The 72089-nt window shown below is 39.1% G+C and overlaps 1 protein-coding gene across 1 annotated transcript; it reads right to left on the bottom strand.

Moving 5' to 3' along the window:
* Positions 1 to 26208: 26208 nt before the first annotated feature.
* On the bottom strand, positions 26209 to 49942 carry brinp3a.2 (bone morphogenetic protein/retinoic acid inducible neural-specific 3a, tandem duplicate 2). The gene is made up of 7 exons (XM_079460590.1): positions 49640 to 49942; positions 38400 to 38590; positions 36153 to 36343; positions 31574 to 31679; positions 30961 to 31197; positions 30030 to 30252; positions 26209 to 28848 (listed from the first exon to the last, which is right to left on the bottom strand). Exons 1-7 carry the CDS (start codon positions 49837 to 49839, stop codon positions 27732 to 27734), a joined length of 2265 nt encoding a protein of 754 aa, XP_079316716.1. The 5' UTR covers positions 49840 to 49942; the 3' UTR covers positions 26209 to 27731.
* Between the last annotated feature and the right edge of the window lie 22147 nt (positions 49943 to 72089).

The following is a 72089-nucleotide window of genomic DNA, read 5'->3' as shown; positions in this document are numbered from 1 at the left end:
GTACGTAAATGGTTTCATTTTCCAACGCAGGGCTGATAATGGAAATCTTTAGAATGTAAACACAAACGCTTCATGCGCTGCCTTGGTAACACAAGAGACTAAGCTAGTCTTTGCACACATTCTATTAGCACAATTCAGCGCGGTTGGACAACCGTGCCGATAATAGTTTGCAATTGTGCCGTGTCCAACCAGGCTCACGTGGAAACATAACTGTAACCGTTCCAGACCATGCTTAGAATGGTTCGGCACTATGGTGGAAAAGTGCTCAGAGTTTTCGTTTTTAAAAAGCTCTTGCATTTTCCAAGACAAATTCGCTTAAATAGGGAATAACATCCCAGCTAGCACACGTACATCTGTTAGACGTCTGCTAAAGATCTGGAGATCTGGAAACATCTTAGAAAGAGCAGTTTTCCATCCATTCTAAATCATTAACATATTAAAGACAGCTTATAGATGTCTATATAACATCTGACAGCAGACTTCTCCGACACGAAACGGTACCTCAAATATCTAAAAATGCTTAAATCCATATACTGAACATGATGTAAAATGTAACATAAATATAATATAAAACGCTTCAACATACATCATTTCTGTCAGGTATTTATTTGATTTTCCACCTCTTAATCGTCACAGTTTTTCTGTGCTACAAGACAAAAACGTACTCGGTTACTAACGTAACCTCGGTTCCCTTAGATACGGGAACGAGTACTGCGTAGCAGGACGCTATGGGGAAAACTCCTTTTTCTCCGATGACTGAAGCAATTCAATTGCGCAGTGAAAACTGCACGGTGATTGGTTGGAAAAAAGTGAAACTTTAAACCAATCGTAGCGGAGCTGCCGGACCAATGGCGATGGTACCCGCCAGAATGGGCGGGGCTTATGGCTATATGAGCAGGCGCATCGCCGTAGAGTCCTCAGGTTAGCACAGCAAGGAACGCATTACTAGTTCCCGTATCTCAGGGAACCGAGGTTACGTTAGTAACAGAGTACGTTCCCTATCGATACTTCACTCGTACTGCGTAGCAGGACGCTATGGGGAACCAGTATAATCATGCCGTGCTACAGATGGAACGAAAACACAGACAGTCCCTGAGCCTTGGCTCGGAGACGGGGTAGAATAGGGAATCCCTAAGAAGGCCAAGCTAGTAGGTGGCCTAGTCCGGTTATTCGTCGGCGCTGGCATGGCTATAGAGCCAGGGCTCAGCTGCCTAATCCAAAGCAGAAAGGACCCAGGACTGAAGGGCCGGGACGTCCAGACTGTAGAATCTTGTAAAAGTGGACGGCGAAGCCCAGCAGGCCGCCGCACAGATATCGTCTATAGAAACACCGCTAGACCATGTCCAGGAAGAGGCAATGCCTCTAGTAGAATGGGCTCTAACTCTCGTGGGACATTGAAGACCCAAGGAAGAGTACGCCAGCCTCGACTATCCATTTTGACAGTCTATGTTTCGAGACCGAAGACCCTCCATGGATAGCTGAGGCTCAAAGGGAGGGCTCTTTAGAGCCCTCAGGACCGTGGGCAGATCCCAAGTGGGAACTGTAAGAGGGCGAGGGGGGTGTAGCCGCCTGGAGCCCTTCAAGAAACGAACGATGAGGTCGTTTTTGCCCACTCCTTTTCCTTCGATGTTGGTATGTGAGGCTGAAATAGCAGCCACATAGACTTTGAGCGTGGAAGGGGCACGGCCGTTATCCAACAACTCTTGCAAGAATGACAGTATCAGCGATATTTCACAGGACACCGGGTCAGCGCCGCGTGGTGTACACCAGGAGGCGAAGACAGACCATTTGAGGGCATAGAGACGTCTAGTGGACGGGGCTCTAGCCTGGGATATGGTGTTCAGGACGCTCTCGGGGAGGTCCGTAGGCTCCCGTCGAGAGGCCAAAGGTGTAGAGCCCACAGCTCTGGCTGGGGGTGCCATATCGTGTTCCCTGCCTGAGAGAGGAGGTCCCGCCTCAGGGGAATGGGCCACGGGGCTGCTACTAGCAGCTGAGAGAGATCTGCGACCCAAGGCTGGTTTGTCCACAGAGGGGCTACCAATAGCACTCGGTGCGCTTGATCCCTGATTCTCCTGATCGTCTGCTGTAAGAGCGCGATCGGGGGAAAAGCATAGAGGAGCCGGTTGGGCCAAGTGTGGGCCAAGGCATCCCTGCCCTTCAAAAAGTACGTTGAGCAATGAGTATTGTCTTCTGAGGCGAAAAGGTTGACTTCTGCCTTGCCGAAGATTTGCCAGATTCGCTGAACCGACATGGGGTGGAGGGTCCATTAGTCCGAAGGAACGTTGCTCCAAGATAGCATATCTGCCCCCCGTTTCAGTCTGCCTGGAACATGAGTTGCCCTCAGTGAGTGCAGATTGGACTGGGCCCATTCCAAGAGGCGTAATACCAGGGAAAAAAGGCGTCTTGAGGAGAGTTCTCCCTGGTGATTTATGTAAGATACCACCGTCATGCTGTCTGATCGGACTAAGACGTGGCGATCCTTTAGCACCGGCAGGAAGTAGCAAAGAGCCAACCATACTGCCTGCATTTCCAGGTAGTTGATGTGGAGGCTTCTTTCCTGGTTCGACCAGAGGCCGAAGGCAGGTTCGCCGTCGCAAGGAGCCCCCCAACCCGTGTTGGAGGCATCTGTCGTGACCACTTTCCGGCTGCATGTGGAGCCCAGGGGCATACCCTGCTCTAGCCAAAGGGGATCTTTCCACGAGGCTAGGGCGGTTACGCAGGCTTGGTTCACCAAAACACGTAGACGTCCAAGACGCCAAGCGTGTGGAGGAACTCTGGGCTTCAGCCAGTACTGGAGGGGGCGCATCCGGAGGATGCCCAGACTCAGCACCTGAGATGCAGAGGCCATAAGGCCCAGCATTTTCTGATAAACCCTGAGGGGGCGTGAAACCCCGGGTGTGAATGAGGCCCCAAGCCGTCGAATAGCCAGAGCTCCTTCTGGCGATATTCTGGCAGTCATGCGATTGGAGTCGAAGACTGAACCAGGAACGATATAGGTTGGCTGGGGGACAGTGCACTCTTGGCAAGATTGATCCTGAGTCCCAGGCATTCTAGATGGCTGAGGAGGAGGGATCTGTGGGACCGTAGCTCGTCCTCCGACTGGGCTAGAACAAGCCAGTCGTCGAGGTAGTTCAGAATGCGGATTCCCTTCTGTCTGTGAGGGGAAAGAGCCGCATCCATGCACTTTGTGAAAGTGCGGAGAGCTACAGAGAGTCCGAATGGAAGGACCATGTACTGATATGCAACCCCCTCGTAGGCGAATCTCAAGAATCGTCTGTGATGGGGGGCTATCTGAATGTGGAAGTATGCGTCTTCCAGGTCCAGAGAGAAGAACCAGTCCTCTGGGCGTATTTGCGAGAGGATCTGCTTCATCGTGATCTTTCTGAAGCGCCGTTTCATAAGGGAGCGATTCAGATATCTGAGATCGAGGATGGGGCGGAGGCCACCGTCCTTCTTTGGTACGAGGAAGTATCGGCTGACTTTGGTCTGGAGAAACCATTTCTATGGCTCCTTTGTCCAGTAAGTTCCTCAACTCCGTGCGCAGAACGTGTGAATTTGAGTTCTGTACTTGGGTGGGGATGACCCCGCGGAAGCGCGGGGGTCGACGAGCAAACTGGAGTGAATATCCTTGTGATATTATATCCAGAACCCAATCTGACACACCGGGGGATGGCTCGCCAGGCCTTGGCCCGGGTAGCAAGGGGTTGGGTGCAATGGGGAGGTACGCCGCCTTTTGGGGGCTTGGCTCCCAAGGACAATGGAAGAGGAAGATTGCTCTTTTTTTGACAATGTTTGTGTTTTATTAAACATTTTGCAGTATGTTGTGTGGGCATTGGAACAGGCCCTGCACTTACAACCTTGCACATTATCAATATTTTGCCGGCACCCGGAACTGAACGGGGTGACTGGGCAGACATGAGAGCGGTCTTTGAAGGAGGGCCAGCTGGAGCGAGCCCTGTAGCCTTCCTCTTCCTTGCATCGGTCTCAGGAGGGGGCCTGAGGCGCAGGGTCCAGCGTGATCTTAGGCCGGGGACCCTGTCGTGGGGATGCGGGTAGCGCCAGTGAGAGCATTCCGTCTCTTTGAGCGCGTTCTCAGCGTGAGAGAGACCCAAGCATGAGACGCACTCGTCGTGCCCGTCAGCGGCGTGCAGGAAGACCCCACACGAGTGACAGGGACGACGCGGCATTTGTAGCGCAGTGAAAACTGCACAAAAACAACAGAAACCGCCGGAAGCGAGGCCACTGAACGAAGCCGCTGAAGCGAAGCCGCTGAGCAGGAGGTTGAATCCGCTGCAGGTGCTCTCTCGACGGCGAAGCAGTCAGTCTCGGGAAGCGAAGATCAAGTCGTCGCTGAATGAGAAGAGATCTGAGGACTCTACGGCGATGCGCCTGCTTATATAGCCATAAGCCCCGCCCATTCTGGCGGGTGCCATCGCCATTGGTCCGGCAGCTCCGCTACGATTGGTTTAAAGTTTTACTTTTTTCCAACCAATCACCGTGCAGTTTTCACTGCGCTATTGAATTGCTTCAGTCATCGGAGAAAAATTAGTTTTCCCCATAGCGTCCTGCTACGCAGTACGAGTGAAGTATCGATAGGGAACTGTGTTTTCATATGTATCCACTTCAGAGTGGATAGTAGAGTGCAGTAATGTGAATAGGGCCTAGCCTATTCTCATGCTATCTGGATTAGTTTTAGTTTACTTGGAGTAAATAACAATATGATATGTTTTATAGATGCCTTAGATTTCAAATAAAATCTTCACACACAATATTGCTTTGAGGACACGGACAATACACTTCAAAGGAGTTTTCCTAATTACCTTTTTTCAATCCTGTATTGAAATAATGAGTTGTCTTAACACCATTTACAAGGTTCTCTATCAAAATACTTAAAATGGTCACCCTGCATCCAAGTAAAAAAATCTATCCTTTTTGCACTCAGACTCAAATTGAATAGATTTCAAGATACAATCAAAGTCAATTAGATGTATTTTCATAACTCACTATTCTTAGTTCAATGAAACCTTCAGTCACTCTTTTAGGTACTTATTGCTGACCACAGACTGTCTGAGGACATATGAGTCTTTGAAAGACTCTTTGAAAGCCTCATAATTTCAGGTGAATTATCAGTCTTTTCACATTAGGTCATTCTTTTGTGTAGTATGACCAAAATGGTAGAATGGTTAATTGAGCTGAAGGGTTTAACATTTGGAAAGGGACAATACATAATATTTGACATTGTGCAAATCTAATTGGTGTGGACAAAGACAAAAATAACCTGTTAACATATGCAGATACAGGCATCTCTATTTCCTTCTTTTAATTTGCTGATAACAACTAGACCTTTGGTTTTGATTCTACAAAGAGAGAAAAAACAGGCTTACCAGAATTCTGAATTCCAGTTATTGAGAAAAACAACCTTAAGATAGCATACGATAGTGTCTGTTCTAAGAGGCCAATGTACAGAAAGATAGAAGAGAGAGAGTCTGCCTGCCTGTAAAGTGAGATAAATCGACAGGTGACAAATTCATAACAGCTTTGTGCAACCACAATTCCGAGGGATTCAGAGTTTGGCAGCAAATAAAGTGACATGTGTGACAGGAATTTCATAGTCTTGAACTTGCCATACTGCTGCAAAAAGACTGTGTCTGATAAGCCGCCTCCTGGACGTAAAATGATGTGTTGTCATCTGTTTGCAAAAATGGCTTGAGTAGGGCATAAAGTTCTTTAAAAACAATTATAAAGCTTAGCACGGTTATTAGTAGACTTATACATGAAAGCTCCATCTTGTACAAACTTGACATTATTCAACGTCTGCAATAATGGCATTTTCTGCTTTTTAACATAAAAATATGTCTCTTTTGGGGGGAAGTTGTTTGTTTTTGCATGGAAATTCCAACAAAAGCTCTTCACAATGAAATAATGAAAAACCATGTGTTCTTGTGTTTTCTGTACTTTTTATTACAGACCAGCAAAATGACGGATAATAAGACATTCTTGCCTCGAAAACTATATTTTCTTGTTCCTATTTTCTTGTTCCAGTATTTCCTATTGAAAATGTTGTTTGGGTGTGGAATATTCAGCAGTTTGGCCAGTGCAGGATGAGTCATTTTTGTTTCATTTTGCAAAAAGAGACAGACTATTCGTTTATATATATAACACATATATATCTACTCAAGGTTACTCTGTTCACCTTTAAAGAGTTAGATAAAATGTGGATTTAAAGCTAATGGACACTTAGTAGAAGCACCAAACTCTAATTTTGATTATAACCACCTGTTGAGTTTCAGATCGACTCTCTTCAAAGTTACCCCAGCACATTCCTTTTGAAAAGGTCATTGTTGTGTGCGCTGTCTCTCTCTCTCCTTCAATTAGTCCATTCGAGATTTTCAGTCCAGCACAGCAGGCAAGTTCTGGCTGATAAGCCTGACAAGCACTTTTATCAGGCTATTTTAAGAGAAACAAAGAGTGATGTAGAGTGAGAGGGTAATCAATTCTCAATCTATGTCATAAAGAACATTTTTGAGCGGCTTTTGTACAAATCACCTTTCGTCTTATTAAAGGATGTGATTGTCACATTTTTCCAAGCTTTGATTATATTCTGAAGGGGTCTGAACTCAGTGATTCATTATATAAGCAGCTGCAAACTTCCTGTACTGAAGTGCTAACACCAGACTCACTGGTCACAATACTCTCTTGCTGGGAAGTTACACTGCAACACGAGTTCAACACGAGTCTTTAATGCTACAAGTCTGTACAGTGTTGACAATGAGAGTAATCAAATATTGAAATATACACAGTAAACAAATGCTTGGTTAGTTTCAACCCAGTGGGACAAAAAAGGACGAAGATTAATCCAGAAAATGTTTATATTTGACGAAAAATGGGTTAAAAAAACCTAGCACTTTGGCTAAAGACAACCAACGATTGTGTATGTTCCCCTTTTTGACCCAGCACAGGATTGAAAATAACCCAGCATTTTTTTACAGTGTGTATCTTTTGTTTTTAACAGCCAATAAAAAACTCATATCGGCCGCTAATCAAAATATTATATCCTGGCTAATTGGTTGAATTAGTAAATTAGTAAAAACTGATAAAAGGGAGACAAACATGAATGTACAAAAAATCAGTTCCTTTAAATTGTCTAAAAATGCTGCTCAGTGGCATTAAGGGGTTCATTTATGGCTGCCTGTAATTTGCTTAGTTTAATTTTCTGCAGATATCCTCCCAAGAACAAACCTGCCTGGAGTTTCCCATTTAACTAGAACATTTGCATCGTGAATAACCATGAGTCAATTTTCCTTTTTTCTCAAAATGTTATACTCCTGAAACTTGTCCCAAAAGCTCAACATTAATGAACAAATTAAGTCTAGAATAAAACTAGATAAAATTGGTATAATAGTTGTTTGTTTTTGTCCTGTATATGTTACAGCTGCTAAAAAAAGTTATGCCTTAAATTAGCATTTCTACATATATGGTGGAAATTCCAGTCCAGTGTTTATTAAATTAAAGTTAAAAAAAGTTAAAAAATCTAAGGAATGACAAAGTCACACAGCAGCAATGTGAAAGACTGAGAGAATGTATAGACATTCAACGTAAAAGTCCAAAACAAATCAGACATATTCCATCGTATTGGTTAGTCATTTTTTAACTGATCCTAAAATACATGAACATATTAGTTGTCAGAATCAGGGGTGGAAGAACCCAATTGCAGGCAGCAGTGGAGGGGTTAAACAATAACTTTAAAAAATATAAACACTGCAAAACAAATACCCACGATGGGGAAAAACTGAACAAAGGAAAGGTACCGAAAAAATAAAGACTTCCCACGAGGGGGCATAAATAGACAGGACCAATAAACAAGGCACTTCGAAATACACATACTGGCGAACGCAGGTACAACGAACAAGCACAAGACAATAGACATGATGGCATTAAATAGGAAAACTAACAGAGGATAATTGACAAGGGACAGTGGGTAATGAAACACTCAGGGGAAGCTATCGAGGAAACGAGGCTCTCAAAGGTGGTCTTGCCCAGGGTGCAATTCAATGTAGAACCGACCATAATATGTTTCTCTCCACACAAAACACGTGGCCCTGTCATGATCATGCCACTAGACTAGGAAATCAAGACATGAGAAGGCAGAATCATGACAATTAGTGTTGTGTAGTCTTGACATAAATAAGAAATAGTTTTATTTGAAGTATTCTTTTCAGTATTACTTCATCAAAACATTCTCATTAACCATGCCACATCCATGTACATCCATCCATGCAAATCGCATTTTTATAATTAGATTTTTGTTCATTATTATCCTCATTCCATGCATTCCTTGGAAAAGCTATGAACTGTTTCCCAAGATGGGATTTAAGTCAGGTTCAATATTGTATAAAACACTGTCTATGCACACATAAGGCTAACTAATAAATAAGAACATGCTGGGTGTGCATGCATGAAATGTATAATGTGACATCACACCCTTTGAAGTCTCTGCAGAACCAGAATTTAATAATCCATATGTATCACACTATGTTCTGTTCCGACACACCTTTTGACTTTGATGTTCCAAAAGCGCACCTTCATATATGAGCTTTGGAATGAAACTGTCATTGAACATTTGAGACCAACTGTGATTATTATTTTGTTGTTCTGGGCAAGCTGATGCTTGCCGATGCATCTGTCATTATGCAAAAATGCCCTGTTTTGTTCCCTATTATTTTCACCCTAAAAGAAATGTGATATGTTTCGTATAGAAGCTTTATTCATTAACACCCATCAGGCTGTCACTCTAAAGTCCATCGAGCTTGAAGAATTACAGTAGAACAGGGGATGTTACTACTGAAGGTCAAAAGGTTAAATATAACAAATAGGTCAGAGCAGCTTTTATTTTAAGGAAGGACGTTGTTTAAGAGACAACTCTGAGGCATACTTCTAACTAATTTAGTATTAAATTCAAAGTATGTATGAATTTCATACTGACTTTAAAAACCAGATTGGGTCATGTTTAAAGCTACTGAAATACAAACTAAGAAACACCATCATGCTTGAACCTGCTCTGTGTTGGTTAACCTCTGTAATGGCTATGCACCTGATGAATTTGAATAAGATATGTAAATGATAAATGAAAGCTTATCATTTTGGGACTGTAAAAGGCTTTTGAAACATTGCACTCCATTAGTCGTGCCTGCCATTATTTAACAATTTATCAACATGATTGAGCTGTAATTTAACTGGGCTGTCTGGCGAGGCCTGACCTCTCGGCGATGCAAAAAAACGCAGGCACGGCATCTGCAAAGTGGCACCATTCCAAATCACAGGGGAATAACATCAATGTGTTTTATGTCATTCGGAGGCTTGAATTTTCCTGTTCGAGTGTGTTCAATACATATTGAACCAAGAGATCTTTGATAAAAGCCCACCACATTTATACCTATTGAAAGAGCATATCTGATAAAGCTAATCAAATGTAATTAATCTTCATTGTGGCGGATATTTCTCAACAGTAATTTGCTGTAAGGCCCTGAGCGTCATTACACACTAGGGTGCCCGCGGGTCTTTAAAGGGTGTTGGTGGTCTATTTGTGTATTAGAGCATGCAAAGAACAAGCAAGGCCAGAGACATTACCCTTGCTTTGTGTTGTGACACCCACCCCATCAAGATAGCACTTGGAGGTGTTTCATGCAGCGATAATCTTCATTTGAATTCCAATGTCATGTCTCAAGGAGCAGCTATTACATGGTTGTATTAGATTGTGGAAAAAATTACAAAATGTTTCTTGGATCAAACCCTACCTTGCTCAAACCCTAATCTCAATTTAAAGACACAGTGTGTTTGCAATCAAAATGAGTTTTTAATGATATTAGCATGTTGTATGTGTTTAGAGTGCATACAGCAAGACCATGTTGTTCTGCTCATGCATGTAATTAAAATGTTGACACCGACCTCATGTATTTACTTTGGTGCATGTTATTTGGCAAAGATGGTGTAATAAATGTTAAATTGTCAAACCTTTTTGAAATGAAACCCTTTGCTCATTTCAATGGCCCATTGTTATTTAGAAGCTCTGCAGTCTGCAAGGCATTTTCAGTTTAGGCATGGATGAACGAGTTCAGGGCAAATAGTATTTTTGTAATGTAATGAAAATGAATGCGCTCATCTGCAAAATCAGTTAGGAAAGGATTAGGAAAATGCTGAAATAAATATTTTCCTTTACGAAAGATTAACCTCTCTCATACTCATGCCAGGGTAAGACCTGCAGGCGGAGGCCTGTTTGAGCAGGGAATGGTAAACAAGACAGGTCGTATGGTGAGAAAAGGAAAGGTAGAAGATATTTTTTACCATTTACCTATCATTTAATGTGATAGTTCACCCAAAAATGGAAAGTCAACATTTACTCACCCCCCATGGATTAATTTCAAACATTTCTTTCTTCCGCAGAATACAAAAGAATATATTATCATGAGTGTTGAAAACCATCACTTGCATTGGTTTTGTGTCCATACAATATAAGTGAATGGGATCCGTCGCTGTTTGGTTACCTACTAATATCTTATTTTGTGTTCTGCAGAAGAAAGTAATATGGGTTTGAAATGATACGTGGGTGAGTCAAAACATGTACTGACAGAATATTCATTTTTGGGTGAACAATCCCTTTAAGAGAGGCTTAATCAAAACTCTGTAAATCAGAAATGAACTGGTATAGGACTATAGGCTGCAGGTGACAGACAGAAAGTAGCAGCAGAAACCAGGTTTACTTTGGGGGTGAAAAGAGCTACTGGAGGAAATGGATGGGGTTGAGGCGAAGGGCTGGGAGATGGGAGAGATGGAGAAAAGGGGAAGCGGGACCAACTGAGCTCTAGGGAAATGTAATGATGAGACTGGAGGTTGAGGTGTTGACCTTGCTTGGATATGTGTTTCCTGAGGGTATTCATTATAATCATTACAGGGTTAGGGAACAGTGGAGCAGGTGTTGAAGGAGTATGATGGCCATTCCTTTTCACTTAACAGATTTACTGTACATGTTGACGCCAGAGGAGCAAAGTGTAAGTGATGCTGCTAGAAGGCTATAGGCAGAATATTGTGCCAGCCAGAATACTGCCAGATACTGTATGTACAGATACTGTACGGGTTTATTGTCACAATAACAAAATAGAAATTCTGATGATCAATTAAACTAATTCAAATTCATAAATATTGTTATTGTCAATTTTGTTAACACTTTACAATAAGGTTGTATTTGTTGGCATTAGTTAATGTATAAACTAACATGAACTTGAGATCAGGAGATCAGAATATGCAAAAATGGAGGATTTATTAACAGGATACTTAATTAAAATGAGACAGTTATAATTTCGCTTCAGGTAGGGAATGCGTGGGAGTCCGGGAGTCTGTGTACTTCAAACGAGACCGGACGGTGACTGAGTGTTTGCGTGATGCTTAAGTACTGATGGTGATGAGGTGATGATGATGAGGCTGCGCGTGGTGCTTGAGAGAGGGTGGAGTCTGGCGTGCTTGTGACAGAACTAAGTATATTGCTTATTGCTCCCTGTATTCTTTTTACAGTAAGTTGCTTTGGATAAAAGCGTCTGCTAAATGACTAAATGTGAGTAAGTAATTTGTCAATTATTCTGCTTAAAACCACGGTTACCATGTTATTCTTATACTTGCTGTCAAGACATTTTTTAGGTATTTATCCTCGAACGCGCTAATTTCTAATTGGACGCTAATTTAAAAGGAATAATTTCTTACGAGTCTCATCTCAAGCTGTTGCTTTAGCCTGTAGGGTAGGCTATGCAGTTATCAGAGAGCGAGCGAGACAGATTATAGCACAGAGCATATGCACATGCTTTTGCTTCATTTAGACAGAAAAGCTAAGTATCGATATTTGTTTTGGCCATATTTAACAGCTTATCATATCAGAAAAGCATTTGGAGATAAAACATGACACGGAGTTTTTTGTGCCAGCTGCAGTTCTCAAAGTTCCATAGAAAGCTTGCTGTTTATCTCTTACACCAATCATTATACAATTAAAGCTGTTGTTTTTTGCAGAGGTGGACGAAGTACACAACTTCCTTACTTGAGTGAAAGTACAGATATTACTGGTCAAATATTGCAGGCAAGCCCTCTGGATGTGATTGCAGGTGTTTAATTATCTTTACTTCATTTTATGAGTTAATTTTGAGTTGGGCAATGGACAGTAAATGACACAAAAAGTAAAAAAGTCGACTGTTCTGCTGTGAAGTATTGTTCCGAAAACGCAGTGGATTACGTTGCCCAGTATTGCTGTTGATTTCGTCGTGCAAGGAGGAAGTGCATTATAATGTTTCGCATTGCTGTGGATTTCCTCATGCAACATGCTGCGACTTTTATTGGGTAATGAACAAGAGCTTAAAATTGTTTTACACGTGGACGCCACCGCAACTGTTCCACTCCCACACTACGCAAGTTTGAAGCATTAAGGTATGAATCGATGCATCATTATTGAGCTTGAGCTCTAACTGACTTTGACTTGTATGGCCATTCTCTAAAAAGTGTGCACACGCATGTCTTTTTTAAAGGGGATATGATCTCGTTCTTGTTACAAATATATCCATAGGTTTTGACAATGCTATATTGCTATTTATGTATATGGTGTAACAATTGAAAGGTTTAAGGTTTAAAAATTGCTGATGAAATTAAAACAAGGTACCTGATCCTGAAGATGATCAAATGCAAACCAAACTTACTGAAAAGGGTTTGTTGTTTAAACTTGAAACGTTGCAAAAACTACGGTAGACCAAGTTTGACAAAGCATCAAAGTTTACCTGGTATTCTCAAGGTTGGACTACTGCAATGCTCTCCTTGCTGGTATTCCTGCAAAGGTTATCAAACCACTCCAGCTGGTTCAAAACGTAGCACCATGCCTCGTCTTCCAACAGCCCAAAAGGGCTCATGTGACACCCCTTTTCATCTCTCTCCACTGGCTACCGGATGAAGCCCGTATCACATTCAAGTCACTGATGCTTGCCTACAGGACTATCACTATCATTATCCTGATAGTGCTGAACTCCTTCCTGGTGGAACGTTCTTCCTAACTCAGCCTGGTCAACCACATCTCTCACATGCTTCAAAAAACTACTTAAAACCCATCTCTTCTGTGAATACTTGACAGACCTTTGATAACCCTCTCTGTTTCTCTCAATGGGTCTAGCACAATAGTTTCTCTCAAAGATTGGCACAATAGAGTCGGGTCAGACCAAAAGGTTATTACCTGGAGTCGTAAAACACCAAAGGCTTGAGCTTATCACCCTTTTGTATTGACCAGGACACTTTCCGATACTCTCCCCTGAGCTACATTGTATGTTTGTTCCCATGGTATGCTACCTTTACCAGACATATGTGTTTCATTGTAGCAATGTTCATAATTGCTTTCTTGTACAAACTACAGGCAAATGAACATATAACCCTGTCATGTTTCATATCGAAATGCTTCTTTCTTTCCTTCCTTAAATGATGGTGTATAGCACAGTAATGTATATTATACTATACTCAGTTTATCTTAGTCTGAGACTATTACAGCGCCAAAACTTCCAGGTGACCATAAATGCCAATGAGCTAGTGAGCCAGACAAAGAAACATGTTTTCGCGCCCAAAATCAGCACACTACATTGGATCGCCCACCCTAGAGGGGCGTGACGCCCTTAGGGTCAAAACATCTGTGCACGGAAGAAAAGGGTCTCGTTCGTGTTCCTTAATCTCCCAAGACCTGTCTCTTCCCTGGAGACAGCCTTTCTGGCAGATTGCTTCGACTAAGTTCGTCTACCTTCGTCAGCAAATCCGGTTCTCAAGAAGAATCCGATGGACTCACCCGTTTGCTTTAAACTTATCAGGACTCTGAAACCTTCTTCATCGCACACCAGAACTTGTTCAGCACACCCAAAAGCCAATGCAAGTATCTGATCTATTTCTAAATAGCTGCGTTTAAGCTTTGCCCCATTTAAATAAGGAGATTGTCCTTGATGGTTTATGCAGATGTGAATAGCTGATGGTAATACTGCCACTCTTTACTTTGTGTATTTATTTCATTCTTTACTTCCTTTATGTTTCATGTGTGTGTGCTTCCTGTTTGTTATTTGTTAGTAAGTAGGTTTGTTTCCCCTTCTACGTAGCCAATTAACCTGCATATTGTTTCTCTGCTTATTTATCACATTTTAATGTCACTTAAACTGCTTGATTTCATTACGAAGTCTGAAGTGGTACTGTACTACAGTAAGAGTATTGTTTTCAAAGGCCAGGAAGGTGATATTTCTTAGAGTTAATATACGATCTGCTGATCACCCACTGGACGAGTGTATTTAGTTGTTGCTATTATCGATTCTGCTGCATCAGGTAAAGTAGAATACACTACAGCGCACTGGATTGTGAATACCATTACGGTGGCATTCCCAAGATCGCCTGTGCCTGCTGGCAGTGAGAGCCCACTCCACTCGGAGTATGGCCTCCTCGTGGGCAATGGCACAGGGCACCTCTCTGGCAGACATTTAAAACGCTGCGGGTTGGGCTATGCCAAGTACCTTCGTGAGGTTTTACAACCTCTGCATGGAACCAGTGTCAGCCTATGTCCTGAGCGCTACCGGCGTATAGGACGGGCACCTGGTTTGGGCGTACACCTGTGAAAGCACCTTCTCCCCTTCCCAGATGAGTCTAGCGTGCTATTCACCCTCCCTATTTTCCCCCTCTCAGGGCGAAGTACAGGCATTCCATCCATCACTAAGCATTGGCATTTGGAAACGGACTGGGCGGAGCAGTCTTTTGGAACCAAGTCCAGTATTGGTTGAGTCATCCCTACTCAGGTGGACCCCTATACTTGGACTAGTGCCCCATACATAGTGATTCCCCTCTTGGTCGTCCCGTATGTGGTCGTCCCGAATTCCTCACTCCTGATTTCCCTATTGGTGAATCTGTGACCTCCCCGCAGGACCTCTACACAACGTTGAGATACCGACTGAAGGGGAACGTCTCGGTAACGACTGTAACCCCCGTTCCCTGACGGAGGGAATGAGACGTTGTGTCTTCATGCCACAACGCTTCGCCGAACCGCTGCAGCGACCAGGAGTGACCTCTCAGGTTCCTCAGCCCAAAGGGTGAATGAATGACCCCCGCCATCTTCCTTTTATACCAGTATGTACGGGGCAGAGACTGGCATGCGCGTGCCATTCGCCAAGCCCATTGGCGTTTTAAATGTAATCTCGGTTCTCAAGATCAAACCCCAGTCAGTCTCATTACACACGTTTTCCCTGCCAAACCAGCCCATAGTCATTTACAACGAAGAGCCTAAAGTTTACAAAACCAGGCTCACACAGTTGTAAGACAGATACTAAAAACTAAAATTTAAAAAAGAAACACATTTTTAATGACTCTTAAGATAATGTGAAGACTAATGCTTCAACCAACATTCCAACTTTCGACGACAGCATGTTAGCCAAGAGCACTAACCACTACACCACACACTCAAACAAACATCACAACGAACATACAGATTGTAATGCGTCAACAATTTTCAAAATCGTTGTTAAATAAGTGTTTTTGAGCAACACGCGCAAATGACCACTAGGTGTCACCATGGAGACAAATTTCACAAAGCCTCAACACGATATGGCACATTTGATTAAATTGTTTCAGTGTTTCACAAAGCCTCGTTCTGCCCACCACCACAGACAACTGAAACACAAGGGCTTAAATACAGAGAACTTAACAAGGCAAGGCACACCTGGGGAAGACTTATTAACACCAAAATCTACAAAGGACATTATGTATCCAAAAATCCAACATGACAGGGGAAACATAGGCCATTTCTCTACTCCAAGAATGCAAAGAACAGACTTGGTCTCGAAAGGCAGCCATGGAAAAACGAACTTGTATGGACGCGCTGCAATGACTTCTTGGACTTCAAGCGGACTCCGTAGGCGCCCAAGTCTGAATACGATGCATCCTTGATATGAAGAACACATCCGGGTACTTTCATGTGTTCTTGTTCTTGCGAGACGTAGGGGGGGGGGGACACAAGGACACAACGCCGCTGAGGAAAAATTTAGTTTGTTGTAAATTGTTTTCATAATTGCTTGATCATTTTGCTGTTTATTGATGTTTTGTCCCCAAATAGTTAACTACATGGGCATATTGCCACTAAAGGTCAATAATAAATGATTTTATTGAATTACTTAAATTTTCTTTATGTTTGATTTTTCCCCAAGGGTCTCACCTTACATTTTAACAACAATATAATTTTAGAACGATTTCTGACATATAACAAACCACCTTGTTAGGTGGGCGCACAACAATAATACGTTCAAGACATTACACCTTTAAACAACTAACATGCCATTTGGTATTTTTCATTCCTGACCCGAGTCTCCACCCTTCCATCTTGGTTTGATGAAACCAATTCCCAAAGCAAAAGATTGCCAGACGAATGTTTGCCTGCAGATCACAACACATCGCTTCAAAGGTGCATTTTGTATGTAGACAACTTTTAGATGATTTCCCTGGACACAACAGCTGAACACACCAGACTGTGTAAAATGACAGGCGGGAAGGGACTCGTGTTCCCCTCAGAACAGCTTACGATCGGCATCATGATAAAAACAAATTTTGCCCACAGCAGACTTCATTTGGCCAAACAGGTGTGATAAATTAGTGAATATCCTCAAATACTCTCAGTTTTCTAAACGTGCAATAAAAATATGACTGTGGGACTTGCCATATCCCACAAGGAATGGTGAAGAATATTAGTGAGGGTCTCTGTTTGCCCTACAATAACAATTGAAAATGTCAAGCAGGAAAAATCATGAGCAACATTATGCCCTCCAGGACTTTTTAGAGGGTGAGGGTGACATTGTGAAGATAATGTGCATACTTTATATTTTCTTTATATTAATGTTGCCTGTTTTCTGAATAGTAAGTTAACTTGAGCGCCATAAAAAATAACTGTCTGTAAACCACATGGGGTTGCTATATGATAAAAGCGGGTTACAGCCAGTAGTTTGACCAAAAAATTGTCCAATGCATTTGTAACTACATTATTTCATCAAGGGGGTTTGTTAAATTGACATCCAAAATTTTTAGACTTCAGAGGACTGATGTGTGAAGTCAAAGTGAATTTGAGAAGTCAGAGGGTGGACACTTTTGGAACAGTCCCTGGAAAACTTAGGTCAGCAGGGATTAATTAGCTTTCTGAGACCCACACAGCAGATGTCAAGGTAATCTTGGGTTGCCGACTCCAGAGGTCAATGCAATATCTCAACTCTGCAGATGAAAAGCGATCTCCCAGAATCCACTGGGTGGACAAATGGGGGCTTCATCAGTCACAAACAAGTCTACATCACTCAATGCTAATGTAGGGACACACCACTTGGCCTCATTACTCGGTGCAAGATATTCAGGTCATTAAGATGGTACATCCTTAAAATGAGTAAAAATAAAAAAATAGCTAATAATAATATATTATAACTTTATATCTCTCTTGGAGAGATGTTTAATTTTAATGCAATGGAAATCATCTGTTTCAGCTACCCACCCAATGTAAATCAAAGTGGAAAAAATAGACATTCACTGAGACCATCAGTCCTATTTTGTTAAGTTTGTTTTTTCTCCTTTTTTTGGCAAACAAATACAATTTCAAGTGTAAGGAATAGAGAGAGATTTTGTAAGTAGACAAAGCTTTAAATGATTGCTGAATTATTTACATTACTAGAATGTGTAGAATTAACACAATATCTACAATTGTGGTTTTTAATGTCACAATACCAGTTTATTGTGACACCCCTAGTTCAGAACAATCAGTTGAAAAAAAGCTAACATTTTGTATTTCATTAGCTTATTTTCAAAAATAAATAAATGCCAAATCTCAATACATCAACAACACACCCATATAGAAGCACAATCTAAATTTTTCTCTATTGGCGGAGATATCCATTGTACCCAATCTCATCTTGACCCTCTTGAGCGAGTGTATGGGGCTCTGCAGTGGCGTGCAACTAATGATTGCAAAGATGTAACCAGACACTTATTACCACAGCAGGCCTGTGATTTTTACCCTCAACATTCTCTTTGCTTTGGGTCAAATCTGCTTACAAATCATTGAAGGGAAGGAATTTTTTTATTTTTTATTAAATTTGGCATTGTGATTTCTGTTAAAACGTTATAGATTTACAGCACAATATACAAAATGCAAATCATGGTAGTTATAGCAGGAAATGCATGTGCAACGTGATAAAACAGGCGAAAAGCAACTGTTTTGTGTGCCAGGATTGTACCATTTTTTCTTCTTTTAATGGGATGTTGTTTCCAGCTTACCTCAGAAATGTAACATCCCTGCCTTAACACTTCCTCCGTTAGTTGACATGTCAGCCTAAAAGCTTTCACTCTCATTGTGACAAAACAATCGATAGAAGAGAAGCAAGAATTCCTGTGATCCTTACTGCACTGCATTATAAAGAAAACACATGTGAACCTTTAAATATCTGAAGAAGGGACTGGGGGTAGCTCATTTTAAAATGACTCTGACTCCTAAAATGACACGCTTCATCCTTGTAGATCTGAACAACATTGGGAGCCTTGTGAAATATGGAATCCCTTTAGAAACTGATTGTGGTACAACAGTTTTGCCACAGAGAGGTGCTGTAATGATAAACCCTAAGCATTGCGTATAATAACATGCTGTTTAGTTTTAATAAAGAAAAGTCAGATTCTATTTTCTTTCCTTTGTTTTCTTTTTGTCAGAAGTGAAAATAGGAGAGATATTTTCACATGCAAAATGAAAACAAAGAAAGGGCCTGACTTAACTGGATTTGCAACATTAACTCGGATGTTTCATTTTACCCGAATCACAATATCAGCCTGAAGATAAATGAGGTTCTGAAGGAAAATAAAAACAGGGCCTCCAGCCCTCAGGCAACACACCCTCCTGTAAAATAGTTTAAAACATAAATGTGAAAGAACCTTTCACTGTGCAAATGAACGAACTATGAACATTTACAACAAAACATTTCACAAATTTGAATTAGCTACCAAAACATTAATCCCAGCATTGTACCAAAAATATGCATTTATCATCTTAAACTTAAAATATAAATCCCTCAAAATCCTTTTCTATGAGCAGGAATTCAAAATGTGTTCAAAAGAGCAGATACAAAGGCATATGGCAGTGATAAATGCTTGATACTATCGGGGTCTTTATACCTTTAATCCCCTTTGGTCGTTCACCAAGAAGGATCAGTGCGCAAGAATACATCTTAAATACAGAGATTATCTTTTTAAAGCAATGTTAACATTCTCAGAGGACAAGTGACTTACATTTGACTTACTACTTTATTTAAAAGTCAGCCCTATCACAAAAACTTGAATCAAATGTGGTACGTTAATATCGACAAAAGTTGGGCTTGTCCTTGAAAACCGATCTATAGCGTTACGCTCTTAACAGCTATTCTGTGTCAATCGTTCTGTGTTTACTGTTAAGCACTTAGCATGTCTTTAAGCAAAACCCACTTTCATAATGCAAAACAGCTTCAGTACACCAGTCAAAGCAACACTGCTTGAATATCACATTCAAAACAACCTTGTTCTTGCTTAGTACAGAGTTAATTATGGAGAAAGGACTGTTTGGGTATAGGCCAAAAGTTTGCCCTTCTGAAATAAAAATTTAATTGGCTGTCTAAAAGGCATTTGTGCACTTCACAAATGTGTCACACACAGTACCGATCCTGAAGAGGCTTATAGACAACTGATATGAATTTAAATACGAATTACGTATTTGTTTTAAAATAGATTATATAGATACATATTTAGGGAAAAATATAACAGACTGGGGAAAAGAACGTGATACACTAGCGATAAATTATGTGTATGTGTTTGAAAAAGATGTCTTGCCTACAGGTCATCGTAATTCAAAGAAACACTTGCAGAATGCTAATGATCCTCTCTTGAGTTACAGATGCAAACTCCATCGGCGCATTAAAATACTGCATCTAAAGTTCCCATAAACAGATGGCATTCGTGTTCTCTGAACATAAAGACAGGAGAGTTGTTACACCCTCTCACATACTAAGTACGGTAAGAGAAGCCTAATGGCTTTTGATAATGACTACATCGCTGATCTTTGTTTTTTCCTTTTAATGGATCTATAATTAATGCTTACAGGTCGCTGATGGCTCTGAGTGTACAGGAAGAATATCCACTGAATCATTCTAGATAGTTTTGAATCAGTGGTGGTAAAAGGAATGATGATAAGGTCTTTCTGCTGGCTGCTATACATCTGGAGCAGAACCATGATGTTCTTTAGCCCAGCTGAGAGCATCATTTGTCTTGAGTGTCGCAGGCACTTGACATTAAAGACGATTGTGTATGCCTCACTACGGTGGGAGCCGTCTAAGATCAGCCAGCTCCTTCACACCAAATGACCCTCTTTCAATCCTTCACAGCCAGTGTATATTTAAAATTCTTTTAAAAGATGACTGTGAAACCCGACAAAATAAATGTCTATCCTCCAGTGTTAAAGTAAAGCAGTTTCCATACCACATTGCTCACCCTTGTGGAGTTTTCTTCTAACGCAAGCTTTTATTTAACTTGTCACTGAATCATACACTGTTAAAAAAACCTTTACAAAATACTGTAAAATAACATATTTTTTACGTAATTGACATGTATTCTTGTAAATTTGCAGTCTTTTTCTGTAATTTGAATTTTTTTTATTTACAATATCTAACTGTAAAAAATCCTGTACAAAAACTAAGGCTTTGTTTTTTATAAACATGTTTTTCATGATTTTCTTGTAAATTTGCAGTCTTAACTGTAATTTGATGGGGTTTGTTTTCAAAAATCTGTAAAAAACAGTATTGTTTTACAGTGTCGTGGGTGTTTAGCTGAGTTTCTGAGGCGTAATTGTTTTTAGAAGATTCGCTTTTTAAAGCAAAACTCTCTGACACTCTCTTCTAACTCATGCAATAGGGTGGACATATAGCAAAGATCCTTTATGTAATGTTGAAATTGGGTATTCTCAACATTGATTCAACATTTTTGGGAATTCCTGTTTGTCCGAATCAGGGAAGACTCTGGTCTGATGACTATCTTTTTTGTTCACAAAAACAGAGAGTCATTAGAGATCAGAACAACACACATGTGTGTAAATGATGAGAACATTTTCATTTTGGGGTTTCTGCCATTAACATCCACTGGGGTGAATGTTCTAATAGATTGTCTTGTGCCCTGTAGCGGATTGTTATCAGCCAGTTTCCCTTCTAAAATTAGATTTGTTTGTGTCACTTCTGCAAACATAACAGACGAATCGTAGCACTTGTGACAGGCACTTTTGATCATTTGTTCCCGCTGCAGTCAGAGATAAATTATGGGCAGCACCTTTAATGCTGCAAAATTTAGCTCGACTCTCAGCATACTGGGTTACAAAGCTTTCATTTATTACGTAAAGTACTCAGAATTTTCTGCTGCATATTGAGATGTCAGCCATGGACCCACCAGGGCCTATCACCCTAACTCTCTATCTCCTCAATTCGGACTCAACACAACAGTTATTGCAGTGCTCTCAAGATAGAGTTAATATGTCACACACATGAAGGCACCCTCAAAGAGAATGTTAAATCAGAACCTGGATGAGGAATGTTTGCATATTGCATTCAAGGAAAAAACGATTCGTAGACTGTCACTTACAGAAAAAAAATCTATTTTCAGAGCACGCCGAGGAGCATCTTCGGGAAATGTAGGCTGTGACAGCCAAGAACAAAGTCATTAGAATTTGACACACTAAAAACAAATTCAAGATAAAGGTAGTTTTATTCAAAATAGACAGTGACACATACTAATGTTTACACTTTTTTTTCAAAATATGAAGGTATTTAGAGCAGAGCTACAAAGTTTCTCATACTGTCATTTTACTGTCTAAAGCCTTTTTGTGTAAATATACAAAGTGTGCGTGTGGGGAGGGGTTGATTAAATTACATGTATGAATTAAAATAGATGCAGTCAGAAACAAAATCTGGTTTAATCATAAGTGAAAAATCTTGCGTTAAGTTCATTAAAAGGAAACAGCTAAACTTACCAAAACAACAACCACGAAAAAGACCAAATTATATACACTGTACTTCGCGCAATGCCGTGACGTCATGTGCAAACGACATTTCTGGGTTCATCTCTTCCCACAAGATTGCTTTTAATGACTTTTATCCTGATGAGTCAGGATTTGTTCAAGAACTAAAGAACAAATGTATTTTTCAAATGTCATTCTGTCAGAGAAAGATTACACACCATACATTAGAATTTAATAACTCTGCAATAAAAATAACAAACTTTTGGGGCCAAATAGCTTGTGGTTTCATCTTGAAATGTCATTTATGGGAACAAAACAATATAATTTATTTTATTGATAAAATAAATAAATAATAACTATATATAAAATATTGTTTTGTAATTCATTGTTTAATTCGTAGTATTTGTGACTCTTCAGTTATGTACAAACTACTGTGTGTTAAAAATCATGTTACAACCTACCATATAAAATAAAAACTCTCAATGAGGCTAATGGGTTCAGTTCTTTCACGCCTCAACCGGAATTTTGTATTGAATCAACATTTCACACGTTGATGAACATGCACAGTGACACAGAAGTCTTGATCAGGCACCCTGATAAAAGCCATTTGTAAAGTGTGCCTTTGGTCCCATTAGGTCATAAATGACTACTGCTCTGTGCACTGAATTCCTGGATGAATACTTGCTGTATAAGGGCATTATCTAATAAGAGATACATTTAGAGCCAAGTAAACGCATCCCCAAAAGCAATCCACTGGCAATTGAAAATGCTGCAGATTGTTTCTTGTGGGCTGGGACTCAATGGGGCCTATTTGTTTCTGTCTGGCCAGGCTTGTCTCTCAATCACCTCCTAACCCACCAGTACATGGTTTTGAATTTTCTTTAATTAAAAAATGGATCAAAATATTTCTTCTGTGATCTTACCCTCACAAAATGACCCGATAATTTTGCATCACAAATTATCCGTACTGCTGAGAAAATTCAGCATATTATATTTTTCAATATATAAAAAGTGGCACTTTGCATAAGGAACCTAAACAAGAAATGCAAATCATAATGGACACATTTGTTTAAAAGTGTTATTCAGATAAAGCTTGCCTGAGGTTGTGATACCAATTGCTTCAAAACATGCCGCATATTCAAAGATAATCCATAAAGCAACTCGCTCTGAAGTGTAGATGTCTATTATGAGTTAAGTAGTATGCCTCGCTCTGCAGGTCTTACTTTATTCATTTATAAAGTCGTAGATGGTTGCATTCTCGGAACTGGATGCAAATTTTCAAATTCCTCTGACTCTTCATTACAGTAAAGCACATCATTTTTAAGCAGTGGCAGGGACACCCACTTGTTGTGATCAAGAGGGATAATGTCCGACTACATAATCCTTTAGGAGTGTAACATTTTAGCTTAAGAGAAGCAGGCGAGGATGTAGTTTAAAGAAAAAGCATGCAGGTTGGGAAATGTTTTTTTAATAAATATTCAGACCGGAAGGACTGCCGCTTATGTAGTTGAGATTTAATGTTGAAAGTGGCCAGGTTGTCAAAGTCACTCTTTCATTTCTGAGTACACTCTTGTCCTTCTGACACCATGCAGCTTCCAGCACAGCAGTGTCCTTTTCCATTTTTGAACCCTCATATGTCAGCCAGTATAGAGCCAAGAATTCCCAAATGGGCCTATTTTAAAAGTGATACATTTTCTTTAGAGGTTTTGAGATCAGCGACCTGTGTTATTTTTTCTTTTATCCTTCTGCGTTTATAAGGATAATTCCAAGTTCCTCTCTTCCCTTGAGAATGATTTTTGTTGTGTTGTAGTTTACTTCAAATCATTTGTGTCAATCTATTTAAAACTTTGATCATCTTCAGTAAGTAACCACATTTTAGATTTTACCATTGTTTCCCACAGGATTTTGTGGGACTGTGGGGCTGGATGACATCATGTGCTAATTAAAATATTAGTGAGGTCATTGCGACGTATTTCCATTGGAGCTTCCGAACAAAGTCGCTGAAGGGGGGTGGAGTTGCTAAATATAATAACATAGTTACTAAGTTGACATTTTTTTTGCACAACTGTGGGCGGGTTGACTGTGAATGGAACATGCTTTGCCTAGCCAACGCTGTAAAACAACGTAGATATTTTGTTTTATGAGACGTGTAAAATATTTGAATATTTTGAAACTGGTGAACCGCCATTGTCTAAGTAATGATTTGGAAACACTGGATGACTTTAGTTGAAAATATTCAACTGTCATGCGAAACAGAGTTGAAAGTTCTGTACACAACCACTTCTAAAACTTAATAAAGACTCAATCATTAAAACGATCATACCATCATTAACAAATCATTGTTTGCTACATAAAGCTCATTACCACACGAACAGGAAAGTGACTACAATTCCCATCAATGGTAAACTGTAATTGGATGTAAGATCACAATTGATTTGTGGTCATACAAACTCAAGCGGAAAAGGCAGAACGCGTTGATATGGTCCTGACCCCAGGCAGCAGAATGCCACTGGTTTGAGTTGGTGCATCTGGATGCCATTGATCTCCCTGCGGAATCTTTTGTTCCCTCTGGTAATAAAGCTGCACATTGATTTATTGGCAGGAGATGGCTACCTTTAGCCAGCACTTCGCTCACTGCGGTATCTGCTCCTCCAGAAAGCTACAGTGAATCGCGAGATAAAGTTTGTGTCAAGTTACCAATGCATCTTCATCCTAAATCACAAGAACATAACAACGTTTACATTGAGGAGATCAAGGAGACAACCTGGCCTCCATTGATCAAACATTGGCACGCTGCCCCGGAGTTCTCCGTGAATCAAGCGACAACCCACTCAATTGATGTATACTCTTTCCTTAATCTTTTCACCGTGCTGGAGAGTTTTCCATCTTCATCAGGGGTGGTGCACGGTAAATATACAGTAAGACAACGCAGAGCCTTTTCTTTTCCGTGGCTATTTCTGTACAATTACAAGGGAATGATAAATTGTTTTGTCAGGCTGGGGGTAAGACTGATTGCTTTTGTAACGTTAAGCAATTTCTTTTTGTCATATTTGTCATTACAACAACGTGTCAAGTCATTTTCTGCTCAACTGACACACTCTCATTTTACAGGCTGCTGTGCAGCGTGCAGGTGATTTGTGTATGCATTCTGGCAATGACTGCTCCCTTGGTCATTCGTGCTTGCAGAGTAATTGCTACAGCGCTGGGTGGTTCACATGTGCAAATGTTGCAGTAACTGCAATGCGGTCGGATCCTCGAAGAACCAGCGATTTCCGTTTGGAGATCTCATTATCTGCAACCTTTCTTCAAACGAGTTAGCCAAAATGTACAATTTCCTTTAGGCGAACGATCCTTTGACCTTTACATTTATTCACTGTGTGCAAATCACAGACAGATTTTGTAAAACAGCTTTGGAGAATATTTATTTGACTCCACTGGAAACGCACCTGGTTGACACTTCTGAATAGGTCAAAACCACTTATTGTATATTAAAATGTAGTCTTTTAGATATTCTAAAGGGGTGTTCACATTATAACGATAACAATACAAAATAGTTTATAAATAGTTCTTAATTGAGGGGAACAGCGGGGTTCACATCACAACTATAACATTATCTCTCTGTATCACTTTCATAACGATGTTTTCATGATGATAAATGATAAAACACTGTCAAACAGTCTCTGGTGGATCATGCTTATAGGTCTGAGTAAACTGGCAAAATATTTGCTTTACATCCCGGACATTAGCAGCACGTCATGTACAGTACAATCATTTTAGTGACTGCATGGGAACAATGCAGCGCTCGATCTTAAAAGAAACATAACGTTATCGTCCGCAAATATAGTTATAGTTACAGTTAACAATGTGTTATAATGTAAACAGCCCATTAGTCTTGTACAATAGAAATATGCCTTATAGACATCAGATGCATTATAAACTAATGATGGGAAAACCAATCCTGGGCAATTAAATGTGGGTTGGTATGAAGTATAATAGACAGTTCCTACCTAGGGATTTTTTCCTTAAAATTAATTAAAACGTTTAGTTAAAACGTATTATTCTTAATCCTGAAAAACAACTCAGCAGAGAATAATAATAAACTTTAATAAAGGAAGGTAGCTAAGGGAATTAGATAAGGCTCAATTTATTTATTGTGCTAATTCTAGATAAAAAGTGTGAACACAGATAATGAAGAGGCAATTTACACTTTTGTTTTTGTGTAAATGTAATCTGTCATCAAGTGGCATGTTAACAGCAGCTAATTAGCATTCACACTGTCTAAATGAATGTAATGCAAGAAAAGGTGAGAAATAACCGAACTGAAAAAAAAACATTCATTTAAATTTCTGACAAGTGTGAAGATGAAAAAATTGTGTAATATATACCGAGGTGCACAAAAAATGTATACTGAATACTCACAAAGGCACACTGTATTCAAGAATCTCTTTCCCAGTTTGGCATCACTCTTATATTTCAATATAAGGCTGATTTGTTATTAGATACTGTATATTTTATGGTTTAGAGAAACTGATAGAAGTGCTGATGCAGAAGTTACATAGTGTGCTGAAACGAACCAATTAATAAAGATATTATTAAATATTTAAAACACTTAAAAACAATTTAGAGAAATGAAATAAACATAAAGGTAAACAAACTGGATAAGGATAAAACAGTCAAATACATTGCATTTTTACTGCTGCCGATGGATATAGCTCTGTTCTGATTACTTTATGTAGTATTGCATTCACAGATCTTCAACCCATTGCATTGTTAAACCACAATAGAGCATAACAAAACTAAATGGGTGGATATGTGCATAACCTTCCCTTATGTGTTTAGCTTTAAAAAATCTGTAAAATAATATGTGGGCAAATTACAAGCCTAGTGATATTGTTCCACTCTGGTTAAAAAATAGACGACACCATCCCTTAAAAACAGAGGCTATATGTTAAATCTGCAGAGCATTAAATGGAAATAAAAGTTTTACGCTGTATAAACAAGAGACCATGTCTATAAATTATACACAAAACAAAACCAGTAACTTTCAAAATTCAAGACATTCAACACTCTCCCTCCAATAAAATTTGAACTAAGAGGGAGAACATGAACCGAACAAGCTGTAACACAATTATGTTACTAAATCTGTTTCATTACTATTTTATCAAAGTCTTACATCATATTCACTGTACTTAATTTATTATTAAGTGCACTCAATTGCAAATATAAAATGTCTTTCATTTTCCAATAAAACAAACTGCCAATTAGCAATAAAAATAGGCTGATAAATAAAGCAACCATTACTCAATTACAACCATGATGTTATAATAACAATTTATCTACAAAATTGACTGACATCACTGTATTCTTTTAGAAGAAAGCGCACTGTCACTGAAGCAGAATAAACATATAAAAATTACAAACAAACACATCATATATATTTAAAACCCCTTCTCTTTGATCTCTGTGTTGTATTATACAACTAAAATGAGTTTTTCTTTTGATTGCAATGATCTACTAGCGAGTCTAAATTCACAAAATACTTTAGTGAATATTTAATTTCTTTCAAAAGCATTTCAGCTTTGACACATTAACAGTCTGCTTTGCATTTTTACAAATGTTCTATTGCTATTAGTCAGCTGTGATACCGTAGCTGTTAGCTGCAGAGTTTAGTGGTCTCGTAATCCAGAGAATTGGGGAGGCGTGCGCTGAATGCCTGTAGCGAGGCGTGAATACGCACCACCTCGTTGCCTGTCAGCTTGAGCCGGTGGCGTAGCAGGCACGAAAACAGATCCAGAGGCTGCTGGCCTGGTGGAGAGAGTCTGTTCACTCGGTCTCTGATCTCCAACAGCTGCAGCAGGGCTGAGTCCTGCGAGCCCTGTGTGTACGGGTAGTCCAGCTGAAGGATCAAGTCCCGTATAGCTTCCGGGTCAAAATGCATGCTGTAACCAAACACTTGAATGCTGTTGATCTTCATGTACCCCAGATTCTTAGTAGGGTCGGTTATTTCCAAAGGCTCCAAATAAATGCTCTCATTAACCTCGACACCTGGAGCTTTGATGCGGCTCCTTAGATAAATGTGAATGGTCTCGAAGAACGTCTTCCACTTGTTGCCCAAAGTCAAAGTCCAGTTAAAGCACTCCAGCGGAAGGTCCAGCTTGGCAGATTTCCAGTCTGGAAAACTGTTCTCGTTCACTGGAATTAACCAGCTCTCTGAGTGGCTTCCTCCGAAGGGGTTTATGAAGAGTGTTAGGGATGGTTCTAGCGTGCTGTTTTTGGTAAGGCAGATTTGAAGGGAGATGCCTAAGAGCATGTGGACTAGGTTGGATTTGTATTTGTTACTTTTTAGGGTAAGCAGCATCCTCTTTCTCCACGAAGGGTCGAACCAGCTATTCAGACGCATGTCATTGCTTATAAAGATTGCGTGTACCTCCAAGCGTCGATCAGCTCTTTGCAGAAGGTAACGTAGCTCCAGATCCTGAAGATCAGTCTCAAAGCCCAGGTAGTTTTCTGTGGAATCCGCCACCATTGGCCGACAGGATCCCTGGCTTAACATATAGCCAGCGTTGCAGCTTCCACAGCGAGTGTGGTTGTCTGTAGCGCAAGCGGCACAGGCGCCACCTTCTCCCACAGAGCACGGTATGGGTACCTGGCAGGAACTGTGGTCATATGCGCAAATGCAGGCGTGCAGCTCTTCAGAGAAGGAGCCCAGGTGGTTGTTTTCAGAGCAGTAGAGTAACGACTGGAAATTGTTTAGCCAGTATGACTGTGGCCTATATTTTCGGAAAGATAAGATAAAAATCAGTTACCCTGCCAAAACAGTAACCCAGAAGGATAATATTGTCATGTCTCTGCAGCCAGCACAGCAGAAGATGAAAAGATTAAAACTAGCAACTAACAAATAGATTTTTTTTACACATACACACCCAAATGTTGGGTTTCCAAGTTTTATGGGACTTTACATAGACATAATGGTTTTATACTGTAAAAACTGCATATTCTATCCACTGACCCTAACCCGACCTCTAAACCTAACCATTACAGAAAACTTATAAAAACATCATTTAGTTTTATTTATAAGCTGTTTTCCTAAAAAAATAGTGCAAACACCCACACACAGGCACCGGGTTAAAAGCAGCCATTTAATGTATCTACAGCATGTACAGTAATGTATAAACCTTTAAAATTTAACAGAACTTTCGCCTAGCATTCACTGTACAGTGAAACCCATATCAATAAGGAAAACTTTTTGTTTTACAAAGAAATGTGCAATGTTTAGCTCTTTTACCTCTATATATTGGCCTCTATACGTTAATGTATTCTATGAACAAGCGTAGGGATCGATTTCAGTTATTACAGTAAAATTTAATTTGTTTTACATTCACAATTTCACAGAGGCTATTGGATTTCTAGAGTTTGCACCCACGTACTGTACTAAAAAAAGCTGAACTCTTTTAAAGCAATTTGTTTTCATCTTTTAATGTTTTATTTTCCCAAACCATCTCATAAAAAAGTACAGTAACAAACCAATGCCAAAGGAACCGTCTGATACACATATTGTACAAAAATTAAACAGGCTGTGCTCTAAACCAACTCTGGTTTTATTGATTGTGGCTTAAAATTACACCATAATCCCCCAGAGATTTTTTTCCGGCATAGCTGTCTGCAGAGCAAGTCTGGGAAGTACAAATCAATTGCTTACTGCTCATTTGTGACTGAAGTCTTACAAACAGGAAGTACACAGGCCTTTCAAGCGCTCCCTATTACTACTAACCACAAAGCCTATGGAATCTGAAACGTCTGACTCCTGACCACAAGCAATAATGATGATAAACACAGCACACAGAGTCCCCTCTCTGGGTACAGTAATTGGGGGCATTATTCCATTTCCAAATTAAATATCGGTGTGTTTATCACAACAACAATGAGGAGATAATGAGAACGTTCCGCACACCTTTCACGTGGTAAGTTGATGTGGGGCTGCCTCTGGCACCTTTTGCTCAGGCTAAAAAGCTTGTACACCACTCGCTGCGCTCTCCTGTAGAGACTCCTCATGCTGCCTTCCAGCTGCTCGTAGCGACGCTGAAACACGCCATCCAGCGACCACAAATGCTGGATCATTGAGGAATTGAGAAAGAAATTCTGAGGCAGCCTCATCAGAAATTTTTTGAACTCCTCTGTTGGAGAAAAAGTCAGTTCTTTCAAATACAGAAGTGTCGTCATGTGATTCGACAGAACTTGGAGGTAAATGCCTGAGTATGTCTTCTTTCATCATGCTGCTTGACAATACGAAACAGTTTCGGTAGGACGTTCAAGGATGCGCTTTGAGTGTTTTATTCAAGCTGATGGTGCAAAACATGGTGCGCCTTTGATATCCCTCACAGGACGTCACATTTACGACACATGAGAAAGTATGCATGTCTGGCACAAACTGGCACTTTTTGATAACTTTAATAACATAAACTTCGAAAGTAATTGCGCTCGGAGATATTTTAGGAGGAAAAAAGATGACAGCGTAGAAGAGAAAAAAAGACACGCATTTTAATTTAGCTGGAGCCTTAATGGTCGCTGTGGGCTGACCTCGAGAGGCAGTAATACACAACCTAAACATTATACTAAGTGCTCTTATTCATATGCCTGATGAAAGATGTAAGACAGGCAATAAACCATTTTATGGGTGATTAATCCTGCTCAACATATTGTGAAGCAATATGTTAGCAGGATATATTTTTTGTCTAGTCCAACTCTATCTCTGAATGATGTTGTGTGACAAATGTGAGGATTCATTGAAAGCTGTTGATATACATGCAGTCTGCCTAATAAATTACATTACATGATAGAAATGGCTGTTTATCAGATTTAACTCTTAATGGAGTTTTTCTTACCTGATTCCTCAAATTCTTTGTTAATAAGGGCCCATGATTCTGAGATTCGTGAAAGGCTTTCCTCCATGGCCTGAATATCCGTGTAGGGACAGTTGCACTCTGGAAATTTAGGGTCACATTTACACCAGCAGTCGTTTTCTCTGCAGACAAAAGTTCCCTCTCCATTGCAGGCGATATAACTGAGAGCTGCTTCGACGAAAGTGTCTCTGAGATAATCTGGCAAAATGACCTGTAACCCTACAGTTTCAGAGGAAAGAAAAGTATAATACTGAATGGTTACATAAAGAACCTGTTACATCTGAAGAACTTTTCAGCAAAAAGAAGGAAAGAGTTTCTTTATACTATACTATATACTATATAGGTTCTTATGATAACATTTGCAGCACCTTTCAAGAATTGTATATTAAGCAATGAATTAAAACAATAAATGTGCTTCACGATGCCATAGAAGAACCTTTTTTATCTAAATGGTTCCATAAAGAACCTTTAACATCCAAAGAACCTTTCAACCAAAGTGAGTTTATTGTACATTGAAGCAAAACTAAAAATAAATAAATTCATATTCATTATAGTATCAAAACTTGCCACATTATATTGGAGCAACATCTTATACCTTGAAGGTAGACTTTGTTCTCAGGACTCTGAACCAGCACAGAACTGACAGAATCAAGGTTGTCATAGTTACTGCATCCAAGGGGGCCAGTCCTGGTTTCAGTTACCTGGGAAACAAAATTCAGAGCCCAGAATTAGCAATTTCATCATAAGATTCCAAATATGTGAAGATGGCTTGTTTTTATTTCGTTTCATGAATTTCAAGCTTGTCTATATAATCCTAGAATATAACAATGTAAACAGATTTGACTTGACAGAAGGTCCGAGCCTGAGGCTCAACATACAATACAAGCTCCTTCTGAGCCTTGCTTTTAAAACCCTTTAAATATAATATAACCAGTCTGGCTGGGAACAGATGCATTATTACGACTTCCGGTGCTTGGCGAATAAGTCGCCCCCAGACGTGGGGATAATTCAACAGCATTAGTCCAATTGATAATGAACTAGAGTTCTTTGTCATTGAATCACAGAGCAGAAAGAGAAGCCAGGCAGACAGCCACACAATGCATTCGTCTTCTCTATTACGAAATGTATTTAATCGATTGGCCTCTTTATTTTGAGATTCTTTCACACACAAGAGGAGAATAGCAGTCTGTTGCTCTCTACATCGCAAAACATCTAACCTTAGTGGAGGGTTTGTTACTTAATGATGGCTAGACTCTGCGTAGCCGTATTGACTCAAGCAACTCAATTGACCTTTACTGCAAGCTAGCCCTGCTATAATCCGCATTTGCAATATAAGATCACACTGAATTTTCTCTTGCATTCCACCAGTACCTCTCTCCTCATGACACGGAGAAGCACGCATAATTGATTCACACTTTTCTCTTTCATGGTGCCAGTGAACCTTCATCAATTCAGCGATTTCTTTCGATTTGGCCTGTCACACGAGATCTCAGCCAGACTGGCAGCTAGATAAGGCGAGACAAGGTTGTCTTCTGCCACTCCATCACAAACCCACTCAGGAGTCCAATGCTGATAGCGTAGTGCCCTAAAGCCCATATATTCGAGGCATGCATGTGTTAGTTTACAGCGAGAATCGTTTTCATATCATCTTGACCTTTAAAGTTTATGTTGCAATCGATCACTATACAAAACACAGCAGACTGCACTAAAAAAAACTTGAAAGCGTGAACTGTGATAAAACACCAAGCTTTTGCAATTTATTTAATAAAGACCATATAGCTGAGGCAATCATGTGATATATCTCATTATTATTTAATGTGCCATATGATGTGCCATACGGTAAAAAGGAACCGATTGATGAACAAGAGTGATGTTAGATTCCCTTTACAGACAACAGCTGTTATTCAAAGCAAATAATTTGCCCGTCACAAAATACCCTGTAATGGCAGATTATAGGCCACCTGGACCTGTGTGATTCTGGCTTAATGTGAGATATCAACAGTCTGCTGTTCATTCTCACACTGCATAGGCGGAACCCATTTGGGACAGTTACTGTATTTTGGAGAAAATATTAGTCGAAAATACATTTGTTTCCAATTTACTGATATACAAATGCTACATGTATCACAAACAGATGGAAGATTTATTCAGTTTCAGTTTATTGAATGAAACAAAAAGGCAAACAAAGTTACGCGGCAGTACAGCCGGAGTAATGCGGGAGAAGGCAGGAATCGTAGTCGGGCAGGCGTGGGTCGGTCGAGGCGCATACAGTGTCCGTAAAGGGAGAAGAGAGAGCATAGTCAAGCAGGCGAGGTCAGGCGAGGTGCGAACATAAACTGGAGACAGATGGCAAACTCTTAGTCGGAGCGAAGAATCGGAGAACCGGGAAGACAACTGTAGAACGGCAACTCCTGAAAAACAACCACCAGAACGAGCTGGGAAAAACAAGATTAGTGACGTGACAAGACAAGACAAGGCACGACCGATTGATGTCCAATAAAGGAAACAACACACTGACAACGGAGGGGACAGTTGAAGGAGTATATAAAGCAAAGAGAGGTCATGAGAAAATCAAGACCAGGTGCGCGAAATGAAGAGAACGTGATTGGAAACAGCTAAGTGTGCACAGAAGTGACCGGTAAGTCAAACCTGAACCCTGACAACATGACAGACATGCATTGATACTTCTGCATGGCATTCAAAGTCACAAGCGAGATTTCCCTTTGAAAGCATCCCTAGACAAACAATTTTCGTATTCACAATGAACCGTATAAAGGTAAACGCCCCACACTTGATTCTTTTCAAAGTTTAGCTAGCAAAGAGTTGCGGTTGTCATCCTGCGGTTACAATTTTTACTCTGTGTGTCTGAACATTCGGAATGTGAATGCTGGGTTGGCTCAGAGCTGAAAATGGTAAAATCAGGAGCAAAATGATTACAGAACGGCCTGAGGTTTCACACATTACAAAAACAACCTGAGCAGATCCACAAATACTGGATAAAGCGCCCTTTTCTCAATTTTCTCTCAAACTCCCAGCACAACAGCACATTAATATAAAAAGATACATTTACCCTCCACGGTGCCCAGTAGGGGGAGCTAGAAACATTGTTCCCTACTACCATGGATTTAATCTGGAATTTATACAGTGGAACGTTCGCCCGAGTCTGTCCCGTGAAATGCAGGCACGGGTCAACACCCTGTGGAAATGATGCATGCGTCGGGGCCCCTGCTGCTTCTGCGATTCATTCTGTTGCGCTGTTGGAGCTGCGTCGTCCTGCCTTGCAGGCTGCTTCCGTCAGTGAGGAACTCTTTTGCTATTCTCAAAGCAATAGATAAGCACAGCATTGATACCGGATATCTACCCTACCAACTGTAATAAATACGACTAAGCACTGCAGCAGTGGTGTCCTGATGGAGAGTACAGTTGTATATAAGGGGATAGGTAGGAAAAATCAAAGCGTTGCATGGAATATATGCACCATACTGAGCATTGCCGTCCTGGAATAAATACCTCTGTGGGGTATTCAGATGGCTTTGTCTGATCATGATGGGTCATTTTATTAGCTGGCGTAGGCGTAAGTGCAAAGACAAATAGTACATCGCATGGAACACTTATTGTGATATACAATAAAATAGGATTGCTCATGTGTTGGATTCGGAAACAATTGTCAATCTTTTTGAAACATTGAGTTTGGTGACCAACTAGGGCTGGTTGTAGCATATGTGAAACGCTAGCATTTTTCTGTATAATAGGGTCTTAACAAGGCTAAAGACCCCCTAGAGTAGAATACCCATTCTGTTTTCTCCCAAAACACTAAAAAGCCACAAAAACTATCACAGCACTTTCCTTAACATCTGTTTGTCTCTACTGCGAAACGTTCCTGATCCATTGCATTTAATGACAAAATAATGAATTTGAACGTTAAACAATTCTTCAAATGCAAATGCTGATAATGCGAATACATGAAACCGACACATATCTTTTAAAACAAATGGATTTTTGAATGATTTCCAGTTTTGTTGAGGGTGATTAAATCAATAGTTTTCAGTAGCTAGTGAACAAACACCCACTGGTCAAAAAGACCACTAATACTAAAGATCAGACTGACAAGCACGGAAACTGTAGAATACATGAACAGAAATAAATTATTTTTCAAATTAAGAATGGGGAATGGATTTGCTATATAGCATGTGCGTGGGCAAATATTGACTGTTCCATTCACAATGAAATTGTGAAATAGGCTCATACTTACACTGTTCTTCCAAGATGTATACCATTTATTTACCAACAGCAAAATAACACAGGAAATACCAAGTGTTTTAAATAAACAGACATTTATTTTGTCATTTGCTAAAGTAGCTGTTTTTCCACAATTGAACTGTATTGAATTGAAGTGCTTATTTTAAATTCAGTCCTTACAAGACAGAAAGTTCTGACGGGGTATTTTATTGGAACTGGCTCGCTTGCCTTGGTGAACAAATGTATAAATCAAACCGAAAATCGTACGTATTACTGAGCATGACCTTCGCTAACGGTTGTATTTCTCCTTAACGTTCTTGCAATGCACTGTTCATGTTGAAATCAATAGATTCACAGGGTTCTCTGTGGCAGCATTAGCTCTAGTGTGTAGGTGCATCCAGTATTATTTACTTACATGATGTCACTTAAAATATGTTTCCCTATAATATGATGCTTTATACGTTTGATGTGTCACACTTGCCAGTCTTGCCATTTGATTACTGTTTCCACAAGTAGCCAACATTTGACTAATATATTACCCTGAGCTGGTTGCACTTATAGCCCAAATATTATTTCCAATGGAAAAAAGTATTTTGTATAATTTTGTTACAAAGCAGATCTCGTCGCTATTGGATTAAACCTTGTATCTTCATGTTCGGTATTTTTTCTATATCATTATTATTGGTCATGTATGTGCTGAATGGGTCTTTTAATATGACTATCTTAACGTTTTATGCCTGCGCCATGTACTGTAACTATTTTTGTTATAATGTACACTCCTGGGAAACACTGTGAAACTTTACTTATATATACGTCCGCTTGCCTGTACATGCCGTGCTTTATTTTTAACATATGTACTGAATTCCTTCTTCACATTTAACCTTTTATCACATTTTCACTCATTTTATAATGTTTTAATGGATTTGATGATATACCTTGATGGCAGTGGAGGCAATCTGGATGTGGTGTAGTTTTCTCAGAGTGCTCTCTCTGTCTATGAAGTAGGAGGCAGCCAGCTGGTGAAGGGCCTCCAGAGTCACAGTGGTGCTATTACTGGTGTAGTCGTTCGCCTCTACTTTCTTACTCAACTTTCTCTTGTCCACAAATATAGTCAAAGCCTCCTCTCCTGTAACACGAGAAAGATGCTACGCTTATCAACACAGTAATGCTTAACAGTAAGAAATGACATTAATCGAGTAATGGTTATAGCAAACCCACACACAACAAACTTTTAAGTTCCCAATGAGCAGTTATCAAAAGCGTCATATAAAACAAGAAGTAGAAGATGCTTATAAGTGTAATAACCTACTTATGGCCCTGAACAGACGCAATAACTAATTTGTGCAAATACATTTTTTTATAGTTCTGATCCTAAGTGAAATTACATCTCTGTAAAGTTTTATGTGGGGTCTTTTCTGACTGGTTTAGCACACTACACAAGAGATCTTTTGTTATCGTTTTTGTTTTTGTTTGATCTATGTGATCAGTAAATTGTAAAAATGTGCAATTTCAACCTAAAAACTTTAGTTTAAAAGCAATCTTAATTTTTTAAGTTAAATTAAATTGTCTTTACAAGTCAAATTAATTTAATCCAAATTTAACTGACTTAAAAAACTTAGTTGCATGGTTTACGAATTTCAAGGAAATCTAATTTAAATTAAAGTGACTTGTAAAGCCACTTTGATTTAATTTAAACATTTAAGGCGGCTTTCGATCGTATGTTTTTAGGTTTTTTCCTTCCACAAGTATTTATTTACATCAAATTTCACTTTTAAAAATAAAGGTGCTGCACAATGCCAGAGAAGAATCTTTTTCATCTAAATGGTTCCATAAAGAACCTTTAATATACAAAGAACTTTTCTGTTCCACAAAGATTGCAAGAAAGAAACAGTTCTTCTGTGGCATTGCTGTGAGGAACCTTTTAAGCACCTTTTTTTAACAAGTCATTTCAACTTACTCTTTAGAATTTTGTGTTTTTTTATTGTGATATGAAATGTGTATCAATGTGATCTTATTTTACCCCAAAATGACTGAATATTGAAAACCCCAATTCAAAGGTTTTGTTTCCATTTTGTGTGTTTTTCTTATCTGTACAATCTAGCTAAGTACATTGTCTACAGTTTACTCTAGCCCTGTCATTAAAACTATGCGCTTTTAAATTGTTATGATTCATGTCCATGTGTTCTGTTCCTTTCTCTGCCAATGAGTTTATATTCCAGGCAGATCACTGTTCCGAAGCCAGGACTTGCATCTCCAGTTTTATGCTGTCACCTTACACAAGATTGCTTGTCTTCCACAAGCATTCTTGAATTTAAAGAATTAAATTCAGCTATCCTGCTGAAGCGACCAGCATTGCTGTCTTTTAGATGCTGGTGGATAAACTACAATGTAGACCAGCTCCAAACCATTAAAAAGTCATACTGGTATAACCTGGCATTGTTATCTGCTTCTCTGTTTCAATCATACAAAGCATCTCACACTTTAGCAAGTAATTTTCCTGGCATGAAGGAATTGAAATTTAAACATGCATGAACTTTATCTACTTGTTAAAAATAGTATAGAAATAGTTTACAGAAATAAATCACAAAATGAATAATAAATCTTATTTCATGGTATTTATCATAGACAGCAAGGGTTTAAATGGAGAAAAAAAGGATTTCTCAGATATATTCTCACACCCCGTGTTTTAGGGGCGATTTCCTGGACAGGGTTTAAGGCTAGTCCCAGACTAACAGAAATGTTATAGGTGTCTTGATCGAAACCAACTTCAGTGTGATTGTTTTGTCTCAAGATGCACACAGTAGCCTTATATTTTTATTTGTAAAATATGTTTTTGAAAACAACTTAAATATCCTAATTTAACGAAGTCCTGGCCTCTCCGGGAAACCAGCCCCTTATAGAGTTTCAGAAGTTATCTCAATATAATGTATAATGCTCATATTTGACAAAATCCAGATCAAATTGTTTTAGTTATGCTATCTATGTGTTTAAATTTTGTTCCCATCCTTAGAACTTTTTAAATGTAAGACAAAGATATACATAAACTAAACAACTGAGCTCTTCAGTGAGTATTTGGGCTTTAAAAAGCACAGAGTTTGAGCATTCAAGTAATCTCCGCTGGGTTTGCATTTTTTGGGTTTGTGCTAAACCATCATGAGCAAGTGTCACAGATGGATTTCTACCTCCCAGTGTAGCTGACAGCAGAAAATGGGTCCCATATTTCCTGATCAGGTTGTCAGTAATTAGCTGAATGGTGGGCCTTCGTCCCAGGAGTCGAATGTTCCGTATAAACTCTGGGGTGAGAGGCAAGGGGGAGCTCAGGAAATCTCGTCGCTCGACAGCCAAGTTGTTCACTTTCCAGCGGCCAAATTCCCTGCATGAGCAAAACAGAAACAGTAAACAGGCATGTCCCTAATGATCTGTTTTCATTAACATCTCTCAACTGCTATGGAGATGATAGAAGGAGGCCTGCGGGGCAACCGCCACTCCTGCCAAGCTGCATCTTCAGCCTCAGGTACTGAGAGCATGTTGCATTCGGGGGATGAATGTGATGCGTGGGGTGATGTCTCTGAATGTGCAGCTGACAGGTGCTGTGTTCAATAAACACTTCATGACGAAAAACTGCCTTGACATAAAGACTCATATACGTGTGCCCTGTGGTGACAACCAATACCTTTCATAAAAGTGGAGAAGAAAAAGTTAAATGAAACAAATACCTTCGCAGAACTGTGAAACGCTTCCAGTCAAAAGGCAGACAAACAATGCCACAGGCTTTTGTGACTTGTGCATTTGTGTCATTTTTGCTGCTCGAATAGTGGGTTTGCATCAGGTGATGCGATTAGATGTTCAGTTTAACTCTGACACACAAGAAGAAATAATAATTAGATGCTTCTGTATCCACTAGATACAAGTTTATGATATAAAAATATAATATTTTTTCACTGATGCAAATTATTTTCCTCCATTTGTCTTCTTAATTATCATTATGATTCTATTCTTCTTTCGCTTTTACTACTAATCTGCCATAATGGGCTTTAACCACTCATTTGATCGAATCCATGAAGTCCATAATAAAAAGGTTTTGGAACTAAATCAAAGTACACAGCATAAATAAAAAAGCAGTGAAGTTAAAAAAAACAGCGTGCAACATTTCAGTCTGTTCTGTGCACAGATAACAAATGGACTTGTGTGGTTCATTTGTTAAATGAGCTCTTTGAATAGTTTCGTTTGAGCCGACTGATTCCAAACCGATCAGAAACTTTGATTAATTCGAAGCTGTGGATCTTGTAGCAAGACGTTTATGCAAAGACATATATCAGCTGTAAGCACTGGGTCACCCTTTGAAGTGGACATAAATTGTTGTGTGATAAATGGAATGTGGGTTTATAAACTGGAACTAGGCACGGGGACATTTAACGTTAGCACGAGCCAGTAGAGCAATGGATCTCCCTTAGGGCAAAATACCAAACAAATTTGTTCCATTCATTTCCAAATGTGTAGCTGATGAAGTAATTAAAAAACTTGTTTTTAATTTGCCCTGAGAGAAACTATTTTGTTTTTGCTTAGAGGACAGGTCAGGACGAAAGATCTTCTCTTTTTCTCACTAGTGGCAACTTAAAATGCATACAAAACAACACATTTAATTCACACGGTTTCAGGCAATTAAGTATTCAAGCTATTTTGCCTTCCGTCATTGTTTTGTGCTCTCTCTATATTTCTTTGCATTTCTTTCCTTTTTTTAAGCTCTGCCTTCAGCAATAATGCATAAATTAAAATAGACACGTGCCTCTACAAAAACAATGGCACAATCTTGAACACATTTACGCTCGATACATCTTAAAACACCCTACAATCAGTGCGCTTCTTTTCTCTAAGAGCTTCTCTTCAGCCAGCTGAGAAATAGTGAGTAACCTCATGCACAGGTGATGGATGGAGTTGGGGTGGCCTTCTGAGAGGGTATCTATCACATTAAATCAGGAGTAATGACAGAGGCCCCCCCGACCCAGATGTTTGATTGATTCATTCCACCACATGCCCTTAAATCCATCTGCTGTTTTGTGATTCATAAAAGGCAAAAGCTTTATTATTAAAATTCTGTCAAAAGCTGTTACAGAATTTTTGTCAGAATATAATTTTCAGTAATTTCATAAACTTTGCCCTTGGCTGCTGTAAAACACGGAGAATAGTTTTGGCATGTACTGTACCAGCAATTGAGGTGCTAGCCTGAATTTGGAAGGTCTATCTCAATTTTCACATGGCACCGAGATAAGTCACCTCCTCGAATAGACAGACACATCTTTGGAAGCTGTGATGAGTTAGCCTTCAAGAGTTCAAAGGTGCTCGCAACACAAAGGTAAAGACACAAAATCCTTCCTGTCATTCTGTTTCCAAGTCACCGCCGAGCATGATAAGCTGGGCTTTTCTTGTCGGGGTAAGATTTTGTGGCTGCAACCCTAACAATAGTGAGAGCAGTATAAAGCTTCCCTCAGAAGCAAGCAATAGGGCTTGTGCTAAATGAAATGCTCATTAGTATAGCGGTCATCATCCATCTTAGCAACAGCACTACTCGCAATAAAATTGACTTCCGTTTCTGTGTCCAGTACATTGTAACCGGCTTCATTCTGTAAAACAGCTTTTTTTTCTCGGCTTTTGTTTCGGAACAATTAAGTAGCCTAGCCTTATGTCACAATTCTTTGTCCCTGTCCATTAAAAAGACGAGTCAAATATAATACGAAAGGATTACATTTACAATTATGCATTTGGCAGACGCTTTTATCCAAAGCAACTTACATTGTATTATACTATGCATTTGTTTCTAAGTATGTGCAATCCCCTGGGATCGGACCCATGACCTTGGCGTTGCTAGCAACATGCTCAAACCACTGAGCTACAGGAAAGGATGAGGACAAAAAAAGGAAAACCTTTAAATAAGGCCAGCTGTCGTCATAAAAAGAAATGCTATTTTATGATGTGACCTCTTACATGCATTTTCAAATCTATCCTGTGGCAGTGGCTCGCTAAAGCAGGTGGTATATTGGATACAGTGTTTGAATGTTATGACATGGCATTTTCTAAATATTCGGGTCAATATTCTTCTCAGTGAAATCTCCCAAATAAAAAGAGCTATTTCCAACAAAGAACTCATTAAAGTTCTTTCATATTCAATCAAGAAGAAAGTGGAAAATTGAAAGAGGGATGATATGGTGCACTTTCATTACCCAGACGACTGTTACACACCACTGTAAGAACCATTTCTGGTAATTCATCTTCCACCTGTCATTGAGGGTTATTTAAATTGAGCAACGCAACAAAGCTGCACTTGTAGGGGGGGAAAGCTATCCAGAAAATAATATTGCCACTTTTAATCTCACTAGGTCTGTACGCGTACATTGTTTGTTATCTTCAAGGAAAACAACTGAAAAATAAGAGACTGTGTAAAAAGCTCCAGGCTGCTGAATTTGGTACAACATACAATATAAAAGGAATTCAACTTTATTCAGAGAAGCAATCTGATCTAAGGATGTCAAAAATACTTTTTATAGATAGCGACACTAAGCTGTATTTCTGTTATCCTCCTCCATTATGCATTTTCTATTCACACATCTCTAACGCAAGACAAAATCCTTAAACGATTAAATTCGTAGCTTGTGAAATACTGTTGATCTACTGTTGTGAAAACAATATAAGCATATAGTTAGGCCCTTAAAAAAGTATTCTGACCCCTTGGTGACTGAAAAATAAGAGGATATAATAAATAGAATTTGCAGTAAAGAGGGGCTGCAATCATATGAACCGCTGCCTTTTATGTGAAGGTGATATTAAATTCGACAACACACACGCATTCGCCATGTTAATTAAGCAATGAATGAACAATATGCTCCCTGTTGTAACATCACCCGTTGTAAGAAGAAAAGTGGATAGTAGTAGCAATAAAATTCACGTTATTAAATGTTGGGTGCTTGTGGAAATATGATAGAAAAAAATAGATTCACAACTTTTGGAAAAAATTATATTGAAACGATACGATTAATAGTTTTTTCATTTTATTTGCCCAGTTTCAAGCGTGATGTCATAGCTTTCTATAGATCTATTTTATAGATTTATTTTTAGCGCACTTGTCAGTTTTTGAATGCTTATATCTTCTAAATGTGAATTTTGTCAGTATGTTGGACCGTATCAGTTTATTGACATCCTTAAGGCTAACCTATTTTTAATAAAAGGAAAAAATCTTCCATATTGATTTCCCTGGGGCTTTAAGATTTGCAGATTGGTACAACTTGTACAAACAGCACAGAAACATGGATTACATGCAATAGCTGGTAACTTCAAAATGGTTTCTTTTAAAATAGTTTTAGTCAATCATTTAATAAATTACTTTTTTATTAATAAAATAATTAAATTGAAATGTTTTAATAGTTTTTTTCAATTGCTAATATGCATCAGTCGAACCGAAGTTACATTTTCAAATCTCTTCACTCAGAAGTCTATTCGGACCAAACTGTGGATCATTTTTGGTGATTTGACACAAAAACAAAACATCACATTCAATAACCACATCTTCCAAAATCCATTAACACTTTTGTCAATTATACTTCACCAACGGCAAAACAGAATGTTAACACGTTGCTTTCAAAATTGCAAGTGATCATTTTGACATCTAGAAAATCTTTGCAGATAATGAAACCATAATTGTTTCAAACAGCTCATTGCAATTTCAACTGAATGCCCACCCAAGTGTTCTTTTTTACTCTCCTTACCATGTCTTTTATTTTTAAAAAGAGGACGATTTCTTATAAAATATTTTGGAAAAATGAATCAAAGAAGAGGTTGATGGGAAAAACAAAAATGGCACAGACCACGACCAAGAATGATAATCAATGAGAAGGGTGTTACTGTAAGGTTGAAAATTATAAATTTTGTCAAAAAACGTTGATTTCTCTTTGAGAAAGACTAAGGGTCTAAGGGCATGACCAAATCTGCTGTTGAAGTAACTGTAGAACATTTCAGACGAAATAGCAGATGAGTGTCCCTCAACTGAACTAAATGTTACAGTACAATATCAATATAATGTAATATGTTAACAAACTGACCATTTAAAACATATTACAGTAATTTTTGTGTAGAATTTCGGACTGATTTTTGTTATGTATATGTCTTAGGAGTTTTTGTTGTTCTATAAAGAAAACGTCCCGGTTACGAGTGTAACCTCCGTTCCCTGATTGTGAGAGACTGACTGGGGTTTGATCTTGAGAACCTATCATCTCCGAGATAATTAAAAAACAATGGGCTTGGCGAATGGCGAATGGAGAGAATTCTCTTGAAGAGTGTGTTGCGGAGACCACATCCTACCAGAGGGGAGGTTACATGTGGAGAAACTAACATGGTCTCACCGGTGGGGAGAACGACATGCGAAAAAAGGTGTCAGCCCGAGTAGGGGGACAAATCCAGGTGGGATAGCCACCGGCGGGGAGGTCACAGATTCACCAACAGGGAAATCGGGAGTGAGGAACTCAACATACGGGACGATCCAGAGGGGAGTCACTACGTATGGGGCATTAGTCCTAGTATAGGGGTCCACCTGAGTAGGGATGACTCAACCAATACTGGACTTGGTTCTAACAGACTGCTACCAGAATGCCAATGCTTAGTGATGGATCTAATGCCTTTACTTCGCCCTGAGCGGGGGGAAAGTAGGGAGGCTAAAATAGGGCGCTAGACTCACCCGAGAAGGGGAGAAGGCACTTTCGCAGGCGTACGCCCAAACCAGGAGCCTGTCCTAAACGCTGGCAGCGTTCAGAACACGGGCTGCAACCGGTTCTACACGGAGGTTGTAACCTTGCGAAGGTACTGGGCGTAGCCCAACCCGCAGCACTACAAATGTCTGCCAGAGAGGTGCCATGTTCCAGTGCCCAAAAGGAGACCATACTTTACATGGAGTGGGCTCTCACTGCCAGTGGGCAGGGGCGAACTCGGGATTGGTACGCCACAGAGATGACCTCGACAATCCAGTGTGCCAATCTCTGTTTGGAGACAGCCCTCCCCGTGTGCTGTCCGCCATAACAGACAAAGAGCTGCTCGGAGCCCCTAAGGCTCCTTGTGCGGTCCAGGTAGAGACGTAATGCCCGTACTGGACACAACCCCGAAGGGTGCAGTCCAAGACAAGTAAGCTCCTCATGCACCACCGGAAAAAGATGGCACCACGAGCCGAAGCTGACGGAGCAACATCCATAGACATCCCCAAATCACCCCCGCTGCTCGCAAACGCGGTCGACTTCGCCGAAGCGGCAGTCAAAGTCGCGTGGGAAGCAACGGGGTGGCGACAACATTCACCCGAAAATTGCCAGCCGTGACCGCAACACCTAGATCGTCATGTTCTCAGAACATGCCGAATCAACGAAACCTGCCTCAGCATGCTTGCCAAGCATGTGACGCAAGTCTCATGACCGTCTGACCCAGGGATGAGTCTGTCACAACCAAGGAAACAGCGGAGGCTGTGAAAACAGCCGTGAGAAATTCGCTCTTTAAGGTCTGCAGCTCCTCTGCCGAAACGCCCAGGGGAAATCCGCACCAGAAGGAGAAATCCGCTGCACTGCGTCATAGATCCAGCAGGAAAAGGTCTCTCGAAGACGACAGAAGTCGAACATCATGTGTTAGACAGGTTCCGAAGAACAAAGGATAAGTGAATGACCGCCGCCATCTTCCTTTTATACCCGTATGTACGGGGCGGAGACTGGCGTGCGCGTGCCATTCGCCAAGCCCATTGGCGTTGTTTTTTAATTATCTCGGAGATGATAGGTTCTCAAGATCAAACCCCAGTCAGTGTCTCACAACCTCGAGAGACCGACTGAAGGGGAAAAATATTTATGTGAAACATTTGCAAAACGTTCAAGATTAGAGTCCATCATTGATAGGTAATGCTTATGAGTGACAGTATTTGCTTTCAGATGACAATTGTTGCCAGTGTTATGGTGGAATAAGCCTTTTATAAGACATCTGTGATTTTATTTAAATTAAATGAGTTTGTGAAGTGAAATGAAGTGTTTGACCAGGATTCAGATTCATGTTTGTAATAATGTTAAAAAATGTTATTGTGAGTTTTAAAAAATTTAGTTTTTAAATGTATCGACTGATGCTTTTTAGCAGTTGAAAAAGGTTGTGTAAAGTTTAAAGTAACTCTATCTTTTTTTATTACTATGTAATCGAGCATGTGACCTGTGTTCTGACGTAAAAAACTGACACTCCCACAGAGATGTTAGTCCTGTCCAAATCGGCAAATAAAATGAAAGGTTGTAAAGAGATGAATATGTAACTCAAACACCATTTATACTCCTGTCAGAATAGAGCTATAGTGAAGAATTGTGTAAAAATTAATGGGTAAATATCCATTCAAAATTCTTGAATTTTGTCAAATAATTGAATCCCTCTAAACTTTTTAAGTTGCATGATTTTAATATTCATTTGATATTCATTACCTGTATATATTGCTATAATATAGCATAATTTAGAATAGAATATAGTATAAAAAATAAATGATCAATTAACATAACATACAAGCAAGGGTACACAGTATAATGGGTAATCTCTTTTGACCCAGTTGATCTAGCTAGGACCAGCAAACATAGAAACGTGTAAACCAGTTTAAACAAGTGATCTGGATCGAACAATACATCCTATGTCTTTGTTTATTCCAGAATTCCTTAGATCTCTCCCTATAAAAACACCTCAACCAACCATTTTGTTAGTGTTAATTAGGGAGACATCTGCAGCATTAGGTTTGTTTGACTTCATGCAGCACCGCACAGACTGATCAGATTATACTCAATTCATGTCCTCGCAATCCCCCCCAATTCAGGTGTTCTATAGGTAGGCATCTTAAAGATTTTGGGATGGGGGAGCGAGAACTGGAATTAATAGTGTAAATGTAACAGTATAACAAATGATCATTGTATCCCTCAAGTTTAAAAATCATATAATGCCTTACCAACGCTATAAATATTTTGTTGAAACTAGATGAAAAATCTCCATAAACTTTGCATTTGTTCAAGCAAACTCTGCAAAACTAACATCTTAAAAGATCATATGAATTGCCTTGTAATCTGGTTTAATTTAGGAAGGTAAGCAAACTTTTTAGCTTTTCAATTTAAATAGTGATTTGTCATCACTTCTTTCCTCCTAAGCAGGGACAGTTATCATATTCATCTGTTATCAGAAGCCACAGTTGACATCTTCTCATTTGTGCTGCCTCCTCTGGTTGCCCCTTCGTCAAAATATTGACACGTGTTGGTTAAACCTTGTGCATAAGGGGCTCAATGCACCCTCTGCAAGATTAATAGTCTTATCATGTGGCCAGCTGATTAGCGGTTTCTTAAATCCTATTACTTTGCATTATCACCCGTTCCCTTGAGAGGATGCTGTCAGAAGCAAGGCTGTGTTCGAGAAAGATTACAACCACTCCCTGATTAAATCAAAGTGTTATTTCAAAATACTAATTGAAAAGGTGCTGCTTTCATATGCATGCCAGTTTACAGACTATTTTCAAATTTAGCAGTATATTGCATAGCGTCAGTTCTGGCAGGTCACGTGAGTCTATCACATGCAGCTAATCAACGTTAACCAATAGTCATACAACACATAGTAGACAACGTCCTATTTACATTTAGTCATTTAGCAGATGCCTTTATCGAAAGCGACTTACAAATGAGGTAAAAAATTAAAGCAATTGGAACACCATAAAGACAACAAAAAGCATAAGTGCACAAAAACTGGTCTCATATATCCTGCCACATTATACAGACCTAAAAACTAATTTTTTTTTTGAAAGAGCAGAAAAGAGATAGAAATCGGAACTGATCAGCCAGGTGCTGACGACAGAGATGTGTTTTCATCCGATATTGTAAACGATTAATCTACAGGACAGAGTGGTGCCGGCAACCTGATCCGTGAAGTTAAACTGATCATCGATCACCACTCCCAGGTTTCTGGACGTTCTGGAAGATGTGATGGTTGATGAGCCCAGTTGAATTTAGAAGTTGTGATGACTCTGGCGTTAGTTTCTGTGAAAAACAGAGAGGGTAAGTGCGAACCTTTTATACTCCGTGCTGAGGGTTGATAGGCTAGATTTAATTAGTGACGTAAGGAGTCTTCCTTGTCGAACTTGTGCAGAAGCTTACATTTTTGTTTTTGCAAGGTTCAGCAGAAACAGTCGGATCTTCAGGCTGAAATAACAGGTGGAGTTGTGTATCATCCACGTAGCAGTGATAGGAAAAGCCATGTTTCTGGATGACAGAGCCTAGGGATGTCATGTATACAAAAAAGAGCAACGGTCCAAGCACTGAGTCCTGAGGCACCCCTGTATATCGGTGTTGGGACTCAGAGACCTCACCAAATACTCCAAATGACCTAGCTGAGAGGTAAGACCTGAACCATTGTAGGACCATTCAAGAGACACCCATAGCCTTGAGGGTCGACAAGAGGATGTCGTGGTCAAAGGCGGCAGACAGATCGAGTAGGATAAGTACAGATGAGTTAGAGGCGGATCTTGCCAGTCTACAACATGTAAAGAGGTGACATTCTCTGCTCCTTATCAGTTGGTTAATCATGCTGCACTAAAAACCCACCTACATCCCCATCTCCTCCATATCTATTTAATTTAATTCTGTTACGGATCATGAACTTTTCTAGTTCCCCAGGTGGGGGGACATCCAAGGCTGCATGGACAGGCGTAGAGTTTGCCCAGAACAGTTTCATTCCGCCAACCTTAAATATTGTTATTGTTCAAATATTTGACCACAGTGTTCCTGACAGAACCCATACTTACTATTGGCAGTCCTGCATGAGAGAAACACAGGCCAAATAAGAGTATGTTTAAAAAGTTTTTCCATTGCATTTGTGAAAGGTTTCACGTACACACGACAGCGCTAGCAAACACGATCTGCATTTACACAGATTTGGGAAATCAAATAAAAACGCTGTATTATGCATTCCATGCCAGTGGATGGTGATGTTGTGCTGTAAAGAAACACAACTGCACCTGCCTGCACACATACACATTTGCATATTTTGGTGATGCAATATATCGCCATTGTGCTTATATATGCGTTTGTTTACATAAAATTGAATGACTTAAACATTTTATCTGATCGCGCTGTCTCTGGCATATGAAAACATGTTATACTGTGTTAACCTGATGAATTAAGCCATTTCTGAAAAATAATCGACTGGTGTCTAAGCCGCAAACCTCCTACTTCGATATGAAAACAAAGGAGCGCGTAAACAAAACTCTTTAAATACGAAGGTAACGAAATGAGCAACACAACTGATTAAAACAAAAGCCGCATTTGAAGCTTGGGAGAGGTCTTACAGAGTTAAATATGACATGTCACATGTATGAATAGTGAATACACCTTAGACGAATTTCAAACAGTGTTTTTGCTCCTTTTGAAGGGCACTTCACAAATTAAAAAGTTGTTCCAGATAAAGATACATTGTTTTTTGCTGCTGAATTGGGCGAGTGTATTTTAAACGGCCACATTATGAAATACAACCGTGCTGCCCTCTCCAGAGTTCACATATCAAGGGCTCTGCTTAATGTCACTCACCAATGAAAATGACACATCACTGGTATCACTGTTCTTACTATTCTTTTCAATAGACTTTTACACCACTGTGGCTATCACGCTGTAAAATGCAGCTTTGTGGGGCTGACTGAGCCGTAAAAGAAACGCTATTGGTTATTTTAAAAGGGGGCGAGGCCACTTTGTATGTCTTGCGTTCCCTGCAATTTTTTTGGGTTCAAATTACGTCCACAAAAGGTGTTTCACTGGGACTTTAAGGATGACATGTATCACATACCAAAGCAACTGGGAAAAATGTTACAAGAGTACACTGTTTTAAGTGTCAGAATTTGAGTACAATATTTGCAGTGTTCTGAAAAAGCATTACCATTTATTTCTGCATGGCATATATCAATATGTATCACAGTAAAAAGTTACACATTAGTGTCTTATGCATTGCAAGAGATTCACATTGACACATATAGCATGATTATGCGTGAAAGGAAACGTAGAATGAATATACCAGAGCATTGCCAAAAAAACTTGAAAATCATTTATGACGTGCAAAATGACCAGATGATGGGGAGGTTACACAAATAAGTATTTGCCATATATATTGTGTGTGTTCACGTTGAGACCCACTGTTTAAATCATAACAAAGTTTCATTAAATGTCCTAATCTCCTTTCAGAAGGTCAGTTTTCATCACTAAACTGTTTTGGATGTTCAACATGATTTCCCCTACACAGATTATAATTTCATTGTTTTATGGTGGTTTAACAAATCAAAACCCAGATTATGTTTGAGTGAAACCGACCCAATAAAATGAATGCATAAAGCTCAAAATGTCCCTTTTCAGTCAGCACTCACCTGTAGATCTTGTATCTCGTAGAAAAACCTTGACGGTTCCTCTCCACAAATTCACTGTACTCCTGCGAGTGGTGAAATGGGCCTTTGTCAGAGAGAAGCCAGTCCAGGGGGCCTGCCGGACCTTCTTCAGCTATACTGGTATAGCCTGTCCGCCAGCAGTGGAGGCTGAAAGTCAGCAGGAGCAGCTCCCATAGAGCCATGAGGGAGTGGCACGACGCTTCAATAGAACAGGCTCTGGTACAAGACCACACTCCACCCCTCAGCACTGAAGATCAGCATGGCTTCAGCCCCACAAACGCTCCCCTAAACACACAAGTGCCAGTCAGATTAACACAAGGACATCCATACAGTAGTAAACATACCATCACCTTCACTTTTACATAGACAAATGAACCACAAAGGAACCGTTCTCATAATTTTAAATTGCACACACAGAGACGTACATTGAGAGACAATTAGTTGGAGATTCTGTTTCCTTGAGGCCATGAAAACTACTTAGGACACCAAAGAGATCTTGTCAACATCGAGAAGAAAGAAAAGTAAGATGATTCATTATGGGAATAATGTACTAATTGTCTGTAAGTGAGAAGGATAATGTATTCGCATAAAATGTTCTCTGAATGGTAATGAGTGTTTTAGTACTTTAGAGGAACAAAGTATAACCAAATGAACACAAAAAAAGTGAAAAAATAGTAACCTCCTGTGTTTTACCAGCCTCCGTACAATTATTTTGTATTATGAAACTAAGTTATGGTCCCAGAAATCATGCTAATATATAAAAAAGGAGCAAATTCTGACCATTTATGCAACAACAGTTTGTTTTGTTCAGCTTTATTTTTAAGAGCATCGTTGTAGGTCTTCCGGAAAATCCAGTGAAATGTATCCAATGATAACCTCCAAACCTCTAGAAGTGTTTCTAATATTATATGCCTTATGCGTGAGACATTCAGCCAACATTCTGTGGGCGTGAGGTTTGCGACTGTGACCAGGGGCTGTGAAGCTCCAAAAAGGCGAAATACACCATAAAATCACATAAAAGGAAGTTAAAACAACACGTTTCATGTCTTCTGAAACCATATGTGAGAAAAATAAATAAATCTTTATTTTCTGATAATCCTCTCCACCACAGCCATCAAATCTCATTAACGTATACATACGTTCAAATGTTGTGTGACGGAACATCACACCAAGTTTGTCAAAGTTGCTAAATGTCATTGGTTCTCATAATGTGAATGTGCACGATGAGATTTGAGGCCACGGCAGATGGGAATATCTTCAGTAAACAAGGACCTCAGTTTCAGTCTGTTCTTCACACAGAGCTATCATATGAAATTGGAATACTGCATTCTTATGGGCTACGTAAATTATATTTCATGGTATACTTCTGAATATTTTCGGAGTTTCCTTGTAACCATTCGCTTTCAATGTGTGGAAAACATCAGCTTGCACATCTTTTTTTGTGTGTTCATTGAAAGCAAAATGATTTCACAGGATTTGTCATTTTTGGGTGCGCTATACCTCTAGGCCAAAAGCATTTCCAGTGCATTAAGAGGTGACAACACCGATACGGTTTAAACGTAAGCACTATATTTCAGTCCTGTGGTAAACAGATGCCATGAGACTGAATGAGAGCATTTTCAACATCTCTTTCAGCAGTTACTTCTCCGCCACTGCTGGAGTCCCCACCCCTTGTTCTAACCCTGTTATTATTTCCCATTTTTCCACCATGTGCTGTCAATCATTTTCCTCTTCTGTGAGCAAACCATATGTGTGGGTGACATTTCCAAACCATCATACTTATGTGGAATAGTGAAAAGATGGATTAAAATACACACTAACCGTGATATATTAATATATAATGTTTCAAAAGCATGCAATGCGCATGCATTTAATTATATGCATAAATACTGTGCATAAAACACTGTAGTAGAATGTCTAAATATTGAGAGATTTTAAAGGGGCCCTGTTATATTCTTCTACCATCTAATTTATTCAGCGCAGAATATCAATATCCATCATTAGGCATATTTTAGCTACAGTGTCCTTGAAGCTTAACTAGTACGCCATGGAGCAAAAATTCCAAGGTCACACAAATATAAAATGAACTGAATGCACTGTAAGCTGTTTTGAGCTAATTAAACGTAAAGCTCAAATCATAAAGTCAAGTCAACCATGATAGTATGTCCACACGCAGTCTTTACTCCTATAGGTGGGCTTTCTTGTGCAGAATGTGTAAAGGATCTACAATGCTGATAGGCACATCCATAAGGGCGCGAGTGCAACTCCAACCCGGCCGCCGATGCTTTCTACAGTGATTACAGCAGATGTAAAGGCAAAGCTGTTCGGCATGGCATCTAATTCTTCAACGCAGACATCTGTACTTCTGCATGCATATTGATGAGGAGGTCTCATTGGAACACAGTAACCACTCAGTAGGGATCCTACAATGCATTGCTCTTTAGAGCCACAGTGCACCGCAAAAAGGGGGCTTTCAAAACCGCAATCTCTACATTTTCAACAACAATTCTTTTGACTTGCTATTTGTTGCCCAGAGTAACAAGCACTTTGCTTTTGTGCAAAATCACTGTTTACACTCTTCCAAAGAGCAGAGCATTGTTGAAAACATATCTAGTTTTATCACTCTCTATTCTTTTTTTGTGGCGGTAGCTCTTTTTGACAACGTAAAAATGTGACAATTAAAGCGTGTAATGTAAATAACAAGGGCAGAGCAAAGCTCTGTTCATGTTCACACTAGTAGTTTCGTTCTTTATACAAAGCAACATAATTGCAGTGAGCAACATGCAGTTATGTCTGTACATTATACCCCCCAAGCCGAATGGCAAAGAGAACAGGGTTGCAATCTCTGCAACTACAGCTCGCTCATATATAACTTAAAAGCTCGAGTTAATAGTAGACTGAATCGTGACCTGTTGTGCAATCTTTATAGCAATAACAGGATTTTGGTTATTATCTGCAGAAATGATATCAGGTATGTGTCATTCCCTGTTTACAAGGGCATCACAATATCTGTGCTCATAAAAGCACAATGACTCCATCAATTGCTGTTCAACAAATCCACACTGAAACAGGAACCAATGTACTTTGTAGAAATGTATTGTTTATAGCAAGTCATGGAAGAAAGGGCACGAATGGTGTCACTTACAAATAACTGAACAGAAAGGAGTCTTGAAATATGAATACCATCATGGACAATTCTGTTAATGTCTACAAAACTTTATGTTGAGCAAGTCCCTTTTCTGCGAAGCAGCTTAATAACTGTTTTAGGAAATGCACCTATACAATATACACTATAAGGGTTTAGAAGGTTTGAAAGGTGTGAAGGTTTAGAAAATATAATATAAACATGCATACAGAATATACATATGGGTGAAAAAAGCATAACTGACAGAGAGGAGCGTGTAAACATCCTGAAAATTAGGAAAATTAAGAAATGAAAGAAGTCGGGATAAGAAAAATATCAATTCAAAAGAGCTAGTTTTCTGAAAAACTAGGAGGAAATAATTATTCAGAGGTGCGTTTGAGTAAAGATATACCCCTACAGAGATCTCATAAAGAGTGTGTTTTGTAAGGCCTTTGTGCAGAAAATATTATGCACGGTTTTGCACGATCATCTTGGCCTCGCTACATGACACACAATTTTTCATTTAAACTAGATGTTGCAGTTGTATTTGTATCATAACCTGCAGGGCTTCCAATAGCTATGCAAACGCTCACATTGTAATTTGTCATGTAAATGGTGACTATGGCAAGGTCCTGTGTAATACCCTAGAGGGACGAACGATTTTAAAACTACCAAATACAGACCCTGCCTAGTAATAAGAGAGGAACAGTTTATACAAATTCCTGGCTTATCAACAAAACAAATAAAATCTAACAGTGTGCCATTTTGCTCAGTGAGAACATTGACTAACTATATTCATTAAGCAGCGGCGAGACTTTTAGATTACAGGCTCCGGAATGTGATTGCCGAGGGTTATAAATAACTCGCAAACATAAAGCAAAAAAAGTTATCAGAAACTGCAGCCCCTACAATGAAAATGAACGTCTATTCAGGGGAAATAAGCGAGCGACCAGCATTAATACGTTTCATTGAAAATGCATTTAGCAATATGGAATGTAATAGCAAGGTTTTTTACAAAAGTCTTCAGGTGCACTTGACATGACTTCCATACCATGACTTTTTCATACTTTTTAAAGCTTAACTATGGATATGCCAATTAAATCTGGAAAGATGCCTGTTGAATTGAACTCTACACTAAAATGGGTCTGACTCAGAGCGCTGCTTGAACCTCACTATGATATTCACAGGATTATTATATACTGTATGTATCACACAGGGCACCGTGAACTCTTAATTTGTTTCAAATAAAATTTTCCAGAAGTTATTTGAGGTTAAAAGGTATCGCCTGTTGGAAGTGAATTTGTTCAAAACAATTTAATTCCTAATGCATGTATATTAAAATGATGCTGCCTCAGGTTGTGCCTAGTTTTACAGTTGCTACACTCTACCATCCAACCAACATTTTTCACTATCTCCAAGGACTTAACCTTAGATTACAAAGCCAACCTAAAGTGGTTTTGAGGCTGAGATGATGAGATTTGGGAACTCAACAAACTTGAGTTCTCAATGGTATTTCAGTCAGTCATGCTCAGAGGACAGACTCAAGTGTGCACTTTTGGACTCAGGGCATCTGTTCAGTTCTATTATATAAAACCTGTGCAATTGCACTGAGATTTGGCAGTCTCTGCTTGAAACATGCAAATTAAGCTGCGTTGTGATACGTCTCCTGCTCTACATTTGGATCTGTAGGGTGGACGGAAGATTGCTAGACTATTTGCATGAGTGTGTTTTTGGAGAGACACTTAAAGAGAACTTTTAGGTTCTAAAATGGGAGCTGATAAATTCACATCCTCCCCTCTCTGCTGACAGAGCTTTTATTACTAATTAGCCAAGTTATTCAATGACCCCTGACAGTCAACTTAGTCTTTCATTGTGCACCTAAGGGTAAGAGGTTTCTTAGTGAAGTAATCTGGCTGTGAGAGATAATTATTTTGCCATGTTTTGTTTTTTTACAAAGGGATGCGTACAAAGAGATGTGTGGTGGTGAGTAATGTCTCAAAGAGAATGGTTCAGCAGATGGATGTTACGGCAATAGAATAAAATGCTGTGTTTCTTATCAGTGAATGGAGCAGAAAGAATGGTTAAAAGTGTGAGAGCTCTTGTGCTGGATATTAAATGCAAAATCAAACATTTTCTGTAATCTTGCTGTCACTTTGAGAAATGGACCCTAGAAGAGGACAACCCACGAAACAAAAATAATTGTCAGATTCTAGATGAAACCGATGACATTGTATCACGCCGTCGATAACTGACCTTGTACACCCATATGCACTAAATTGCTTACCTACCTGTACAACAAACTATTATTTATGTTAAACCACCTCTAAGTTCACAACAAAATCGTTTCTTAACAATGTATAATATTAATAGTCTCTTTTTTTTTACAGCATATGGACAATTAACTGACATTTAAAATGACATTTAAACAAAATCCATTAGATTGTCAAGTACTTGAGCAAGTACTGAAACTGCAGTGCAAAAGCTTAGAATAAAAATGTTGTTTGTTTGTGTGGACACAAATAGTTATTGTTATAGTTAACATTCTTGGTGTGAACGTACCTTAAACATTTCAAAATTACATTTAATAGCACATATATACCTAAGAGCACAATGTCTCTATGGGCATGACACACATTTTAATAGGGTTTGAAAATTCTTTTCAGTTTAGAAAACTAGACTGCAGTAATTTCTATTTTTATATAAATATATAAATCATATTAATTGGAATACAATTGGAATTAATACTACAAGCTTTTGATCTTTAAGTTGTTATGAAAAAGGTAGCTGTTCTTTTGATCATGAATTTAATACATTTTTTATTTTTGTTTATGTGTCATATGCCGATAACATATGATTTTGATGAATCAAGCAGCTGAAAATAGTTGGGGTTTAAATCGCACAGTTCATCACAATACAATCCAGTATGAGTTTATTCAAAATTTGTGTATCCCAGAAATATTTGTGATTCAATTAGATTAATTTAATCGACATTTTGATTAAGGGTGCTCCGATCAAGATTTTGGGGGCCGATTTTGTAAAAAACAGAACAAAACAAACACGTACAAACTGCAAACTTTCAGGACTGGCAACCCCATTCAAATATGGGAGTGAATGCCCTGATGGTTTCATGTGTCCGCATTTGTGGTGATTGACACACTGGTAGCCATAGGAACGTTCTTGCGTCTCGCAGCTGTATATAAACCATTATTTTTAAATAAGATTCACTTTGTTCATCAATTAAACTAAATTACCTCTGACATATGTTTTGTTGAAGAGCGATATTTTGCAGTGTTGCCATTTTCATTTATTTTTAAGCCCTTTTATGTTTGTCGTTTGGTCTTAGATTATAAAGCTCGACAAGCTCTTATAAAAGGGTCAAGGTTTATTTTGGGCATGTTGGGAAGATCTGGCAACACTGTCACTTTAGCAAAGGGTAGGGCTGTTCGATTCAGAATTTTCCGATTTCAATTCCTGGTATGTGAATCGAAATAATTGATTCCAGGAATCGATTCCTAATCATTTCCCTGTTTTACAACAGATGTTTTATTATAAAAAATACACATTTTTAATGCAATACAATTTTCTCAGCTGTGACTTTTTACATGTATTGATTATTTATTGTTTCTATAACAAAAACCTTAACCAAATATGTCGATCTTGTCCGGCAATTTCAATGTGTCAATAATAATATCATTAATAATCTAATTTACTAGCTGTTTTCAAAAATAAAGCACAGGTCAAATGACTATTTTCTTAAGTTATTCCCTGCTCCGGGAAAGCAAGGGTGTCAAAATAAAGGTAGAATCATATCGATATATTACTTGTGGCTTCGAGACATTGTATCATTAGAAAATGTATCGATACATCGATCAATATAAATTTATTGTTACACCTCTAGAAAATAGCAGTTGCTTTTAAAGTCAGTACATGCATGCAAAGGTTAAGGGTTTATAGTGGATCAATTAACCATGATCATTAAACAGAACGGTACATTCCATTAAAACGTCTGTTAGTTCTAATAAAACGCAACAAAGAATTGATTACAGGTTTGATATGAACCCAAGTGTAATAACACCCAAGATGCTGCTGTAATTGCTGTTTTAATTATTATGTTCTTCATCGTAAAGTTCTCCCTTTTGCATTTTTATTTGGCCACACATCAGGTTGAAGCCTAAGAGCAATGAAGGGAAAAGCGGCAATTAATCTTAACAAACCACACATGGTCTTCTTGTAAAAGATAGGCCTTGCCAGATCTACAGTAGAGCAAGAAAACTTAAAGTCTCCTCTTCAAACAAAGGCCATTATGAGTTGGCACTGACATTGAGGGAATATATCAAACCAAAGCACTTTACAATGAATTAGCAAATTAACACAAATCCATGCAACTTTATTGGAATTTAAGTCGTCTTAAAAATGGCTGATACAAGTAGTGAGGATCATTCTTCAAAAGGCAGCTCTACTGTAGATTCCAAAAATCTAATACATTTCACGTGTCAAGGAATGAACTGCTCCTAATAATGCCGGTAACCTTTAAGCAGCGTTTCTTTTGTATATATCTTGCATTTTGTACACGCATCACAGTTTTTGTTTGCCTAGTTAAAAGGTGCCATGTCACATCTTTGCTTCCTTTTCAACCACGTACTCCTGAGGGCATCATTGTTTTCGAGCTTTAATCAGTGAGCCGATGTCTTTTCACGCATTTGTCTCACAGAAATCTCAGAGTCAGGATGGATTCAGAGATCCAACTCATTATCATAAAATAATGGGCTACGGCACGCGGCCGTAAAGCTCCGCTACAGCTCGGGCCTGTCTGCTTGCTGTCTGTTCGACCAATCAGTCCACGGTGTGAAATTTCTGATGTGCTGGAATTGCTGTAGAAGAGCCTTCACGCATGAGTCATTCATTAATTTGAGGACTTGTTAGGGAGCCACTTTACCTGCAGATAGTCATTTGAGGGGAAAAGGCCCCATTGAGGCATATTCACTAGACTGGGAGAGGTATTTCTATTTGGCTCTCAGCGGCCATCAGCCATGGTTGTATCGTGCATTATTATAGGATGAATGAGCCATTGAGCTAACACAAGATTGGATGCTGATGCTAGCGCGTGTGTGTGTGTATGCAATTGTGTGCGTGTATGTGAGTGCTAAAAGGTCTTTTTGTCTTTTATGTGGACACCAAAAGCTCTAAATGCTGTTTTTGGAAATGGCAAAAACTGTGCCAGCAGATAGCAATGATGAGAGACAGCTGGGATACAAAGGCGCTCACGCACAAACTAAGACCCCCTCATACACAGAAATGTGAATACAGCACTCAACTTGTCACTGTTGTGGTCCCAGTGGCTATTCTGCAAAGACATGCACTGTGCAGGGTAACAGCACTCACACAGAGAGAATAAACGGGGCAATAAGCAATACATAAAGTATGCCTCCATTACTAACAATAAAAATTATGTTTTCAAAAACAACAAACCAAATGTGTAGTCTGTCACTGGGTCCCCTGCCTGACAAACACGCAAAGAATATACTATATAGAGTTGAACTTTGCATATAAAGATAGCAGGCAACATTGTTCTTCACTCCAGATACTTCTCAGTTCTGCCTTTGGTAATGCTGTGATGTGTAATTCTTTATGTTAAAGGGATTATTCACCCCCCGAAAAAAAAATTGTATTCACCCTCATGTCATATCAAACCTGTTTGACCTATAAGAACATAAAATAAGATACTTTGAAGAACATTGGTTAACAAAGAATATTGTTCCCCATAGTCTTTCATTGTGTGGACAAAAATCGAATTTTTCAAAATATCTTCTTTTGTGCTCCACTGAGGAAAGAGTCAGGTTCAGGTGTACAACCACATGAGGGGGAATAAAAGATCTCAGAATATTTACATTTGGGGACAACTATGGCTTTAAATTATGACTAACCAATAGCATGAGTTTAGGCTGGGACTGAATGTCTGTTTGAGCAGATGATGGTTTGTTATTTTCGTGCGATTAATGGCAGCTTAAACTAAAAATTGGTTTAACTTTTTATAATGAATTCCAAACTATTTAAAATGGTTTAACTGCACGCATTGTCCAATTCAGACTAGTGGGGAGTCATGATTGTTTAAATACATTAATCTTCAACATATACAGAATATTTTAAAAGCAAAGAATTCGGTGATGCAGAACGGATCAAAATAATGCCAAACATTGTGCCTGTTCGCATTTAAAACAGATCCATTACATTTCTGGCTTTCTCTGTGCTCTCTCCATTGAGAGATGCACAGTGGATCAACTCTGTGAAATACAACAACTACATACAGTATTCGATTATTAAGTCCCACTGTTGTATTTGTTCATGCAAGTTCATGTTGCAATTCAGAAAGCAATATAGGCTATTTTAACAACATTGACACTAATAGCAATAACAGATTCACTGGGCAGCAAACTACGATCATCATCTGATAGTTCTGTGTATAAGCCTACAGCAATGTAATAGACTAGAGCACACTTCCATTAAGAGAGATGGAGAGAGAGAGAGAGAGAGAGAGAGAGAGGGAGAGAGAGAGAGAGGGAGAGAGGGGGACAGGGGGGGAGAGAGAGAGAGAGAGAGAGAGAGAGAGAGAGATGCAGTTGTCTGTGTATCAGCAACACATGGTACAACTCAATACATAAATACATGAATGGTCTTGAGAGATCACAGTTGTAACTCGTGTAAGGCGCTGTGCAGCAGGGTTGCTGTATGCTCATCATTCATAGTAATGCCGTAACATTTGTTAAAAGTTGTCCCGCGGTCCGCGCTGCAGCAAGACAACGATTATTTACAAACCGTGTCAAAACTGAATAGAAAAAAGGCAACTCACCACAGCGCAGATCAGCGTAACTTCAAACTTGATCCGATCCCATTCTTCGCTATATTTTACAGAAGTGTTTGTTTTCCGTTACGCGAATATTTAACCGGCATCGACGTCAAATAATGAAATTGCTTGGCGTAACGACAAAATGGACGAAAGGTCGGTCAGCACCTCTGCGTTTGAACTGGCGCTACTTCGTTATAGTCCGCTGGAGAACTTCGGTAACAAATCGCTCCCATCGTAAAACGAATGTAAGGTTATCCGTCCGGTGTTGAATTGTTCCAGAAAGACATTAATATAAGCGTTAATCAAACGATGTATTTGCGAATATAAATCCACTAACAGAAACGATTAGAAACGGAGCGCGGCTATCGGTTAAAGTGCGCGGCTCAGTTGTAAGCGAGTGCAGGATTACATCCGCCGACAGACTGCGACACTGAGGCTCCTCTCTGTCTATTGAAAGTGCCAATGGAAATTCCTTTATAAAGTCAGCACCATCACATAGCTCTGCTTGACCCTCCTACTCTGCATCGTTGTCCGTGTGTGTGTGTGTGTGTGTGTGTGTGTGTGTGTCTGTGTGTGAGCCAAATTTCAATGGACAGACACTGGCAGGCAGGGGTTGGTTCTGCACTCTCTCTCTCTCACCCATTCACATGTTTAAAACACAAGTAGCCCTCTGTAATGGCTTTTCGGGGATATGCATAAAACCCTAGACGAGCCAGGAATGACAACTACGTTTCCAAATCTAGAGTCTTCTGTAACTGCTGTCCTATCTCACAAATGAATTTATCTTACGGTGGTAGTTTACTAATGCAGGAGACAAAAAGTCATGCCTGCTGAGTCAACAGGTCAGAACCATTCTTGGACACACAAGGTACATATAACCTGCGAGTCATTCTATGCAAATGGTGTAAATTTTAAGTCCTTTTAATGTGGGGTTGGTTGGGCAGCATGTGTGGGATCCGTGGTGTCTTTTCCTGGCACCAAGCCTCTTTAACATTTATGCACTGCAAATGACTCAGACTCCTGTGACATCCAATAAAATCATACCTCTGATTTCAGCATGTTGCATCAATATTCACATTGTTGTATAAGTAAATCAGAGCAAGACATGAGCATTGTAGCAGCATGAGTTCACTACAGCTATGCTTTGATGTGTAGCCGAATTCAGACAAGGAATAACTTCTGTTTCATTAAAGTCAAAGTCGTTGTCAAACCCGATTCGAAGGGACTCCAATCAGAAATTCTCTGTAAGCGTGGACAAACGTAGCACGAATCCATTACAGAGGTTGGCAAAGATTGTCGTTTGGCTAACTGATGAAACATGGATCATGCGTGTGTTGAGAAAATTGTGATAGATTAGTGTAATGCTGTACTGGAACTGTCCGTGGTGCTGAATTGTTAGCACTCTGGTCTGTTTGTTTCGATAACACAGTCACTGCGCCATTGTTGTTCATTTTAAGATGTATTACTCTGGTTTCACACCGCATGGGTAAGCAGTGTATTTTTTCGGCGCACATGTTAACAGATGAGAGCTTGCATACCACACACGTAAGCTGCGTGTAAGGAGCAGTGCAGCAATCATTTCGGTGCCGCGTCTATTTTTCCTACGCACTGCTCCTGCTCTGCCTACGCACTGCTAACGCTTGTGGTGTGAAACATGCATTAGTTTACAGAATTAAATAGCTTTATTACAGCTGTACTGACCAAATCATTATGCATGTACATTGTATTAAGAAGTGTACCTTCTGTTAGTACACTTGCCGCTCTGAAAATTCCTGTAACAGATGGCAGACTCCCGGATGTCTGTCGGTCCATCATTTGAAGGCCAAACTCTAGAAAGTCTGAGCAGTGTTTCGTACATTTCGCATAGCTATCAAGTGTAAATAGCCTCTCAATAATCTTGAACTATACTATCGGTAATGATCTATGAAAATATGTAAATTATTTTAAACAGTGAAGTCACAAGTAGTTGAAATACCTCTGCTTGGAATCCCTCCATATCCACTTTATGTTTGTTGAAATATAAAAATCAAATTTGATAAGAGTGCAAGTTGCTCAGTCTGCCAAACATCGAACGATCGAAGCTGACAGATTACAAATAAATAAGCGATTGGCTGGAAGATTGCATAGTAAGGTCCTTTAACTTAAAATTATTCATTAAAAAAAACTTCAAATGTTTCACCAATTTAACTGTAACACCACATAGTTTATAATAATAGAATAGAATAGATTAAAAATTGTACGCCCACAGCATTTATAATCATGTGTTTTATAATAAAAGTACAGTATGTGGCTTCAAAGTGACATCACACTAACCCCTGCTAACATACTGCTAACTCCCATTAGCAGAGATTATTGACACCAACATCTATTTAACACATTGTGTATATATACAGCCATATAATCAGCATTTCTAGATGCATTGTGGTTTATAATAATAGAATAGAATAGATTAAAAATTGTACGCCCACAGCATATATAATCATATGAGTTTTATAATAAAAGTACAGTATGTAGCTTCAAAGTTACATCACACTAACCCCTTCTAACATACTGCTAACTCCCATTAGCAGAGCTTATTGACACCAACATCTATTTAACACATTGTGTATATATACAGCCATATAATCAGCATTTCTAGATGCATTGTGGTCATTCCAGTCCAGTGTCTGATGAATTTCAACAAAATCAAACCTCAGGAGTGACATAAAGTCGTGAAAGACAGCATGACAAGACTGAACTTTTCCTAAATGCATGAACAGATGTTCCTGTTGTATTGCTTAAAAGTAAATATTAACTTGTTTTCTTTGCAGTATTTGAGGTCTGTAAATGTTTGAGGTCTGTTTCCCCATGGTTTTTTTGCAAATAAAAATTTCAAACATGATAATTTTACCTAACTGCATACCCTGTAAATTAAAAAAAACTGAAAATTGTTTTGAATTGGTCTCTTATTTTTTCTGTGGCTATATTTAGTTATTCGTGTTTACTCTTTTTAAAATTGCAGTGCATCAGCGCATTACTCCTGCTTCTTACACCGTGTCTACACTAAACGTGACAGACGTGCTGCATCCAGTGTGGACAAAATGTAAAATTATACTGGGTTCTAAGGGTTCTACTGTCTTTTGTCACCTCCGGTGTAGACACTGTGTCAGTGGAAACATGCATATTATGTGACGCACAAACTCTTGCTACGGGGTCAGTCATGACATTTTTAATTTAAGGATAAAAAGTTTCATATGCCTGATTCAAGCTCACTTCATAGGCTGCACAAAAAGTTACTTTTATGGTTATACCAGTGGGAATTACTTTTTGGAGCAACTCCTCATGTTCATTGCTGTGGGTAGGCTCTAAACATTACAGACAGCTGTTTCATTGCATCTTTAAAACATATTATTAGAGGTTCATTGAACTCGTTGGATTTTATTGGCGGATCAAATCCTCAGTAGTGTTTTCTTGCCTACAGCACATTTTATCATGTGGTCTGAGGATCCTATCAGTTCTTAAGCTTTTTAGTCCCTGCCGAGCACAGTTGGAGATTGAGATTATCTCTTACTCAGTTGGGAAACTTTCTCCGGCGTCTGAATTTAATGCTGTCAGATTCTGATGTAATTTGACCTTGACCTTCCTCCATATCCTGTGGTGAATATAGAAGACGGTTGATTCAGATAACTCCATTCCGTGAGCTAGCAAAATGAATTTAGCTCTGTTGGACTAAGCTCTGGTTCACCCCGGGTCTATTTGTCCTGGTTTATCACTTTTCAGAAAACCATCACCCAGAGCTGTTATCTGTTTTACATTCAAGCAGGCAAAATTATTCTGCCCCCTCTGTGCTGATGAGAAACACACAATACCTCCCACAGATTAACACATGCTATATTTTATGATAGACTCATCTGCTAGTGGAAAGAATATGGAAACGAAAAGTGCATTCTGGTCATCATGGGGTACACTACATCACAGGCTTATTCGTTCATATCATTTCACAAGGGTTTTATTAATATTATTATTATTTATTCATTTTGTCACCATTATAAATCTCCCAGTTTTATGTACTCATACTGTTTTTATTATTATCTCAGAGGAGATGTTCTCATTGATTTTGCCATTGAGTTGCTCTTTCTGAGAAACATCTGCAGACACTTTGATTGTAAAGGGTTATTTTTGTGTCTTTCTTTCATATCATAAAAGCTCATCTCTTTGCACAGACCTGCTGTATTCAGACCTCTGCTTATGCCTGCAAAATGTCTATAAGTTGTTTAAATATACTAAAGAACAAAAATTATAAAGCATGTTTTAATGTTGAAGAAATCCCCATTAATCTTTTTGCTTTATGGCATGGCAACTAATTTCAATGTTTTTGAATACAGATAAACCTCTGGTACAAAGGTAAGATATCATTTTTAGTCCCTCATGACAGGTGGCCCACTCGGAGCATCGTATAAAGATAATATTGTTTCTTTCATAATAACTCACATCAACAAAAGTACCCAGCGCTGAAAATTAGCCTGTCAAATGCAATCTTTTTTAAATGTAAAAGACAAATCGTGACGAAACATAGGTTGGATTTCCTTAATCAAGTAACCCATTCTGTAGGTTATTTAGGGATTATATAACTTGACATTGAAAAAGTAGCAAATTTTTTGTTGTTCATGTCACTAATACAAAAACTACCAAGGATCACTCAAACAGTATCTGATTCATCAACTTTATTCACCAGCTGCTGTGTTTGTATCACTATAGGCTATAGTCCTTCGGAGGTTGACGTCACACAATCTAAACTCTGCGAGTGGCTGTAGCATTGGTAATGACAGTGGTCAATTTAACATGGTGGACAGCTTTTAACATGGTGGACAGCTGCTGTGCGCCAGGATGCCAGAACGGGGCGGGGAAAATCAAGGGCAAATAATTGTATCATAAGGATCCCGAATCCCCGATAGACCATTGAATGGCTAACTACATTACAGCGTGCTAACCAACACATGTCACCCATAACGTTATCTCTACCTCTCTGTCATTATGCGGCCAAATCTGAAAACAAGACACATACAAAGAGCAGTACTCGCCTAGTCAAGCTGTGCAATCGCAGTGGGCTCCTAACAATACAACATCGTTTCTGACCACCACCCATGGCTTCAATGGAGGGTCATTTAGTTTTTTGGTAATGTTTAACATGCAAGATCAGTGTGATGGCTTTGCTGGCTACAAACAGAGACAGCCAGGGTCAATTATGTTAGCTAACAACACAGTTAACTTACACTTCCAATGGCAACAAAGCAGGTTAAAGCCAGCAGACTCCAAAGTTGAATATCCATTACAAATTTACGTCAATTTTTAGCACTCCAGGCCTATAAAAAGTCTCTGGAGTAGGACGATGAAAAGTTGATGAGGTAGTTTTAGATATTAGAATCCTGCAGGTCAGGAAAGCTATCCGTTTCTTTATTGATACACGTACAAATCACCCTGGGGGCATTATAAGGAACTGTTATGTTTGATCTAGTAAGTTTTGCTATGAGCAGACGTATGTCTTTTGAATTAAAGTGCGCAGTGAAGTCCGTTGCCTTGAAACTCATGCTGTCACCATTCATTTCATATTTGCTGTTCTTGCTTGCCAGCATGGCGGTGTAAACAGAAAAAGTAGTGTGACTGCTGGAGCTCTATACAATGGTTAAAATATTAGAAGCAATTTTGATACACAAGAGAAACAAAATATGTTTACGTTACAGAGGCACCAAAAGAGGCATGTCAAAGGAAAACAGCGCTATGTGATATAATAGGAAGGTTAACAAACCAGTTTGGCACAAACTACTCCTTGGTTAAAACGATTTGCCCGTTTCCATTTTGAAAGCGGCCTGGCTACAGCATTCTTAATCTGGTGTCTTTTTCAGTCAAAAAGAAGAAAAAAAACAACATACTCTTTCAGTCCACTGCCTCCTCTCAAACGCACACACAAAATCAATAGCCTGACAACTAAACAAGCAAATGCTGTTCTAGATTCATACAGTCAAAACACTTTCTAACTAATGGTACTGAAATTGCATTGTTTTTTTCCAGGCGAGCATAAACACAACGTTATTTGACATAACTAAATTAAAACCTAACAGCACATATTGTGCACGCAAACCAAGCTTCATTTGCTCCAGAGGATGTTTGAATAAATCTTGAGGGTCTACGATGACGGGTGTAATTCAGGGTCATAGGAGTGACTGCTTTGTGGCAACATTGAGAAAAGAGCTGGCAAAAAAGTGCATGGCTCAGCATATTATACGGTGCTATTAAAATTCAATTTACAGTCAGTTTCAGGCATGTCTACTTCCATGCAATTTGAAGGCACCTCTCTTTCCGAGTTGGAAATGTGGCGGACGGTGCAAATTGACATGGCATTTCAGTGCCTTGAATCTATTTATTAACCTTATCACTGCTTGAACTGCCGTAACAATGCCTTTCCCCTGCGAAGACCTGGACAGCGTTGTCAGCTGCTAAAATGTAAATTAAAATACCGGCTGCATTTTCCAGATGTTTGTGTGAGTGTATTGGCCAACTCTTTAAAAGATGTGTCATTGACAGGAAAAGCTGTGAGTACTTGTACGTTTTTTAGCAATAAGTTATAAATAGAGTCAAATGTGTTATCATTACAGGCTTATTTATGGTTGGCAATAGAAAAACATGTTCTTCAAGTTTAAATCAAGTTCAATGCCAACATTAATATACATAAATTGAGTTTCCCAGGCTGTTTTATAATCAACATAAGAGCCCTTCAGGTTTTTCCAAACAAACAACGCATCAAACAATAGCCTTGAACTCCAACCAGATGAATTCCTGATTAATTTGTTGGCTTTGAAAGACAGAGCACACTGGACACCTGTTATGCGACAGGGAAATTTACGCAATGACCATTGTTTGCTCTTGCCCATCCCGGTTGTTCCTTTTTCCCGTTACCGCAGAGACACAGAGGGACATGGTTGTGCATACCGTGATTGACGGCACAGTTAAATTACTGCGAAATTCCAAGCGAGACACGGCCACATGGGAAGAGCGACCACATTCTCCTCAAATCAGGCACGGGCATCCCCATGTTCTCCAGGCTTAAATTTACAGTTCTAAAACAGACCCATGAGCCTGGTGCTAAACAAAATGAATGTGGATAATGCCAAGTTAATTAACACAGACCCAGATGCTCAGGCCTTATGAATGCTTGTTCTGCCAAAGAGTGAATATTCTTCACTAGATATGTTTATTTTGACGTCAGTGCCTCAGTGTCAGTGGGACAGGCTGTGTAAGCCTCTCTCACGGCTTTGCTAATTTGGTTTTACTGAATTGTTTTTCTTGAATTGTATGATTAATTCCAGGATCCTGGCATGTGAGGACAGTGACGGTGATGGGAAGCTTTTAATGCAGTGAATGTTGTCAGAAATTAGATTTAAAACCAAAACTGTCGGATGAATTGCATTTTGGTCAAGTTCTATTTGTGAGCCCTATACTTAAAGTCCCAGTGAAATAAAAAATGACCATTCCAGTTTATCATGAAATATGGCAGCGTTCATTTTAAGTAGTTTATCAGTGTGGATCATTCTCTTTTAAAAATGCATGTGCCCTCATAATCTTCAGTTAAAATCTGTAAAAATGCCCTGTAAATACAATCTATCTCTAATGATGGTGATAAGTTAGATAAGTTACTCCTCCCCTTTATCTGTCAGTCTGCTGACAGTTTTCGCAGTGGAAAAACACAAGTCACGCCCACTATTTTTCCTCATTAGAAATTCAGTTATTCTCGGAAATGCACCAGAATAGGGAATTAAAAACGATTAAGAGTTTTTAATATTAATATTACTGCTATCATTTTTCTTCAATTAAATGTTAGCCTTGTTACTTGTTAGTCTGAAGCAACCTGTCTCACTTTGAAACAACAGGGACTATGCATTTCGGCTCATTAGCCTCATGCAAAAATATGATCACACAGCATGGTTCACCTTTAAAGATCCCTTCACTAATGAATGATTCATATGCATAGTCATTAGTCTGCAATCTAAAATCCTGGCACTCTTACTTTAAAAACAACCCTTTCAAGCTCAGATATAAATTACAGGGTTGCATTCCTTTTATTGGAAATTTTCTCTCAAAATATTTGCATGTTTTTGTTGTGTATATTTTTTAGATAAGATCAATACATGTTTAGTTGTTAACTGATGTGTTTGAGTAATGACAGCCTGTGTGGTCATCACGCACACATTTTTCACCAAAAAAAGAAAACATTTTATCAGGGTTCTCTCTGTCCCTCTTCAAATATTAGGGTTAATTGAAAGGGAGATAGGAGCATGTGTTTATTGGTCTTTGCCTTTATCAGGGCTGGTTTAAAGAAAAGATAATTAGAGGGCAAATGAGTGACCAGAGCAACGGGGACATGGGGATACTGTGATATTTTCGGAATCCTACCAGCCTAAATGATAACCACCCCCATAATCCATTAATTGACTCGAGCCTGCTATATCTTCTAAATGACAATGGAGAACAAGTGACTCGCGCACAGCGAAGGTCATCAATCATTTACCATCTGACGAACACCCTCAGAATTGTTTTAGACGACCTGATTTGATTTTTTCACTCTGTTTTTGTTTTTACTGTTTTCACCACGAGTAAGTAGCAAGGTAGCTGAACCTTGAAACCAGCTATGAAACTCATCTGATATATGAGGCGATATATCCTCAGGATTATGCCATTTGTTATGCTGTTGCATACATCACAAGACTCTGCGAGGTCTCGCACAGCCTTTGGAGTACACAAAAACAGTCTGTTTCTCCATTATGTCTGCTTATATGGCATTACCTGTGGCTAGCTAATAAAACTGAAAAATGTCCACATTTTTTTACTGTGGACTGCACGGTATTGATTTCTTCCAGGCATAATCAATCACGCTGGTAAATTTGAAATCACATATGTTATTAAGCACTATCCTTCAGCCATCCGAGAGAGTGCATTCGATGGACAGAAAAGCGTGCATGTTTGCTGCGTGTGAGTAATAACACAAACAAACTGTTATCGCTCAGGCTCAAACAAGCACTTGTTTTTTTCCACAAAATCCATTTCCTTTTTGTGCATGATTTGGCAAGAAATCTGAAGAAATGGGTTTTGCCATTTCCAAAAGATGACAGGTGATGCATGCAAATTTCAATTTCTTTAAAAAAATTGTCTAGTTACTATTCTGTGCTATTTGAATACAGGACCGAAAGCATTTATGCATGCACCATTAAATAATTACTATGAAGAGTATGTACGACATCAACATGACTCATGTGGGGTTCAAATGCACCCAGACAGATTAAGGACTGAGGTGACATGGATAGCATGATAATGCAGGCCAATTTGGTATTATGTGAGGAAAGTACATCAAACTAAAACAATGCTCACACTAAAATTAAACTGATTATTAATCATTTTAAAAGCAAGAGGGTCAACCTGTTCCATTAGTATACCAGAATGTAATCTCAATCTATTTGACGTCTTATAAATGAATCGTCATATAAATGAAATATGAACATAATATGTTTTTTTAGATATTGAAAGCATGACCTTGTCCAACAAATAGAAACATTATTAATGTGCATATTTTGATGACTGAGTACTCAGTCAGCAACCACTTTTAAAATATACTTTAGATTGTACCGTAGAGAAACGTACTCTTGCTGCAGTAGCCTGATATTAATTTGTGCTTATACGCTCATGCTGCTGCTAAGTTTCCAAATGTCACTTGCATTTGCGCATGGAGAAGTTTAGTAAGCTCTCTGAAAAGAATCCTCCTGTTGTGGCTCATTACACTCTCTTTCCACACACATAAATAATCCTACTGCACAACAACATATTCTTCACGCAACAGTATTTAAAAAAATACAAAATATGCTTTCAAGAGTTTCACAAAGAGAAACTAATGTCGAACAAATCCAGGAGCAAATATGAGCATTTTTAGAAAGGGGAAAGAAATGGTCCTTTGCCAAATTATTCAGTGCCAGCTGTTTTAAAATCCGATGCATTTGAAAGGCTTCATTTAGATGTTTGAAAAAGCGATAGGAGTATCTGGAGAAGGAACTTACAACGCTGTGGTTTCATCTGCCATTACTCCCACTTGAAGTAAACAAACATCTATTAATCTGGAGCACCTTTCTTTTTCATTAATGTCACTGCAATACTCATCTGGCGACATATGAAAAATTCATGGAGCGGAGGAAGGCCGCAAATTGTATTATGAGAGCGACTGAGTGTATTGCACAGAATGAGAGCTGTCCTTATATCCTAACATGTTTTTACAAACAGTCCTGACTTTTAAGACTCTTTCTTAGCCCCTTTAAATGATTGAAACCTATCAATGGTGTGTTTAAAAAGCATCAACAATGAAATAAAAATGTACTTTCCAGCATTCAACAGGCTTTTAAAGACTCCATTGTACAGTGTCATTGTGGGGTGTTAAGGAGAACGCTTAACCTTCCAACACACTTTGTGAAATGTTAATTGGTTGCTTTTTGTGGTACGCTCGGTTCTTGCTGGGGGTAATAGAGTTTAATGCAATTCATTTCTTTAGGGTAAACAAATTGTTTTGTGACATGGGTATCTGACATTTCCATGGATACAACAAAGAGCATCCACAAAAAACACAGGCATTTTATTTGCGTACTCCCTACAGGTCCCTCATTTATCACCCAAATTGAAGTGAAACAAATAAAGATGTGAATTCAAAATAAAAAGGGGGAAAGCCTCCATCATTGACCGCAGAGCTAAATGCATGTGAATAGCTATTTTGATATTGAGGAAAAAATGATGACCTTACAGACCTTGAATCGGTGCAGATCCCCCCCAAAAAACAATACTAATACAACATTGCATGGGGGGAGGGGATATAAATGAAACTCTTAGAGTGAATAGCTGGCTTTTTGCTAGATGGTTTCTCTTACAATACTGCCATTGCGGTGCTCTCATCTGTTATCAGCTGATAGCCTGCTCTAAACTTGTTTGGTTGGTGTTGGCTGGATTGGAGACATACCCCTGACACTGATTCTGTGAAGAGCAGACAGTGATGTCTCACTGCGGCCGCCAAAGAGACAGACTTGCCAAGATTTCGCAATCATTTTCACCATTAGGAGTGATGCATGAGATTCTTTTCTTGCGGAATTTGTCAAGATTTTCAGTCACTACCACAGCAGTGAAAGGAAAGTGGACAATAGGCATAGATTAATGTGACTTTAAATTTGAAATGAACATGTTGGAAGTGGTAATAAAAATAGTTTGAGCAATCACAGTTGAGCAGAGCACAGTTTTCTGCAGCCTTTCTTATATTTGAACACACATACGCAGGCACGCATAGTCAATAATCTGTTCTCATAAACAATGCATGTCACCATAGCAACAGTTGGCAACTTCCTGGGTTCTGTCAAGTCAAAATTTACCAACACTGGCTTAGTGTAGATTTTGGTCACACCCACACCATAAAACCAATACAAACAGATCTTGTAGAAAGACAGTGAAGGGATCTAAAGCATTCAGATGACCCAATTGAAACCCTCTTTTCTGTATGAGTCAAGCTATAGTAGGTAGTGCCGGCCCTGACTTTAGGTCATGGCAAAAAGGTTAAAATGGGTTCTGGACTCAAGAATGTAAATCTTCTGTTCATTTGTAGATGTACTTGTTTAGAAGGCTTGCCAAGCTTTGACCCACATACTGGTTTCAACTGACAACTCAATCTAAGCTTCAGCCCAGAATGAATTGCTCCCTCAAAGATTTCAAACCATCCTGGGCACTGAGATATGCAGCAATGCTCTTTTTAGACAGCAGTGATTTCCTTCATTACATTCTCCCAGCCTCTGTTTTCCTTCTTGTGGTTTCATGAGCATTCAAATTAGACACAGCATGAAATGCCTATTACCCTCCTGAAACATTGTACTTACCCTTGGGATGATTTAACTGGACGCTTACCCAGCATAAGAATGGAGCTAAAAAGCATTTGTACTTTGCCTCACTGTAGATTAATGATGATTTACTCTCTTCCGATTGTTTTGTAACCCTTTCCAGCCTCATTAGCACTGACAACTCTTTTATAGACCTTCTCTGAAGTATGTTTTGATCATGGATGGATTCATTTGTAAGCCAATAACATAATAAACCACAAAACTTTCGGGCACTGTGTATGTCAAATCTACGTGTTCAATGAATTTATGCAAAGAATGCCTTTGGCAGTGTAATTTTTCTTCATTATTACTATTAGATTAGCACACATTCTGATTAATACATCGCTGCATATCATTCTAAATGGCTCAAATAATTTCCTCAAGGGAACACTCATTAAAAATCATTGCTAATCCCAAAAAATTAAAAATGTAAGCGTATTGCACTTTCTACAAAAACACATTATTACACAACCATCATCATTAGTCACGCATCATTAACACATTCCTTTTGTGCAGAGATATCAAAATGACTATTCTGAA

The sequence above is a fragment of the Barbatula barbatula genome, assembly GCF_947034865.1.
Source record: "Barbatula barbatula genome assembly, chromosome: 7".
Taxonomy (NCBI): domain Eukaryota; kingdom Metazoa; phylum Chordata; class Actinopteri; order Cypriniformes; family Nemacheilidae; genus Barbatula; species Barbatula barbatula.
This window is presented reverse-complemented; position numbering and strand designations above follow the sequence as displayed.

What these genes read in the sequence shown, in the direction of transcription:
- brinp3a.2 (XM_079460590.1), bottom strand. Translation starts at nt 49,839, where the DNA reads ATGGCTCTATGGGAGCTGCTCCTGCTGACTTTCAGCCTCCACTGCTGG. An exon ending in ACGAGATACAAGATCTACAG is followed by an intron (nt 38,591 to 49,639) that starts GTGAGTGCTGAC and finishes TTGCTCATGCAG; the next exon opens with GGAATTTGGCCGCTGGAAAG. An exon ending in CAAAGAATTTGAGGAATCAG is followed by an intron (nt 30,253 to 30,960) that starts GTAAGAAAAACT and finishes TTTCTCCAACAG; the next exon opens with AGGAGTTCAAAAAATTTCTG.